General features: G+C 38.1%; 2 protein-coding genes across 2 annotated transcripts; both read left to right on the plus strand.

The window, feature by feature from the left end:
- Positions 1-27,810: 27,810 nt before the first annotated feature.
- On the plus strand, positions 27,811-33,722 carry LOC126829753 (uncharacterized). The gene is made up of 3 exons (XM_050559868.2): positions 27,811-28,159; positions 31,257-31,344; positions 32,803-33,722. Exons 1-3 carry the CDS (start codon positions 27,830-27,832, stop codon positions 33,405-33,407), a joined length of 1,023 nt encoding a protein of 340 aa, XP_050415825.1. The 5' UTR covers positions 27,811-27,829; the 3' UTR covers positions 33,408-33,722.
- Positions 33,723-42,445: 8,723 nt separating this feature from the next.
- On the plus strand, positions 42,446-54,823 carry LOC126829658 (uncharacterized). Its single transcript, XM_050559664.1, has 3 exons — positions 42,446-43,055; positions 51,407-51,494; positions 52,905-54,823. The coding sequence occupies exons 1-3, from the start codon at positions 42,726-42,728 to the stop codon at positions 53,294-53,296; spliced, it is 810 nt and encodes a 269-aa protein (XP_050415621.1). The 5' UTR covers positions 42,446-42,725; the 3' UTR covers positions 53,297-54,823.
- The last annotated feature ends 6,125 nt before the right edge of the window (positions 54,824-60,948 follow it).

Here is a 60,948-nt window from a genome sequence, read left to right on the forward strand (position 1 = left end):
ATTCTTATAAACATGCTACAGGTCTGAGGATTCTTTTAGATTTCTGTTCTTACAAACTTCCTATGTCATCTGGTAAAGGTTCCAGATGTTATAGCTTTAGGGATTTTTTATTTATAAGACTTACAATAAATTTAGGAATCCCCGCACAACAGCAACACAACAGACTTGGTGTAAAGTAGAGATTTTTTTTTTTAATGATATAACGCTTCGGGTTGTAAACCAAGTTTGTTATGCTGCTGTTGTGGGGCGATTCTTAAATTCATTTCATTGATCTCTTGTCCCGCTATGATCTTCCTGATCCAATACCCACGTAAATCTACCAGCCTGTCCAACTAAAGTTACTCTGTCAAGGAAGTGTTGCCATTCCTCTTCTCGTATCCAATTTATCAGACTTACCGGGAATGTTATGTTAGTCATAAAGAGAAACTTTGTCGAACTGTTTTCCAAACTTGCTCCAGTTTTGGGTTTAGCGAAGCGAAAGAACTCTATGAGTCAAGATCCGGGTGACTCTTTTAATTAATTCGGGGGGGGGGAGGGGCTAGCGCGTGCGCGTTATATCATAAGGTGTGTCATTGAGTCAACAGTCGTGGTTTCGATTCCCCGGTTGCACATCACAAGGAATGGGGTAGTCTATTCAAACTCGTGGGCTTTCTCCAGTCCTCCGGTTTCTTCCCGCTCCTAAAGACCCCTATGCGCAAGCGAATTATTGAAATAAAATTGAACCATGTGTTAGTCACGAAATGACCTAGTTTGTGTCGAGTGGACATTATATCCAGTCTCTCGATCTCTGTAACGTATTTGGTGCCTCTCTTGACACAGTTAAAGAGTCCTAACAATATTTAGTGTCTGATAACATGTTTGCCTATAACGTTTTTTAGGACTTCGAATTCTGTCTTATGGTTTGGATTGTTCGTACTTGGTTTTATTTTATTATTATGTTACATGTTACGGGATCCGCATTTCATTGGCCCTGTGTTAATATTTACACACTTCCACTTTCAAATGTTGCTCTATCACTAAAGTGATATACGGTATTTTGATATTTATGTGGAGTTTTATTTAAAGTTTAGGGCCCCCTTATAAACATACGCTACTGGCCTCATTATAATTTAATTCGGCCCCAGTCCATCAATGAAGTGCTGTCTAGTAGCGCTAAGAGATTTGAAGACTTAAAAACTAAAACTCTTAACCGAAAAATTATTTCGATATGGTTTATTTGTGGATTTACTTCAGAAAAATATCAAATTTTAATTGGTTCTTCCTTTTAGTCCAGACAAGGACAGCTGTCTAGCCTCGTGTACACATTGGTGTGCACGTAAAAGACCCATTGACAGTTTGAATTCGATATAAGAGTAGGCCGTAGTGCCGCTGTCCGAGCAAAATTTCCCTCATAGCACACTGTATGGCGTATGCACGTCACCATTATCCCAGTCGGAGCAGAACAGTAGGACGTTAAACCCCATTTCATTTCATTTCATTTCCTGTAATAGTCTCCTTTACGTGTAAATCTCCAACATCGTGTACAGAACACTGCCGTCAGACTTATCACTTACACAAATATCCGTGAACATATTATTACTTCCATTCTTAAGAGCTTACATTGTCTTCCAATTCGTGCTCGTATAAATTTCAAGTTATTAACTTTTGTTTTCAAAGCAATCCACAATCTCGTCCGAGTTTACTTTCAAGATCTGTTCCCCTTTTATGAACCATCGCGTACTTTAAGATCAGACGAGCAACAGTTGGCAGTGCCATCAAAATGTTTTATGGAACAGATTTCCATTAGACATCAAAAGATCCGAAACATTGAACACTTTTAAGTCATAGTTAAAGACATTAATTTTCAAACAAATATATGACTAGCGATCTTGAGCAGTTTACTGGAAAGAACTGCGCTCTGTAAATTCATAATTTATTTATATTATTAAATTGGGGTTTAACGTTCTATTTGTCGTCACCAACCGGGATGATAAAAGACGCTAAACGTAACACCATCTGTCCAGAGATCTTTTACGTGCACGAGTACAATGGTGGATCTCAGGCCGGGGTGGCGTCCTTACTGCGCTGCTATGGCGACGGAAAATGGTCTCAGAGCGGGACAAGATCGCGTGGTAAAAGCGTTGCGGAAACGCCAGATATCGTGCTGTGGTCTCCATGATCATCAATGATCGCCAGATTCACCGTGTGTTTTTTTGAGCCTGTTCAAAACAAACGCCAAGGTTCTGTGATCTGAACTGGAAAGCTGTGAGAGTTCGACATTTATTAAGTTTGCAATTTTTTGGAACATTTTCTCGCGTTGTGCAGCAGGACGTTAAACCCCATTTCATTTTTCGCGACCTTGCTGGCGACCTTGTTGGCGACTGGTGCATTCGTCAACGGACAACACTTTGTCCTGTATATATATGTCATCCGGACTTGAATCAATGCTGTCGGCGATATGACTTAGGTGGAAGCGGACGTTAAAGGAGCTAAATCGCTAATATTTGAGACCTAGAAATTGACACAAATGGGTCGCAATGCATATAATAATGTAATATGAATTGATATAAACTTATCTACATTCAATCGTTTCTGTTTAATTCCTAATCAGTTATGTCAGAAGTCTTAATCGAATGGCTTAATCTCTAGCGTCTGGTTATTCCAGTCTACACTGAAAGTATTTATTGCGCATGCTCTCCAGATAATAATATTATGGCTTCACCGTTTAACATGACTTGTGGAATATGTCCCCAGTTACAAATGGCGCTGAAACGTATTATGGTACACGATTCGTGTACCAATTGTAAAATGTTTATTTTGTCTTAAACTATTGGAAATCAGAAGCCCACCTTTTCTTTCTCGGTAAGATGACAACATCAATGTTGATTTAAATTGACAAATAATTCATGGAAGACTTTGGGTGATATTGAGTTAGAGACTTAGCCATTTTAAATAAAATGGATTGGGTGGCCGAAGGGGTAGCGCGTGCACATTGCATCATAAGGTCTGTCATTGAGTCAACTGGCGTGGTCTCGATTCCCCGGTTGTACGTGACAAGGAGTAGGGTCGCATGCCCATCCTCGTGAGTTTTCTCCGGGCCTCCGGTTTCCTCCCACTCCTAAAGACCCCTATTTATTGAAATAAGATTGAACCATATGTTAGTTTCGAAATAACCTAGTTTGTGTCGAATGGACGCTACCCCCCCCCCCTCTCTCTCTTAGATAAAGTTATTTCACACAAAAATCAAATCATCCGTTATGTTTACAAAAGACGACCTATTTTCTATTTAATTAGTAAAAGTTGTTATTGATGGAATGTATACATGGAAATCATAAATATTATTTGATGGTTTGATTGATGAGATCACAGACTATACCTCGTTAAGCAAAATTAATACATCAAAAAATATTCGTTACCATGGTAACATGTATAACAATAGAAATCATGTGTCTGCGGGACATATTAATTTAGTCATGGAACATGCAGGTAAACAAGGTAATTGTTTTACCTGGAACACGGGGCTGATTAATAATTAATTGGCGAGAGACGGTTTCGATTGGTGCCACTAACTATGACAATGACGTAGTCATTACACAGTTTTAAATAAAGTTCAATTTTTATTTATATCCTTCACTTTCCGACCACAAACGAAATGTATATTTTAGGTCTTTCTAAATAACAATATAAACAATAACTGTATATATTTGTATATATATTATTTATTTATTGTATTTTTATTTCATTGTATCTGATAAGTTGCATGACTTAAAGAATTGAATAAAGTAGAGTAAAGACGTAACAATCTGTTTAAACAAATTAAAAATGATATAAATCCAACCAATCTGGATCATTACTGACAGGACTAAAATGGTGGTAAGCACATCAAGACTCGACTACTGTAATTCACTTTTGTACAATCTACCAGAAAATGAAATCAAAAAGAATTCGGAAACTTCAAAATAATGCAGCCTGGTGTGACAGTGTGAGATGGTTCCTGGTGTGTGATTACCGTTTAGCGCATGCGCAGTTGTAGGAGTTAGCTCACACCGTTATCGACACGGTGTGCATTGACTCCCTGTGATAGGATTTCCCCTAAGATTTTCTTACGGTCAAATAGATTTCTACTCTATTATCTACCAATATTTACTACTATCAGGAGAAAGTGTCGAGTTTCTATTGTTTTGATTATTTCGATAAAAAGTAGAAATACAAATTGATTAAGGCGCGGATTTACCAATAAAGTGAGCCGTAGCAATTCGCGTTGATGGAAAGTCTCTGGTAGCGTGACGTCAGAGTGATAATTTCCCGCGAACGTCTCCCGTATATAAACGGTAAATTCGCTTACATTTAGATAATTTTTGAGTCTGAATCTGTGCAGATATTGAGATTGATATTAAACTATTACAACACAATTGCTACCAATACATTTAAATAACATTGTAATTCCGAATCGTAAACTGAAGCGGGCTATATTTCAGCCGCTGGCTGTCTGATTTCACGCTAAAGTCACGTGACCTGTAACCTCAAATACGAGTAATAAAACAGATAGGCTATATTGTGAAGTTGTAAAAATTTTAATAAGAAGTAGAAATTAAAATAACAATGATACAGAGAAATCCAAATCATATAAAGGCCAATATTCAATTTAAAAAATAGTTGATTATTAAAACATCAAAAAGTGTAACTACTAATCACTGAAACAAAAAAACAACGGCGACAAATCACGGACGATCGAACTATCAATTTCAAGCCAATCAACTTAGATCCGTTGATCGTGTAACTACTGATCACTAAAACAACAGCTAATCACGATAACATGTATATTTATTAATGACAAAACTCTAATCAAATAGGTAATACTTTTTCCTGAACTGATCAGTGATCAGGAACCATCTCACACCGGAAGTAGATATAGTTTCGTTGTTAACGTTAACAATACTTTCGGACATGCGCAAGTGCCCAGGAGCAAACACACACTGGGAGTCAATTCAAACTGTAACACCGGATCATAACCAAGACAACACCAAATGAACATATGACACCAATTTTGAAAGATCTCCATTGGCTTCCAGTCCGTCAACGAATCAATTTTAAAATACTGTCTATTACGTATTCTGCTCTAAATGATGATTCTTCACCTCCATACCTTAGAGACCTTTTCAACACCAATAAACCTTGCAGAACCCGTCGATCACAGTCATACCTCTTAATTAAGCCTTTTTCAAAAACCAACTCCGGTGATAGATCCTTCACAGTCGGTGCTCCGAAGTTATGGAATTCAATATCAAACCAAACCAAAAGCGCAAATTAAAGGTTTTAAAAAGTATCTCAAAACCGAACATTTTAATCAAATATACAACCGATTGAATGCGATCAGACTCGTGTACTAAATAATGTTCTCTGATTTTTGTTTATGTCTTTTTTTATGGATTAATGTGTTGTGATTGTTGTAATTTTATATTAGTTGTATTTATGGAAAGTGCCCGAGAGCAGCTCGCTGAGTTGAATTGTCGGCGCTATATAAATTCATTATTATTATTATTAATCCGTTTTCTATTGTAAACGTTTATATGCAACATTTTTTATTTCTTGTAATATAATTTATTTCCCTATAAAAACCAATCTCATAAAAACATAGATCCTATTTCGTTTCGTTTTTTATAGTTCAAAATTTCGTTTTACTTGTCTTTACTACACCAGGATCTGGAAGAGGTTTTATATAACCCACGTTCTAGATGATGTGACGGATTATCCAATCAAATGGTCTGTTACGGCGAGTTTTTGGCGTGCGGTGCACGGAAATGTGGGTATTCCGGTAGAAACATCAACGCTGATTAGTAAATCAAAAGTCTGACGTCATAGGGTCAAAAGCCGCTCTTATGGCCCCTGACCCAAACTGCCACTACAACCGGTCAGATCTTTACGTAGTGTAGGTCATCGAAAGTAAAAAACGAAACGAAAAATAGATCTGTGTTTTAATGAGATTGATTCCATATGCCAATAATAGCCAATTACACCTTTACCTTTACTGATCTACCTATGAATAGACGTTTTATTTTTGCGGGTGAAAAGAAGGTACGGTCTTCGGATTTATCTCCCTTTACTCGTCTATTTAAAGGGGATGCTATGCTCCATTGTCAGTGTGATTGTCTGCGTTATCGCCCTAAGCGGAAGCGGGCGTAAAACCCAAAAGAAGGAAAAGATTGTCCCGAATTTACAGAATTGCAATCGAGTGGCGTGGAATTCAGTCCAGTTACGGCCATGTTTAATTATTTATCTCCGCTTCTGAGTTTAAACCGTCAATCATCTGGTCTTGCACGGTTTCGATTCCCCGGCTGTACGTTACAAGGAGTAGGGTCGCCTGTCCAACCACGTGGGTTTTCTCCGTGATCTCCGGTTTCCCCTCACTGCTAAAATAAAATTGAATCATAAGTTAGTCCTGAAATCACCTAGTTTGTGTCGAGTGGACGTTAAACCCATTTCTCTCTCTCTCTCTCTCTCTCTCTCTTTAAACCGTCAATAACTGTATTAGTTACAAGTAAACTTACACCCCAAGAACGGGAAGATGATGAAGATTTAGATACAGGTATAAATACCTTTTTTAAGCCTGGTCAAGAAAATTACTGGTGACAGAAACGTTCCCGTCGCTCGTGTTACAATTTCCGATGATATTTTTCATTTTTCTTAATACATTTAGCGAAATGAATAAAACAAAGAGAGATTAATTCATTCTGAATATTATAGAAATATTAATTCGACTGTGAAATCTAATCTGGAAGCCATCAGTGGACATCAGGGTCGGATTAAGCTTTTTTTGGGACCTTGGTCATTGTCGGTCAGACACACAAATGCAATGTTGATATGATGGACAGATTTATTTGGCACAATATAATAAATCAAATCATAAATTATTTTTGTAGAACTAATTTTGGGGCCCCTTTATTATTTGGGATCCTGGCTGCAGCCCTGTTAGCACCCCGCTTAATCCGGGCCTCGTGGAAATGGATTGGATGTTGGATCCCGAAATGATTTTTACAAAAATCAGGGCCGGGGGAAGCAATTCTTGATTGAGGTGGGGGGGGGGCTACCATCCTAGTTCCTTAGGCGAGGGTCCTAGGGCCGCCTAGGCCCCGGAAGCTCTTGGGGATCTAGATCGTCGGAGACGCTTTCTAAGCGATTTCTGGCTAAAAGAATTACTCAGCAATGAAGTGAAATTTTATTTCATTTTTAACTCCCTTAAGGAGGCTTTTCGTCCTGGAATGCTCTAGTCATTTTTAGAGGCGAACCCGAACCCGAACAAATATTGGTTCTCGCGAACGACCGCCTTGATTGCCTCCCGAGCGAACTTTTTCCCAATGAACCAATCAGCCTAGTCTTATATCGAATTCCAACTGTCAAGTGATCTTTTACGTGCACGCCAATGTGTACACGGGACCTCGGTTTTTCGTCCCATCCAAACGACTAGACAGCTGTCCTTGTCAGGCCCTCCGTCCGGCATCACTGACAAGGGGGAACCACACCGGACGGAAAATCTGGACGAACTTTCTCGGCCAATGCAGGGATCGAACATCCGGCGTCCAGGCTAGCGAGCCAGCGTCTTACCCACTTAGCCACCGTGATCCCCATGTAACTTCGATATTTACTTTACCTTTTTTTTGAATTTCCTGCTTGGGAAAAACAATGCCAACTCTTTCCTCTAATCCAATTAACCCTTCTTTTTTTGGTTTAGAAAAGACACCGAGTAGGGTCGCCTGTCCAACCTCGTGGGTTTTCTCCGGGTCATCCGGTTTCCTCCCACTGCTAAAGACCCCTACGTGCAAGCGAAATATTGAAATAAAATTGAACCATGTTTTAGAAAATTCGGTAGTTATCCCCCTTTAATAATAAAATGATTTCTGCAAACTTATGGCATACGGCTACAGATCACTAATGATTTTCCCATTGACTTTAATGTTAATTCTTGTCTTTTAGACCGGCTCCAACTTTTTCCCAAATTTTTGTTGGGTAGAACGCTTTCTACCACAGATGAACCAAATGTGGCAACCTCTTGCTCAAAATCATGTATGAGGTTCACCATAGAAAACTTGAGATACACAAACTGGATGTAAAGACGAATAAACATGCAAAATCATGAATATTCCTCAAAAGCAAGGAGAGAATGAGAATGTATTTTCAAACTTTTTTTTTTCGATAATACACTAAAACAAAAAGTCAACAAAAATCGCAATGCAAAGAGGGAAAGGAAAGGGAGAGAAAGACTAAAAAAAAAAACTTTTGCAGTTCATTCGTGGTTGAAGGAGAAATATCTGGTGGGCTGTATCCCACCCTTCAAGAGACAAGGTTAGGAATTAGCCAGAAGGTAGCCTAATTCTTTTCAAGTGTCCCCAAGCTAAAAATGAGAGAAGGCCAAACTATACTAAATGAGTATTTATTTACAACAAATTACAAACCCTTATTGTACAGGCGTATTTAGTTACAGACTTTAGTAATGATGATCGAGGCTAGGCCTAAAATTCAAAAGCTAATATCTCGGTTCAGAGTGGAGCAATTTGACTGAAATTTTCAGAATATCCTCTTTACATTATCTACTCGTCTATTGCCAGCTCTTTATCTAATTTCCCATAATGTCCCTTTAATGTAACGATATGTTAGTCCCGAAATGACCTAGTGTGTGTCGAGTGGACGTTAAACCACTCTCTCTCTCTCTCTCTCTCTCTACGTTGTCAATAACACGTGGAATTGATTAATTATTTAATTACGTGCTTACAGAAAATATAACAAAGTGCTCTTTACCTTTCATCTTTTGATACTATAAGATATTGTTATTCATCTATAAGTTCGTAATTAAATAATGAATCAATTCGATGAAAGTTATAGAATACTTTATCACACAAGATAATTCCGTCAGCCTTATAGCGTGTAGGGGATACAGCCCGAAATTGGACTAAGCTCTGCCCTTGGGGTCGGGTATGCACCAAAAACAATATGGATCATCTTTAGGGTGTATGTAATAAGCTGATTCAAATTTGGCGTGGCTCTGTCCCCGGGCTCCGGCCATGCACCAAAAACAACCGGGATGATGGTTTGGGTGTCAGGAATGAGTTCCAAGATGATTAATTCAAAATTGTGGCTTGTAGACGATACACCGTAAACCTGGGCGGGGCTTGTGGCTTGTAGACGATACACCGTAAACCTGGGCGGGGCTTGTGGCTTGTAGACGATACACCGTAAACCTGGGCGGGGCTTGTGGCTTGTAGACGATACACCGTAAACCTGGGCGGGGCTTGTGGCTTGTAGACGATACAACGTAAACCTGGGCGCGGCTCTGTCACTGTAGATCTGACATGCACCAAAGCAATAGGGGTCATCCTTAAGGTGGAAGGAATACGCATGCAAAGTTTTAAGACGATTGGTTAAGATCGGTCGCAACCCTCTAAAGTTAACGACGGGATGGACAAAACCTTTTATTCGGCTAGTTTGAAAGAAAAACAGACCTATAAAAGAAATTTTCGAAATCTCTTGAAATTTTGAAATTATGTTGTTTTCACATATTTCGTGCTAAGTGTTTTAGCGAATAGTTATAGAAAGAGTCAATGGACATGCGCATAAATTGCACTTCTGAGGCGAGAAGACGAGAAGTGGAGATTGTGACGAAGCGAGGGCACGAGAACGCGAGAAATACTCTAGCCGACTTCTCGTCCTCGACTTAGTTGTGAAAGTTCATCCAGATTTTCCGACGTGGTTTCCCCTTGTCAGTGGTGCAGAACTGAGGGCCTGACAAGACATCTGTCTAGTCCTTCGGATGAGACGAAAAACCGAGGTCCCGTGTATACATTGGAATGCACGTAAAAGATCCCTTGGCGGTTGGAATTCGATAGAGTAGGCCGTAGCCCCGCTGCCCGGGCAAAATTTCCCTCATAGCACACTGTATGGCGTATGCCCGTCTTCATTAGCCCAGTTTAGGAGCAGAACATTAGGACGTTAAACCCCATTCCATTTCATTTTCATTTTCGACTTAGTTGTCATTATGAAATGGCAGCAATAGGCTTCCATATGTTTCATTTCCAACCCATGATCTGTTTCTGACCTATTCCTCTTGGTTTGGAATTCATTCACACCTCCTGCACCACTAGTAGACTGTTCCATTATGAATTTTATACCTGTTGAAACGTGAACGTATTTACCAGCTGTAATCTTGTTTTCGTTAGGTTAAGAACGAATAAGTCCCGTATGATTGGTGAAGCAATATGTTGAATATTCCATGCTTAAAGGGACCAGTCCGATTTTAACAGAAACTCAGACATAAAAGTCCGTGTACGTATGAAATTTAAGCGCCAAAATATAGAGGAATGGTGTATTTACCTTGACTCAAAATTTGGACGTGAACGTCAAAACCGTTGGGTGACCTGATAATCTTTTGTCATTCCATGCAATGCATGACCCACGTGCTGTACCTACACATTAATTTTATAAAATGAAAGTCTGGTTTTATCCAGACACCGTATAATACAGCTTGGCACATCGGTCTCGATTTCCAGATGAAGATTGACGGGTTTAAGTTGTTTGACAACGTATTGAGTTAGTTGCTCGACCCTAAGATAGAAGATTTTAATGGCTTTTAAAGTTACAATTTTATATTTTTAAGTTATATTTTTAAAATTTATTAAAATAAAGCCTTAAAATAGTCCATAAACACTCCTACCTTGTTAAAGAATAATCCTATTAATCCTATAATTCACTATAATTGCCAGCTGAGATATTGGCAAAAATATCATTTTCAGCTTCAAATTCAAACGTTTGAACATAGCTATTCCATGGATGTAATAGGAAAACAAGGGAGGTAATTGTGTTATTATTTCCTGTGTCATGATTTTTAAGGGTGGGAAATAATGCCCATGATCGTATAATAGTGAGTTGATAACCTATTGAGCAAATGACATAGAAATAATTATTTTTGACTTTCTTAGAAAATATGGAACTCTCGCTTTAACACAAAATTAAGCAGTTTTGTTCCACAAAATATAATGGAGAATGACACTTTAATGTATTGATTTATAGGACAATGAAGAAGAACATAACAGGTTGTCTGTTGGGACACTGAGTAACGGTTGTGATCTTTATCACTTATAGTTTTGTCTGGTGGGTTTTTGTTTTTTTTTTATTGGGTTTTTTTTTGCACTCTTATACACTCTTCCTGTTACACACGTTATAAATACTTCTTTTCAAATGTATACGGGGTGGGGGGGGGGACTGAATAGTTGGCGCGTGCGCGTTGTATCATAAGGTCTGTTATTGAGTCAACTGGCCTGGTTTCGATACCCCGGTTGTACGTGAAAAGGAATAGGGTCGCCTGTCCAACCTCGAGGGTTTTCTCCGGGTACTCCGGTTTCCTCCCACTGCTAAAGACCCCTACGCGCAAGCGAATTATTGAAATAAAATTGAACCATGTGTTAGTCCCAGAACCCCCCTCTCTCTCTCTCTCTCAAACGTATACGATAGCAACAATGGAAGATTACATTGAGTGTAATGAATGCACAAGGGCAGAACACGAAAAGCAGTCAAAGTTTTAGAGCAATATAGCCAACAAGAATTACCTATTCTAGTAACAGTAGGAAGATGTTTTCTGTTTAAAGTGAAGATCTTATGTACAATACTATGGGGGGGACACGGTGTATGTACAATACTATGGGGGGGGGGGGGAACACGGTGTATGTACAATACTATGGGGGGGGGGGAAACACGGTGTATGTACAATACTATGGGGGGGGGGGGGACACGGTGTATGTACAATACTATGGGGGGGACACGGTGTATGTACAATACTATGGGGGGGGGGGGGACACGGTGTACGTACACTATGGGGGGGGGGGGACACGGTGTACGTACAATACTATGGGGGGGGGGGAACACGGTGTACGTACAATACTATGGGGGGGGGAACACGGTATATGTACAATACTATGGGGGGGGGGGGGAACACGGTGTATGTACAATACTATGGGGGGGGGAACACGGTGTATGTACAATACTATGGGTAAAATGGGTAAAATTTTAAGGCAATAGTCAAATCAATCTGATTACAACACAGATCCTATTTCGTTTCGTTTTCTATAGTTCAAAATTTCGTTTTACTTGTCTTTACTACACTAGGATCTGGAAGAGGTGTAATATAACAGTTGGTCTGCTTGATGTGAGTAATTAGCCAATGAAACGGACTGTTACGGCGAGTTCTTGGTGTGCGATGCATGGAACTGTGTGTAAACCACTAGAAACATTAACGCTGGTTGATTAATCAATGTCTGACGTCTTTCGGTCAAAAGTCGCTCGTTTGATATTCACTACAACCGTTCAGACCTTCGTGTAGTAGAGGCCATCGAAAGTATAAAAAAACGAAACGAAATATAGATCTGTATTTTAATCAGATTGAAAAAAATAATGGCATGTATTATTTCTATAAATGTTTTAATTTGTTTTAATTGCTTTGTTCTGTGTTGCTGCTGGCTCTTCTTTTTCTTTTCAGGTAACTTTTATCTGGGGAGAGTCATACGCAAGAAAAACCCTATTGGAATGTCTATAACTTTTAAACCCTGAAGTTGTGAACCACTTTAAAGAACTTCTAACTATGTGAAAAATATTAGACGAACAGTTTGAAATTAATCCAAGGGTCCAGCTATGCGGTTTTTACCGCTAGCACTTCGCTTTTTCACATAAAGCATGCATATTCTTGTCCCCCACACTGATGACGCCAAGCATTCGTCAGCTGGACCACCTGTTTATAAGTGTGTTTTAAGGTGATTTTTGGATATATAAGGAATCTTTTTATTTTGTATGTTTTTACGAATCTAGGAAAAAAATTCACAGGTATAAAAGGCACAGTAAAAAAAACACAGTAAAAAAAACACAGGTAAAAAAGTCACAACTTATATATATTGTATTGTAGAGTGAGTATATCTTTGATGTTTTAAGTTATTTGTCTTCGAGTTAATTAGGTTTGGTTAATAGAGTGGTTACTCTACATTACCTTGCTACACGACGCAACCATGAACAGTGCACCCTGTACCAACAACATCTGCGAGGGATGGAACATCCCAGAATTCTTACATGGAGTTGGATGGAACATTAGAATTAACAAAGAGTATTGATGTGCTGGAATGTTGAATGAGCTAGAATGTGCTAAAATGTCGGATGTACTGATATGTCAAATGTGCTATAATGTATTAAAATGTCAGATGTGCTTATATGCCATATGTGCTAATACGTCAAATGTGCTATGATATCAAAATGTGCTGATTTCTAAAGACTAAAACAGTCTGGTTACATCTGTGTAATGAACATATGTGTAATGAAAGGTTAAATATTTATGTTATTGTTTATATTGTTATTGAATTTGAGCTGTAATAAAAAAAACTGTGACTTTTTTTCCTGTGTTTTTTTTACCTAGGCAAATTTGTGACTTTTTTACTGTGACTTTTTTTCCGCGCACCGTTTTTACCAGTTTTCAACCCATTAAGTGTAAATAATTAAATTAAATCAACCTGTCCATAATATCATATTTAATGTATTGGATGTTAAATCAACCTGTCTATAATATCATATTTAATGTATTGGATGTTAAATCAACCTGTCTATAATATCATATTTTATGTATTGGATGTTAAATCAACCTGTCTATAATATCATATTTAATGTATTGGACGTTAAATCTGTAGTAAACAACAACAACAACCAGTATCTCCACTGAATAAATTACTTAGAAACGACAATATTGGATATCTTTTATATTTCAAGATAATAAGCTAACAAGAGCAATTCTACAGAAGCACCATGTAGGTTTCTTTAACTGTTGTATTATTAAAATATTGCTTGAAACACTTAAATTGAAATCATAGCATTTTGTGTATAATATCTATCAAGTATCAAGATTTTAAAACTTTAACATTTAAAACTTAAAATTACACTTCAAAATGTATATATGTTTGTTACTCACTGTCTGTACATATGTCACCACTGTATTGTAAACATAAGATTTAACTATTTTATATGACTGGGGAGAACTTATATAGGCCTTGCCTGTTGTTCAATCCAATTCAGTTTATTGAATAAAATATTGTTTAAACTAAGTATCTAAATCGATTCTTTCAGAAAATTCTTTATGGCACACCTTTGGTATTTTGTCTCTTCATAAAAGATTTGTTTTATTGTAGTTTACGGGTTGTTTAGTTGACATTTCTAATACAAACAATCAGCAAAACGGTTGGGGGGGGGGGGATAATGTATTACTTCGCTAGTATTAAAGGGCCAAAATAACTGAAAAGGATATCACCAATAATTTAAACTTGCGATACCCTGCTATTGTGCAACATATATTTTAATCTATAAATATATATTTAATAAATGTGAATAAATCGTGTACGCCGGTTACCGTTGATTAATGACCAAGTAACCGACGTTAGTTATTGCTGAAATAGAAACAGCCTAAACTCAAAAATGTTAAATTCCACCTCAATAATTAATAATTACCTCATGTAGCATGTATATTTAACAAACACAGGTCAAGAGAAACAGACAATTAATTAACCGCGCCTGAGGTAAGATTACATAAAGAGCCGAGGGTTCTCGCTATAATAGTATAACATAGATAATGAAAACCGAATATGCTGAAAATTTCAGTCAAATTGCTTCACTCTGAACCGAGATATTAGCATTCAATTATAGGCTAGTCTCGTTCGTCATTACTACGATAATAAACAAAGTCTCGGTTATCCATTTTTACATTAAATTATCCATCAAAAAATTTATTAAAATCCAGTAAATATTACAGGCTAACGATGGCATCGAGAGTTGATTATGGTCTGGATAAGTTGATTAATGTCTAATTAATAATTTAGATAACACCTCAGGCCTAAAGAAAGACCTGCAATAGGCAGATTTAGCTCTTGCATGGTGCCTGTTTAATTAGAAGGCAACGTGTATATACGAATCGTGTACTGGCCATTAAATCAAAATACACCCCAAGCGATTTAAGCACGGTTAAAGATACATTATGGGAGATCTAGAGTTGATTATGGTCTGGATAAGTTAATTAATGTCTAATTAATAATTTAGATAACATTTCAGGCCTAAAGAAAGACCTGCAATAGGCAGATTTAGCTCTTGCATAATGTATGTTTAACCCACTCGCTATACATTGTGAGGAGATGTGCGGAATAAACCGAGATATTCTAATAAAGATTTCAGTTTAGCTAAAGGCCTTTTTTTTACTTCTATATTTTTTAAAGCTCAAAACATAAAGTGTTAATTTTTTTTGTTTGAATTTTCATAGTGCTGTCATTGAACCTATACAGGAATCCAAATGAATTTCATGTGAATAGTTTTATGATGTACGTCGTTTTATTATGTGTACCATTTTATGATGTACGTCGTTTTATTATGTGTACCATTTTATGATGTACGTCGTTTTATTATTCCGAATGTGCAAATAGAATTTCAGTTATGCCCGTTGTCGTTATCCGAAATGAGATATTACACCTTCAAAGAAACACTATTCCTTTAGGTCAAAGAGATGGTAATTAAAGGAGCTAAATCGCTAATACTTGAGACCCTGAATTGACACAAATGGTTAGCAGCGAAATACGAATGTATATAAACTGATTTACATTCAATCGATTCTGTTTTACTGTAATTTCTATTCAGTTATGTTCGGCGAAATACGCCACAAGTGTCAATCGAATGGCAATCTCAAGCTTATGGTTATTCCAGTCTACAACCAAAGTATTTATTACGCATGCTCTCCAGATAAGAATATGTCGTCACCGTTTGACATGACTTGTGGAATATGTCTAGCCTCGTTCTTCTAGTCCCTTGTTACAAGTGGCACCGAAACGGTACATGATTCGTGTATCAATGGTAAAATGTTTATTTTGTCTTAAATATTAGATACCAGAAGTCCATCTTTTCCCGGTAAGATCACAACATTAATGTTGATTTAAATTGACAAATAATTAGTGTTTTCAATGTCGAAGACTTTGGATGATACCGAGTTAGATACTTAGCTACTTTAAATGATGTAAGGCCATAATGTTACCAAATATGTTATTTTTTAAACACCAGTATCTTGGTGAAAAAACTATAACCATGGTAATAATTTGATTTAAAATGCTAAACTTGTTAACCAGGAAGATTCCGAACTTGTACAAACATCAAGAACATAAAGAAATGTACATCAGTTCATGGTTGGTTTTGTAAAACAAATACTATCCCTTTGTCTAGCTATATGGTATGTAGAATTAATTCATCGTTAGTTTTGTTAAAGATTGCCATTCCTTTGTGTAGATGTGGAACCTGTGGGGCATTTTCTGATAAAACTGTTTATTTAGGTAAGCAATGTATTCATTTTATAATGCCTTAATGAATAGTATGAGCTTTATTTCCTTGGCTAAAGAATATCAAAGTTTACCTGCATTATAACGTTTGTTATTATTAAAAATAAAGCATTCATAATTGAAATAATGGGAGCGACAAAATGAGGTGATCAATGTTGTTGTGTTTACTTTTGTTCACTACAAAAAATAAATAAAATATAGCCTTTTTTAGTAGAAAATAATTGGAATTCAATGAGATCGCGTGTGTTGACAGTCAGAGAGAGAGAGAGGGTTTAACGTCCACTCGACACAAACTAGGTCATTTCGGGACTAACATATGGTTCAATTTTATTTCCATAATTCGCTTGCGCGTAGGGGTCTTTAGCAGTGGGAGGAAACCGGAGGACCCGGAGAAAACCCACGAGGTTGGACAGGCGACCCTACTCCTTGTCACGTACAACTGTGGATTCGAAACCACGCCAGTTGACTCAATGACAGACTTAATGATACAGCGCGCACTAGCTAACCACTAAGCCATCCAACCCCCCGTTGACAGTCAAACTGATCTTTGCATTACCAGATCTGAACTTTCTCCACGAACTGAATCAAGTCTGCTTACATCAACGCCCTGAACACACTTGGTTAATCCATAATTCCATGTGTTCAAATAGTCTCGGTCACTTAGAAACTCCTAGTCTTCAACGTATTCGTAGAATATTTTTCTGGATGATAGAGACTAGTGTTCAAATAATCAGTAACAGTTCAGAGTTGATTTTATATAACAAAATTAAGTGTTGTTATAATATTTTTAAATCCTGGTCAAGGAACACAATAATTGTAGATGTCTACACAACCTAATCTGATGAATTAACTTTTTTCAACCAAGTCGCTGTGTTTGTTGGTTAGTGCTAAATGATAAGGCCAGCTCAATTTTTCGTTTTAGGACACGAGATGTAAACAGGGCTAGCGCTAATCCCAACCCAAACCCTGGACCTAGCCCCAATGCTTACCCTAACCCTAACTTACAATCTCGCCAGCAATCATGTGTCCTAATTCTTATATATTATACAGTAGAATCTGCATTAAGCAGCCACCCAAGGGAATTTTCACAACTGACCGCTTAACGGGAGTGGCCTCTTAATAAAATCTCGTTGCTTTTTGCGCCGACATAAATTAAATATTACGCTTGGATACATTGGAAGCGGTAAATTTGGCCGTCGCTGAATCTTGCGCCGAACGAAAATTCTTTACTCAAATCTCGGACATAACTTCTGTTATGTCATTTTGTACCAACCTTCGATACTACTGTCTACCATTGTGATGCATTCGATAATATTTATCCATTTTTGTGAAGAAAATCGATGAATTCATTTTATTTTATCAAAAAAGCACATGAACAAAAAACATCGCTAATTTTATCACCTATTTACAGGGGGTGTAACTCTGTATGTAATATTATAGAAGGCGCTAAGAGAGATACTAGATGATCGTGACAAAACTCGGTACTTTTATTTTATTCAATCAGTATCAAATAATGTGTCGTTACGCGTGAAAACAAAGATCAGGTTAGTCGTTTAATAAAACAAAAGATTAATTAACAGATAATCCCGGGTTGATTGTTATTTTTACATTTCGTTTTACCTGATCAGTGGGGGTCCAGTTAATTAACTCACGGGATTAGCGGGAGTGTTACAAAGAACGACAAGATGGTATCATTCAACAATGGCCGTTGAATGGGCGATGTTTTGTTGAATTTATTAGTAAAATAGTGACCGCTGGCCGCGTTAGAGGAGTGACCGTTGAATAAAGAGATGAAACAACAGAATTTCTACGGGGGGAATTTATCGTAACCGCTTACAAGGAGATGTCGCTGAATAGGAGTGGCTGCTCATACAGATTCTACATCTCAGTCACCTTGATTAGAGCTAGCCCTGTTTACATCTCGTTTAAGGTCGTCGTGCACGGAGTCCTACTTCTCTTAGACTACGTCTTATGGTGTTGGCACTTACTGGTCCTTGTCTTCCGACAACTGCTGCACCTGTTCGAGTCGCTGGGCGGAATCTGTCACGCAGATGAGTGACCCGGATGTAGCGGTCTTGAGCCTGGGTTGTAACGCGTTGTGGACCAGGACGTTGACGGTCACGTGTTGATCCAGTAATTCGAACACGTTCCACCAACCTTACAATAGTGGACTGATGACAATTGAAGTGTCTGGCAATAATAGCAGGTTAGGAATTAGCCAGAAGGTAGCCTAATAATTCTTTTCAAGTTTCCCCAAGCTAAAAGTGATGAAAAGGCCAAACTATACTAAATGAGTATTTATTTACAACAAATTACAAACCCTTATTGTACAGACGTATTTAGTTACAGACTTTAATAATGATGATCAACGCTAGGCCTAAAATTCAAAAGCTAATATCTCGTTTCAGAGTGGAGCAATTTGACTGAAATTTTCAACATATCCTCTTTACGTTATCTACTCGTCCATTGCCAGATCTTTATCTAATTTCCCATAATGTCCCTTTAATGTCACGATATATTACGCAATTATAGTTAACACTCGTTCTTGATATGCCCATAGGTTGTACAGCGCAGTGGACGCCTACGGCTAGTCCCCGGATCCATTCACTTAAAGATACATTATGGGAGATAAGATAAAGAGATGGCAGTTCTCGCTATAATAGTTAAAAACTAGATAGTGTAAAGGTAATTTGCTGAAAATTTTAGTCAAATTGATCCACTACGAGCCGAGAAAGAAGCGGGTGAAATTTTTGCATAGTCTCGGTCATCATTACTAAAATCATTAATATAGACAGCATAGTCTCGATTATCCACTTTTTTTGATTTAATTATCAATGGCCGTTAGAGGGCATATAGGAATCTAATCCAGCCAACATCGAAGGCTAGCCTTGACATCGGGAGTTTATTATGGTCTGGATAAGTTAATTAATGTCTAATTGATAATTTCATATTTTTAAGTTATATTTTTAAAATTTATTAAAATAAAGCCTTAAAATAGATTGTATCTATAAACAGTCCTACCTTGTTAAAGAATAATCCTATTAGTCCTATAATTCACTATTGCCAGTTGCCACAAGTCTCAATCGAATGGGAATCTCTAGCGTATGGTTATTCCAGTCTACACCCAAAGTATTTATTACGCATGCTCTCCAGATAAGAATATGCCGTCACCGTTTGACATGACTTGTGGAATATGTCTAGCCTCGTTCTTCTAGTCCCTTGTTACAAATGGCACCGAAACAGTACACCATTCGTGTATCAATGGTAAAATGTTTATTTTGTCTTAAACATTAGATACCAGAAGTCCATCTTTTCCCGGCAAGATCACAACATTAATGTTGATTTAAATTGAAAAATAATTAGTGTTTTCAATGTCAGTGACTTTGGATGATATTGAGTTAGAAACTTAGCTACTTTAAGCATGGTTTGAATCTTTGGATAATATTGAGTTACAGTCTTGGCCACTTTAATTAATGTAAGGTCATAATGTTACCAAATATGTTATTTTTTTAAATAACTGTGTCTTAATGAAAAAACTATAACAATGGTGATAATTTGATTTAAAATGCTAAACTTGTTAACTATAAAGATTCCCAACTTGTACAAACATCAGGAACATAAAGAAATTTGCATCAATTCATAGTAAAAGAATACTACCCCTTTATCTAGCTATATGGCATTTAGAATTAGTTCCAGCTTAGTCTTGTAAAAGATTGTCATTCCTTTGTCTAGCTGTGGAGCCTGTAGGACATTTTCTGATAAAACTGTCTATTTAGTTAAGCAATGTATTAATTTTATAATGCCTTAATGAATAGTATGAGCTTTATTTCCTAGGCTAAAGAATATCAAAGTTTACCTGCACTATAACGTTTGTTATTATTAAAAATAATCACAATTGAAATAATGTGAGCGACAAAAAGTTCTTGTGTTTGCTTTTGTTCACTACAAAAAATAAATAAAATATACCCTTTTTTAGTAGAAAATAATCGGAATTTAATGGAACGCGTGTGTTTGCATACTAGATCTGAATTTTCACCACGAATGAATCAAGTCTGCTTACATTAACGCCCTAAACACACTTGGTTAATTCATAATTCCATGTGTTCAAATAGTCTCGGTCACTTAGAAACTCCCAGTCTTCAACGTATTGTAGAATATTTTTTTTTATGATAGAGATTAGTGTTCAAATAATCAGTAACAGTTCAGAGTTGATTTTATCTAACAAAAGTAAGTGTCGTTATAATATTTTTAAATCCTGGTCAAGGAACACAATAATTATGGATGTCTACACAACCTAATCTGTAACACAGATCATCAGTTAGCTAAAAAAAAAAAATAATAAAAAAAAAAAAAAATAACAAACAAGTTTTTGATGAATTAACTTTTTTCAACCAAGTCGCTGTGTTTGTCGGTTAGTGCTAAATGATAAGGCCAGCTCAATTTTTCGTTTTAGGACACGAGATCAAACAACCAAACCCTGGACCTAGCATCAATGCTTACCCTAACCTACAATCTCGCCATCAATCACGTGTCCTAATTCTTATATACATCTCAGTCACCTTGATTAGCGCTAGCCAAGTTTACATCTCGTGACCTATGACGAAAAATTGAGTTGGCCTTATCATTTAGCACTAACCATATAACAACTGTTCCAGATCCTAGTGCAGGAAAGACAAGTAATACGAATGAATTGTTTAAGTGACATTTAGTAACTGGATGAAAATACCACATGACACAATTATGTGGCCACAGATCACTAATTATTCTGCCATTGACTTTAATGTTAATTCTCGTCTCTTAGACCGGCTCTAACTTTTTCCCAAATAGTCGTTGGGTAGAACGCTTTCTGTCACAGATGGAGCAACATTGTGGCAAACTCTTGCCAAAAGTACGTATGAGGTTCACCATGGAAAACTTGAGATACACAAGCTGGAAGTAGAGATAATAAAACACGCAATTTCGGACCCTACATTTCAACGTAACCAACCTCACAACTCTTGAATCCTTCCGCCTCAAAATCATGAATATTCACCAAAACCTGGCAGAAAATGTATTTTCAAACCTTTTCTTCGATTCTACACCAAAAAGTCAACAAAAATCGCCATGAAAAAGGGGGGAAAAGGGAAAGGGAGAGAGAGACTAAAAATAACTTTGGCCCTTGTTTCGTATTTGGTGATCTGTGTCCATATGGAATTCAAGTTACTTGAAGAGTTTATTTCGTCGAATTTGCTTGATAAAGACGGGAGAACCCTCGTCGAAACGTCGCTGAAAAAACTTGTATTCCATTAATTGTGTCATGTGTTAAGTTATACGAAATTTTGAACTATAAAAAACGAAACGAAATAGGATCTGTGTTTTAATCAAGAAGAGATAATAATTGTTATTATATATTATATATTTTAAAATAACTCCTGGCTCGCATAATTGTTAATAATCCTAATATCGACCTACTTTTGGTGAATGATTTTGATAGTAATTAATATAAAAATTTTGATTGCTGCTCAAGAAAATATCTAAATAGTTTGATGAAGTTTCATTCCTCAATATATCTTAGAAATATATTAGTTGTCATAAACCTGAAATATGCCTATACAGAGACAAGCCAACCGGAAATAACCACCCATCATTCATTCACACGTAAACAATTCACCTTTCAGACAAGGGAAGTGAATTGTACAGTCGTCTCCCTTGGGCATCCTATCCTGCCTGATAAAATTGTCAATAATTATTAATTGACAATTACGACATTCAATACTGCTTCAAATACAAAATAAATAACACCATTAAATACATGTCCTGAAATAGCTGATTATATGAAGCTGTTTTATTTGTTTTTAAAACTCAGAGCTATTTCCATTAGTACGATTTAAAGATACTTTCCCACAAAAGTATTTATCGGGTGGTTATTTCCAATAAAAGTATGACAATTTTGGTATATATGGAAGGTATAGAAATATCCAATCTTACTAGAAAAATACTGGATTCCCTGAAAAACACTCATGGAGCGCATACGGGACAAAAATGTAAGGGTTTCTCTAATCAACAGCCCGATGCTTAGGAGTGTTTGCACGCGTGACGTCAAAGGTTGCACGCGGAGATTGGGCGCGTGATGTACATGTTGATAAACTTTATGAAGAGTTAGACGTACAACACTTTCTGAGATAAAAATCACGGAAAAAGACGCGGGTAGTGGATAATCCGAGAATTTAATTAGGCTTCGATATTTGTAATAAACAGTCAGTGATTGAAGACAACATCGTCTTCTGTATGCAATGAATTCTCCCCCGACTTCGCACCCGTTGCTAGGTACCGAGAAAGGTAAGTCGCGTGACACAAACATGACCTCTTTTGATCGATTTGTTATAGCCAGGGTATTCCCTGACAATTGCAATGTTTTGAGAAGGATTTGAAGCAAAATTATGATAAATTAATTAGTTTGAATATGTTTTTAGTCCAAATCCATCATCAAATCACCCACTTTGTATACGGGAACGTATCTTTAACTCGTAGAGCTGATGAACATGAAACCAGGGCTGATTTCATAATGGAATTTCTAAAACCTGATATTTTTTGTTTGCTTAGAAAACTTGGATGGAGATTGGCAAACCCAAGTCTGTTCCATATCAACCAGAGCTATTTTTAGTTTTTCTCTCAGTTTCCCTGCACCCCCCCCCCCCGCCCTTTGCGTGGCGATCTTTGTTGACGTTTTGGTGTAGGCCTAGAATCGAAGAAAATGGTTTGCATATACATTTTGTACCAGGTTTTGGTAAATATTCATGAGTTAAGAGGTTGGTTAAGTTGAGGATAAACGAGTTAAGAAAGTTGAAATGTAGGCCGACAGTGACATGTTTTTTTGTATGCTACTTCCAGTTTGTGTATCTCAATTTTTCCTTGAAGAAAGAGACTGTCACTTGTTGCTCCATCTGTAGTAGAAAGCGTTCAACCCCACGGAAATTCGAGGAAAAGTCAGAGCTAGTCAAAAAGACAAGAATTAACATTGAGGAAATTAATGGTGATCCATGGCCAAATATTTGACTCGGTAATTATTGAAGAATCTGGTTTTCAGGTGCACACAACTCGCGTGCTAGAAGACAATACATATCGGTGTCTAGGAAATGAAATGGGGTTTAACATCCTATAGTTCTGCTCCGACTGGGCTAATGAAGACGGACATACGCCATACAGTGTGCTATGAACGAAATTTTGAACGGGCAGCGGCACTCTAATATCCATTTCCAACAGTGAAGGGATCTGTGACGTCCAAGCCAATGTGTACACGGGACCTCGGGTTTTCGTACCATCCGAACGACTAGACAGTTGCCTTGCCAGCCCCCCCCCCTCTTTGCACCACTGACAAGGGGACACCACGTCGTATCGGTGTCTAGGACAGAGAAGAACACAATAGCAAATACAATAATATTCGAGGACAATGACACTTTAATTGGGTAGAAGTTGTTTAGTATACCGTTGAGATCTGAGGACGTATATTGAGCATTGGGAAATTAAATATTGAAACGTTAAGATAAAATGATATGTAATGTTTGGATTATAAAAAAAACACAATGCGGCGAAAGGATACAATAGATTATTCAGTCAGTTAGGTTTTCCAGTTGAATGAAAATTGATGTAAACATTTGATCCCCGGGTGTAATAAATGGCGTCTTCATGGTGACTGTTGAAATATTAATATCAGTATTGTTAGGCAAGGACGTTAAAACAACCGTATACAAGGTAAACAAAATATTATCCGCTCAGAAACGGGATCATACTTCAATTTGTGTAAAACTGACTAAATGGCCTTTTCTAGAGAATAACTTCTACTCAATTTTAGCGTGCGGCAATCTTACCAATTCATCAAAAACGATGTAGATTCACAACTACAAAGGTTCCTAAAAATACCTGAAACATAGTGACCATCTTACCTCACCAGGCTCCACTATCATCGTCTATACCTGAAGCTTACCATACTCACAGGCGCCACTACATTTTTTATCATCGTCTGTATGATGAATGCTCACTAGTCCGCGGGGTTATTAGTCCACCGATATCTATTATTAGGGTTAGGTTTAAGAATTTGGGGGAGAGGATAAGACCCGACATAAGCACTGACCTAGGATGATATTGTTATCTTACCGTGAAAATAAGGGCTCTTCATATCTAACATATAAAATCAGTCGACGACGTCGTGTACTCTAAGCTCTCTAGCGCCATTTGTAATCAAGTCTTTTGATGAATGAGGCAATGTCAGTGAATAAGTGAAATGTCAAACCGAAGTCCCGATGTAGACTGGAATAATCAGGCGTGAGTGACTGTCATTTAATTCGTATTTCGACGAACATAACTGATGATAAACTCCATTAAAATTAAATGTCTGCTTTGTTGCCCATTTTTGTTCCAAAGAATAGACATTTAACTTCTTTAACTTAGCCTCATTCTGGCGATGCTATTCTTTGTGCGTGAACTGCTCATACGTAGGTCTCACTGGGAAAAATCATCAGCGATGTGGAAATAAACAAATTTAAAATTCCTCCCGATGTTTTTGCCCCCAAAACGGAGTATTCCCTTGATAAATGACAATCATTAAGCTATAGCTACGAGAACGTAACTAAAAACGCTGAGATACACTGATGTGCTTGTTTTTAGCTACGATTGGATGCCTTTAGTTCCAAGTGGCAAACTCAATTTCTTTATTAATGCATGTATCATCTTAAAAATAAGTTAATTTTATACACGTACGCAGTCCAATCTACTGAAACAACATTCATTTATCAGCAAATATTGACAATAAATTAAATCAAGCGTTGTTTTTACCTAAATTGATTCGGACGTTCATAATTACGGCGTATTACTACTGCGCAACTCTGATGAGATTAGTACTTTGATTGGCTATTACGTGTTAAAAACGTAAATTTAAAATGTCGGAAAAAGCAATCTACTATCGCTTCGATTTAAAAAGAGGGGATTTGTACCCGCGTCAGGTAGAATTTTCTGCTTAATTGTAGTTGGGTGTGGCAGAAATGTTATATTACAATTATCAGTCGTTGTTTTGATAAAAACTATTGTCAATTTTGCTTACTGATTCCCGATGTGATTCGCATTCGGCTTTGCTGTGTGGAACTATATAGATAGGACCATCTCTTTTCTCGAAACACGGAGGGTTGAGAGATGAGGTTTGTTATCTAATTAGGCTATGGTCACAAGGCTGATTGCATGAATCATTGGGGATGGTTCCCAATAATTGGGTACCTTCGCCGATAATCTACATGGTCGGGGGAATATTCTTGTTGGGAAATCTCAGCCTCAGTCTCGTGCGTGGTGGCATATCGGCAGCACTTATTCAAAGCTTCACAATAATTGGGTATTTCGTGAAAGAATTGTGATATCTTAAACATACATTATGCATCAGCAAAATCTGCTTATTACAAGTCTTTCTTTAGGCCTGAAATGTTATCTAAATTATCAATTAGACATTAATTAACTTATCCAGACCATAATAAACTCTCGATGTCAAGGCTAGCCTTCGATGTTGGCTGGATTAGATTCCTATATGCCGCTAACGGCTATTGATAATTAAATCATAAAAAGTGGATAATCGAGACTATGTTGTTTATATTAATGATTTTAGTAATGATGACCGAGACTATGCAAAAATTTCACCCGCATCTTTCTCGGCTCATAGTGGATCAATTTGACTGAAATTTCCAGCAAATTACCTTTACACTATCTAGTTTTTAACTATTATAACGAGAACTGCCATCTCTTTATCTTATCTCCCATAATGTATCTTTAAGTAATTACATTGATGATGCTTGATTAATTAAATTCTGTATTTATAATCTCCTAGTAACGGGAAATATTGTCCAAAACTAGCTTGATTGGTCACACGTTGTAAGCAGGATTAAGCTAAACCTGATCTGAAATAGACTGTATGTTTCATTAAAGAGTCCCCGGGGATTTGGTCAAGAGTTCTTTTATGTGCGCGCCAACGTGTTCCGGGAACCTCAGTTTTTCGTCCAATCAGAATAACTATGTGTGCATATAAAAATGTGTGCACCAGTTAGTAACCAAATGTATTGCATCAAGGCATTATAATCCAATTCACATACAAACTGTAGACATTCTAAACTTTTTAATCCCAGCTGAATTTCAGTGGAGAATTATCATGGCAGTTTTGTAGTCATTGACAACATCTTATGTTGCCAAGCCACGCATACTATTTTTTTTTTTTTTTTAATTTACAGTATAAATATATTGAAATTAAATTGAAATTAAATAGTCGCTCACTCGTTATTGATACAAGAAGCATCGTGTTTTTAAACCTGAAGATATCGAGAAAAAAACATTGTTCTCAAAAGCCTTTGTCCGTGCTCATTGTATAAAGACCGTACTGCGCTTCCTTTCGAACTCTTATATTAACCAAGAATAGCTCCATCCGTAACACCACATGTAAGTATACTGTTATAGTGTCTGTGCTCCATCCGTAACACCACATGTAAGTATACTGTTATAGTGTCTGTGCTCCATCTATAACACCACATGCAAGTATACTGTTATAGTGTTTGTACTCCATATGTAACACCACATGTAAGTATACTGTTATAGTGTTTGTACTCCATCTGTAACACCACATGTTAGTATACTGTTATAGCTCCATCTGTAAGGTAACGATACGTGTAGGGTGAGTATAGTGTTTATAGTGTTTGTGTGCCTTTTTTAATTAATGAGATAAATACGCGAGAATTAAAGATATGTTATGGGAGATTAGATATAGAGCTGGCAGTTCTCACTATAATAGTTACAAACTAGGTAATATCAAGGCAGTTTGCTGAAAATTTCAGTCTCATGTTCCACTCTGGACCAAGATAGCAGCGATTGAATATTATGCCAAGCCTCGATCATCATTACTAAAGTCGGTACGATAAAAAAATATAGTCTCGATTGTCCATTTTTAGACTGTCATCAATGAGCGTTGAGTAGCAGATCGGATTGAAATCCAGTGAAAATCCGACACACAAGATGTCATCGAGAGTTGATTAATACCCCCCCCCCCCCGTCAGACCTGGGTGGCGCCCTTACTGCGCTGCTACGGCGAAGGAAAATGGTCTCAGAGCGTGTCAAGATCGCCATAAGCGTGGCGGAAACGCCAAATATCGTGCTGTGGATCTAACGATCGCCGAGTCACGGCGTGTGTTTTAAGTATGTTCAAAACAAACGCCAAGGTTCTGCTATCTGACCTGGAAAGATTGAGAACGCGGCTTGTTTTCAAGTTTGCAATTTTTTGAGACATTTTCGTACGCTGTGTCCACGTTTACCGGCGACCTTGTGCATTTTCTGGTCGCCACCCCGGTCTGACAGTTTTCATGTTAATAAATATCTAATTAATAGTTTATGTAACATTTCAGACCTAAAGAAAGACCGGCAATAGGCAGATTTAGCTGTTGTATAATTTATATTTAAAGAGAAACATTATGAATAGTGAAGCTACAATTCTCTGGCTCCTCTTCCATATGCTACAATGGGACAATGTGGAACTTTTAAAAAATACCTGCTCCAAAATGGAAACTTACCCGCAAATCAACGAACAAAGTAAGCTAAATGTTGAAAGTTTTTTGGAGATAAGTCCATTACAAGTTTTACAATGTGCACGAGAATGTCAATTAAGGTCGGCTTGTGTTTCGTTTAACTATGATAAACAAACTCGTCAATGTTTTCTTAACACTCAAGGTAGTGCGGATGTACCATCGGGCCTTGAAGCTAAAAGAGGTTTTATTCACAGTGATATACAATCATGGCCAAAGGTAAAAATTATTTACGAATTTATTAAATATTTAAATATTTGCGTATACATTCAGCGGTGAAAAAAACACCCATCACTTTTATTTTTTTCAATACATACGATATTATAATTGTATAATATGGATGGGAGGTGTGCAGGGCGGATCCAGGAATATTTGCAGGAGGGGGTTTGCCAGGTTCCTTGAGACAATGTATCCCCCCCCCTGTCAGCTTGAATATTTTTTGAGAAATACATGGTCTCTATCGTCATTTTGGCGATGCACATTGAGCTTTTTAAACAGAGAAATCCAACATCCTGTTTGACATCAATTTTTATTATGAATTAACATGATCACATTGTGATTCAATTTCATTGATGTAAAGCATTAATTGTGACATCACACAATTGTCCCACCATCTGACGATAAAGGTTAAATTATGACACTTTTCTCATAAAAAGGGTGGCCTCCCCCCCCCCCTCTCTGGATCCGCCCCTGGTGTGCAAATCATTTTTTATATTTAAGATCGATAGGGTTGCGTAAGCTAAAGTGCAAAAAATAAACACACGTGGCTTAAGTTTGACATCGCGATTGGCAGAGGTGTTAGGGCTCTAAGGGGGAGTGGGGTTTTATTGTGGGGGGGGGGGGCATTGCCGGGAAATTTTAGGTTTTGTAGGGGATTATGAATTATGATTACGTCCTGAAGACCTGAACATAACATTGTTAGCGACAATCAAACGATCAAGAACTAAATGTGTAAAGAAAAACAAGCATCAAAAGGAACTGGTATTCCTTACAAAGATACCTACCAAGTTTTATATTGATTCTGTTAGCTAATGAACGAAACTACGTTCTAGAGACATCGGCCGTGGTATAAATATGTTTTTCTCAAAATAACCAAAATTCATCTCATCTTCGTTTTAATTGAAATTTATAATAACCGCCCGGGGAGACAAATGATCCGTGGGTGGGTGAGGTACAGAAATAATGAATCAAACTAGTTTCGTTTCTCGTCATGTCAGTTATTCACCCTAATAAGCCCCCCCCCCCAAAAAAAAAGTGAAAAACTCAGTTGGATCGAGGGCCTCAATGACATCAATATAAATCTTCGTTTTCACTGAAATGTAGCGGGGTTGGGCGATTGGTTAGCGCGTGCGCGCTGTATCATAAGGTCTGTCGTTGAGTCAGCTGGGGTGGTTTCGATTCCCCGGTTGTACATGACAAAGAGTAGGATAGCCTGTTTAACATCGTGGGTTTTCTCCGGGTCCTCCATTTTCGTCCCACTGCTAAAGACACCTACGCGCAAGCGTATTATTGAAATAATATTGAAGCATATATAAGTCTGGGGCCCAGAGCTACCCAGTCCGGGGCCCAGAGCTACCCAGTCCGTCCGGGGCCCAGGGCTACCCAGTCCGGGGCCCAGAGCTACCCAGTCCTGGGCCCAGAGCTACCCAGTCCGTCCGGGGCCCAGAGCTACCCAGTCCTGGGCCCAGAGCTACCCAGTCCTGGGCCCAGAGCTACCCAGTCCGTCCGGGGCCCAGAGCTACCCAGTCCGTCCGGGGCCCAGAGCTACCCAGTCCGGGGCCCAGAGCTACCCAGTCCGTCCGGGGCCCAGAGCTACCCAGTCCGGGGCCCAGAGCTACCCAGTCCGGGGCCCAGAGCTACCCAGTCCGTCCGGGGCCCAGAGCTACCCAGTCCGTCCGGGGCCCAGAGCTACCCAGTCCGGGGCCCAGAGCTACCCAGTCCTGGGCCCAGAGCTACCCAGTCCGTCCGGGGCTCAGAGCTACCCAGTCCGTCCCTGACAAGTTAAATACGGGACTAAAAGCGGGATGGTTTCAAGCTGCAAAGTATTGAATATTTGAGGTAACTCTGTCGAAATTCTAGGGAACGCTTTTAGAAGAGAGGGAGTTAGAGAACATAGCCCCCCCCTCCCCCCCTCCCCCCCCCCATCCCCCTCCCCCCATTCCCCACCCCCCATACCTTGATAGGAAATCTCATGGGATTCAAGCGTTATAAAACATTTCCAGTTTTCTATGTTTTGTTTTTATTTATGAGGGTATGAAACTGTGATATTCTTCAAAACTAGAAGATTTCCTTGTACGACTCACAGTATCTGTTATAATATGTAGAATACTGGATTATTTTTAAACATAAGTATGATGTATTGATTAGTGAATTGCGCCATAATGTCGGTTATTCGCTGTCGTTGAATGTCGAATTAATGGCTAGTAGCAAACTGATAAACAGGACAGCCTCCTCGGTATTTTTAAAGAAAAGTTACAGTTAATGTTTTTCAAGAGATTTAAAGATGCGCTATGTAAGAGCTAAATTTGCCTATTATAGTTTGTTGGGGTTTTTTGGGGGGAGGGGGGTGGGGGGGGCTTCAAAATAATGTTTTATAAATTATTATTTAGATATTTATTCAGATGTCAAGTCTATAATCAACTCTCTCGACCATTGAATGGCGCAGATGTAAACGGATTAAAATACAATCGCCATTTAATGATTTAATTTAAAAATGGAGAATCGATGCTGAGTCTCGATTAACAAGTAACGATAATGTCAAAACAGCGATAACATCGTTCAGAATAAAGTACTTTGAATGAAATTTTCAATACATCAATTTTGAGTTTTTGTAAAGTTTAATGTTATTTTACCACAATTTTTAGGAAAAAGTACAAATTTTACAGAATTATACTCTATACTATCATATTCTACATAATTAAACTCTATACTATCTGAAAGGTATTTAGTTCAAAGGCCTAAAGAATAACTAAAACTAAAAATGATATCCGGATGTGACGTCATAGACAAACTTTGACCAATAATTGTGAATGTTTTATGTAAACAAAGATTATGTGCAACTTTAAGAAATGAATAATGTGAGCGAGTATGGTACAGTACCTTTAATATGGGTGACAGTTTAAATATTAACCAAAGTGTGTGATTGGGTTGTATACAAACTATCCAACTTGTTTCTATGACAACTCTAGGTTGGGACTATAAATCTTACATACTGTATCTGTATTCAGCTTATACTTGAAATCATTTTTAATCCGCTGCCGCCGATACCAAAGTTGACCATAATGTTTATGTATATGTTTATTTTTCATTCACCAAGAATCTAGCTGAAGGTTGCATGAACCATGATTGTCCCGTTAACACATTTTGTGAAAGTGATTTAAATATTGGTGTTACCTGTGTCGATGGTAAGTAATCATATATCAATACAATTAATCATCAACAGAGAGAGAGAGAGAGAGAGAGAGAGAGGAGGGGGATGGGGTTTAACATCTTCTCGACACAAACTAGGGCATTTCGGGACTAACATATGGTTTAATTTTATTTCAATAATTCGCTTGTGCGTAGGGGTCTTTAGCAGTGGGTGGAAACCGGAGGATCCGGAGAAAACCCACGAGGTTGGACAGACGACCCTACTCCTCGTCACGTTCAACCGGGGAATCGAAACCACGGCAGTTGATTGAATGACAGACCTTTGGATGCAACACTCACACGCTAACCATTCGGCCATTCAACCATCCTATTTCGACGAATACCGCGCAAAACAATAATAAACTTTAAAGAAAATTAATGGCGGCCACAACCCTTTCAATTATTCTAGGAATTATTATTACTAATTATTTAATTAACTGAAATTTCTAATACAATACAGATTAAACCAATTATAAAATTTGACAATATTTGTTTTTCAAATTATACAAATACAGATATTATGGTTTGGATTGTTCGTACTTGGTTTTATTTTATAAAACAGAAATATAAACCAATAGCAATCTGTTTACAATATTTACAATGCAGGGGTTTGGGTTTCACCATAGACCTTATGATGTTTTATAAGGTCCATTTTTACACTGACTCAACAAAAATTTCCACTTTTCAACAGAGAACAATCTGATTAAAATACAGATTTATATTTCGTTTCGTTTTTTTTTATACTTTCGATGACTATTTCTGTATCTGTTGAAATATAAACACGGAAGATGTTGACAGTGTTTAGTGTTTCACTAATTGATTTACGAACAGCAGGTTCCCTAGAATTTATATCAAATCCTGTCATATTGAAATTCATTCATTACTTATTTAATAAAAACCTGAAAGGTAATGTTCTGGCACGAACCACTTAGCTATTGATGGGTTTATTTTATATAGTGTCAATTATTTAGGTGTGCGAATTCCTTGAATAAATCATCGACGAATCATTGCATCCATGGTAATGGCACCAACAACTTCAATTCTTGTAATAGCCTATTAACCAGAAATAAACCAGGAAGGTAATTCTTCAGAATCTGTCACAAAATGTTTCTAGTTGCAATTCTAACTCGAACCTCATTTATTGATAGACAAATTCTGACGTGTTACTTATAATGAGTAGAGAAGTAGACCCGGGGAAAACCCACGAGGTTGGACAGGCGACCCTACTCCTTGTCACGTACAACCGGGGAATCGAAACCATGCCAGTTGACTCAATGACAGATCTTATGATATAGCGCGCACGTGCTAACCATTCGGCCATCCAACCTCCGAAATGATAAAGGATTTAGGGCAAACTGCATTTGGGCCCTTAACAGGCCTTGCATTCGTTCTGTCTTAACTGCAGTTGTACCATAATTCTTGGCTTATTTCTTCTAAAATCTCATCTTTTACAGAAAGCTGGATCATGACCAGAGATAAAGCTAATGACACAACAACGAATCAAAGAGACACAACAACGAGTCAAAGAGACACAACAACGAGTCAAGCAGATACAACAACGAGTCAAGCAGATACAACAACGAGCCAAGCGGATACAACGAGTCAAGCAGATACAACAACGAGCCAAGCAGATACAACAACGAGTCAAGCAGATACAACAACGAGCCAAGCAGATACAACAACGAGTCAAAGAGACACAACGGCGAGCCAAGCAGATACAACAACGAGTCAATCAGATACAACAACGAGTCAAGCAGATACAACAACAGAAGGGGGATTCAAACTAGTAACTATGGATGTGAATGGTGTTAGTGTGACAAAACTGGAAGTGACGTCGACTTTAACGTCAGCAGAGATTGAAAATTTAATAGTTACACACGGCGCATGTCTACAGAGCTGTACCGGTATACCTGGAGGTAACTACCAGTACTGTGGAGGATGTACGAAATACATAAACTGTTCAAATGGAGGTTTATCTGAGCTACCTTGTGCTGCTTCTTTATTTTGGGATCAGAAGATACGGGGATGTGTCTTCGTTTCTTCTACATGTTCATATTAATGAACTAAGTTGCTTATGGTTTGAATACATTATTCCACGTGTTAACATTTATCTTTGAAGTAAGGGAGCTTATGTTTGGGGTAGATCTCTTTTTCAAATATACAGGTTCACCCCCTAAAAAAACAGAACCCATAAAAGTTTTATTAAATCCCACAAAGCAGGAAACGTGCTGGATTAAAACTTCAGTCTTTGTACGATCATTTTCCAAAGTTTCAGTTTTTTCGGTCACTATATATTAAAGTCATGTTCTTTATAAAATATACTCCAAATTTCAGGCGGGACTGATCATCAGGGGGCACCGCATTAATCGGACTCCCCCCCCCCAGGGGATTTATATCTGTGAGGTATCTCATGGATAATATGTACCAGAACAACACTCAAACGATTGGTGGACTGAAGGCAGCAATCACAGTAAAGATCAGGGAAATCCCCAAAGAGGAATGTGTTCGAGTAATTGACAGTTTTTGCGTGACGTATGCAAGTTTGCTTCCAACACCGTGGGAGCCATTTTGGGGCATATTTTGGAAAGAACATCATTTATATGCAAAGCGACCGAAATAACTGAAACTTTGGAAAATGATCGTACACAGACTGAAATTTTATGGGTTCTGTTTTTTGGATTTTTTTTATCAATAGGCCTATGCCTGTACCTGTTTACACGCCCACAATTAAAATCCCAGCATGCAAGGTTATATATAGAGTGTAGAGCCATAGGCATCCAAACGATACTTTTATTAAACCTATTGAATGAATGAAATGAAATGGGGTTTAATGTCTCGCTTTTCTACTCCAACCAGGGATAATGAAAACATGCATATGTCATACAGAGAAAGTTTGGCCAGATAGGCAAACGTGATGGCATGATGTTACAGTTACCTCTTGACAAGGAGTAGGGTCGCCTGTCCAACCTCGTGGGTTTTCGCCTGACCATCCGGTTTCCTCCCACTGCTAAAGACCCCTACGCGCAAGCAAATTATTGAAATAATATTGGACCATATGTTAGTGCATAAATGACCTGGTTTGTGTCGATTGGACGCTAAACCCCCTCTCTCTCTCTCTCTCTCTCTCTCTCTCTCAATCGAAGTCAGTTTTAGATAATAATATAATAATGTAGTATGTGGTTTGGTTAGAATCGGGTGATATCTGGTCATATTTGGCTAGATTTACCCGGTACTGATACTATAAATAGACCTCTCCAGTTTATCGTAAAATATTTGCAAATTCTGCGAATTAATTCAAATTATTTTTTTAACATAATTGAAGTATTATGTTATTTTTCTTCACAATAAATGTATTGCATCCTGTGGTATTCTTGTTTCCATTGACTTCGTTGTATTCAAACAGTAAGAATGTTACAGAAACTAGGTGTGCAGCCCCCCCCCCCCCCGGTCAGCCCCCATCACCTCCTATGTCATCAATACACCGTTTGTCCAACTTTTTTAACGCACCAGAAAGCCGCTACTTGTCACATGACCCTAAGAACTCCTCCTCGGGGCAGTGATGACCTCATCATCCGTTCCAAATCAGCTGTGGCCCCTGAGGAAGAAGTCATCCAACAGGTATAGACACCTTATTCACTGTTTTCCATTACCTGGGCTTTTAAATAATACAAATAATCCATTACCGGTCTAAGAGCTTTAGACTCACCGCCTTCTTTAATTAGAGACATTATAAGGAAATAATAAGCTGATAGCAATATTACATTAAAGATAATTATACTTTATATTCCAGAATAAAGGGCCATTAAATGTTTTGAGCCCGTGCATAATAGGTATTGGTTCTATTGTTAAGATTACTCTCTGTTGATGCCACGCCCCCATCCTTTATATCTTAATGATAACCAATCCATTAATTTAAATAATTCTCGTAGCAAAATAGTATATTGTCAATAGCAGTTCCCACAACTGACGAAGCTGGAGTCGTGTATTCGGGTCCAAAGTGTTGCGGGTGTGAATTATTATTGGTGGGAACCCACTAATGATTGTATCAGAGCAAATACGGATGTATAGTCCGGGCGAAAAAGGCTGAAGTCACTGATAATATTATAAAATGGGTTCCTGAACCGGGTTTTTCATACAGGAAAGAAGGAAGCTTCAATAGCTCAATCTGAATAATGCTAGATTTCCACTGTCGTACGATACGTTACTATATGATTATTGAGTCTTTCGAATCCCCGGTTGTACGTGACAAAAAGTAGGGTTGCCTGTCCAACCTCGTGGCTTTTCTCCATGTCCTCCGGTTGCATCCAAAGGTCTGTCATTGAATCAACTGCCGTGGTTTCGATTCCCCGGTTGAACGTGACGAGGAGTAGGGTCGTCTGTCCAACCTCGTGGGTTTTCTCCAGGTCCTCCGGTTTCCTCCCACTGCGCGCAAGCGAATTATTGAAATAAAATTAAACCATATGTTAGTTCCGAAATGACCTAGTTAGTGTCGAGTGGACGTTAAACTCCATTTCTCTCTCTCTCTCCCTATTGAGTCCACGATCTGGTACGTACAGATACGTTCGGATACGTTTCGATACGATCAACAGGATTTCTACGACTGACCCCAATATATTATATGACCTGATAGGATCACCACGATTACTTCACGATTAAAACCACGATTTCAATATAGATTGGGGCAGGATGTCAACACACTCGGCAAATCTCGACAGATTCCGTTAACCTACATCTAATCTCGGCTGTATGACAGTAAGTGATATGTACCTACGCCCATACATTTGCGATGCGGCTGCCGGTTTACTTTACAAAAAAAGTCCCAAATTGCGTCTTTTGTAGAGTGTATATACCTAAATGAGCAGAGATATTGTCTCAAGGCTGCTGGTTTGATAAAATTCCCTGGTATTTCCCCAAACCCAATGCCAAACGTGACGTTTGTTGATATAATACACTCTCCACAGAAATCTCCATGGGGGCAGCCATTTTTCATTCGGAACCTTTAAAATAGTTCAAATATGGCGGAAATTGTCAAACAGCCGAGATTAGATGCGTAGAATCTGTCGAGGTTTGCCGAATGGATGTCAACAGTCGACGTCACGGAAGTATCGATGTCAACCGAATGACTCAGATTTGGTTTGACTCTTCCGTTATTGAAGACTTTGGTTTGAATCCCAATTTAACTTTGGAATAAAATCAAACCGAACTATATTTTGAGTCCTTTGTCATCAAGGTTATCTGATCTATAAGTCGGTTTAGCAAACTTCTTACCTCACCATTCCTTCAAAAGCCAACTGAAATTTTCAAAACGAATATATGTCTTAACATATCCATAAAGGTTCCAGCATGTCATAATTGAACGCGGTGCACCATTACCGTCATTATACTTGCCAGGTCTATTTCGCGGGTATGAGACAATTCGTTCAAAGGACAATTTTTTCCCCTGACAACTCGTTAACGGACTATGGGGTGGGGGAGGGGGGGGGTAACTTGAGCATGGTTTTAGCTTGGGTTCCCTCTTCAGTGTAATAATTCAAAATCGGCCTATCAGTATCCGGAGGCGGTTTAAGATAAAATTTCAATAGAATTAGAAATAAAGATAAGATTGTTGGGCCCTTTAATATCCCCCAATAGCTGATCTTCGTATTTCTCCGATTGGCGTTGATCCAAAATCATCAGGCGGGTTTCGTCTTATAAATTAATTTATCTCACCCAGTTTCAAGAAGTGTTCAACTTTATTGACAGCAATCGATGTCCAGTGAATGACCTCCCTTTGACACAGTGTTAAACTTTATTGTTAATTTAGGGAAGGGTGCTAAGTTAGCTAAGGTTTACATCTTAAAAGAATGCTTTTAGGTTACTGGCATAAATCCACAAGACTTCAAACCTACTGGGTATCCTTTTTTTGGAAACAAATAGTATGTAGACAAATGTTTATCCATTGACGTCATATATAGATATGACGTCAACGTGTTTATCGATGGAGTGTTTTAAAGTTGCAATTTCATATTTTAAGTTATATTTTTAAAATGTATTAAAATAAAGCCCTAAAATAGATGGTATCTATAAACAGTCCTACCTTGTTATTAATCCTATAATTCACTATTGCCAGTTGAGAAATTGGCAAAAATATCATTTTAACTTCAAATTCAAACGTTTGGAGATAGCTATTCCATAGTCGGGAATAGGAAAACAAGGGAGGTAATTGTGAGGTAATTGTGTTATTATTTCCGTTGTGAAGATTTTTAAGTGTGAGCAAGACAGAGCAAGATAACCTATGATCGTATAATAGTGAGTTGACAACCTATGGAGCAAAAGACATAGAAATAATTATGTTTTGACTTTCTTAGAAAATATGAAATTGTAACTTTAAAACAATTCTCAACCTTCTTCGAGTGGGTAGTGGTTTACAAATGCGACATCAGAGGAGTCAATCATTATTTGGATGATTTTGTTTTTGCTGGTTGTGTGTCTAATCAAGACTGTCTAATTGTTAAGATCTGTTTTGAGGAGCTGTGTAGGGAGGTGGGCATTAGTCTAGCAGAAGAAAAGACTGGAGATCCAACGATTATTATAACATAAACACTGGTACCAGAGGCGGGTCGTTTGCCACAGTTTATTCCGGACGATTTTCTCCAAATGATATGCAAGCTGCAGTTGACAAACTAATGGATTCTGCATTGGCTAAAAATACCTCTAGCTTATAGAACGGAGCTGAATGTATTTAATAAGTTTAGGTTGGAATACATATACATGTACACATAATCTAAAGTTTGTAATACTTACTATAATTTGTGAAAAAAAAAGATAATTATAATTAAAGATACATTATGGGAGATAAGATAAAGAGATGGCAGTTCTCGCTATAATAGTAAAAAACTAGATAGTGTAAAGGTAATTTGCTGAAAATTTCAGTCAAATTGATCCACTATGAGCCGAGAACGAAGCGGGTGAAATTTTCGCATAGTCTCGGTCATCATTACTAAAATCATTAATATAAACAACATAGTCTCGATTATCCACTGTTTTGATTTAATTATCAATGGCCGTTAAGCGGCATATAGGAATCTAATCCAGCCAACATCGAAGGCTAGCCTTGACATCGAGAGTTTATTATGGTCTGGATAAGTTAATTAATGTCTAATTGATAATTTAGATAACATTTCAGGCCTAAAGAAGGACTTGTAATAAGCAGATTTTGCTCTTGCATAATGCATGTTTAAGGTGTATCTCTGGTTGATCAGCATTAAGTGTTTTAATTTGTTTTAAGTACCTTGTTCTATGTTGCTGCTGGGTTTTTTTTTCTTTCCAAGTAACTTTTATCTGGGGAGTCATACGCCGTAACAACAATAATGGGATGTCTTTAATTTTTAATCGCTGACGCTAACCATATGAAACTTATTGGACGAACAGTTTTTAATATGTCGATAATCCACGGGTTCAGATATGCGGTTTCTACTGCGAGCACTCAACTTTTCCACATAACGCAAGCGGATACCTTTTCCCCACGGCTTTTTTTCTATCCGCACTTTTGACGCCAAACATCAATCAGCTGGGCCTCCTGTTTTAACTTGTTTTTATTATGACAAATGGAGAAAATGACCCGCTCTCTCTTCTCATGACAGCGATTTTATAAGTGTGTTTTAAAGTGAATTTTTTAATATGCAATAACTGTATTTTGTGTGTTAACCAATTTTAAGGAGACGTTTTATATAAACGGACGTTTGTATTGTATGTTTTTACCAATTTTCAACCAATTAAGTGTAAATAATTTAATTAAATCAAGCTGTCCATAATATCATACCTCATGTATTGGACGTTAAATCTGTAATGAACAACAACATTTCATATTTTATCATTTCTTGAGAAGCCTAGTTGAAACGTCGCTCAGTAATAAGCAGTAATTGTATTCCATAGTATTGTGACCTGTATATTCCAGTTCAATTACTAAATTAATGCCGTTGAAACAATTTAGTGTAAAATGTAGTCTCGGTCAGCCAGAACCTCCTAGTCTTCAACGTACGGGGGTGTCTGGGACCGTTGTCAATATTTGACGAAAAGTTCCATTGCCCATGCGTAACCTGGAGTTTTTTTTTTATGTGGTTGATTATCCAGTATTTTTCGCCAAGTCAAGTAAGAGTTGCGACCTATTATTCTCAAATGTTGACAACGCATCCAGACTAATATTCGTAGAGACTATATAAAATGTTGATTGTAGAAAAAACCCTCAAATAATTTTACAGTCTGATTAAAACAACGATCCTATTTCATTTCGTTTTTTATATTTCAAAGTTTCGTTTTCCTTGTCTTTACTACGCTAGGATCTGAAAGAGTTGTTATATAACACGCGTTCTAGTTGATGTGAGGGATTAGCCAATGAAACAGTCTTTTGCAGCGAGTTCTTGGCGTACGATGTACGACACTGTGGAAATCCTACAAAAACACCAACGCTGATTGGTTAATCAGATGTCTGACGTCATAGGAACAAAAGCCGCTCGTATGGCCCCTGACGCGACGTCCCACTAAAACTGGTAAGATCTTCATGTAGTAGAGGCCATCGAAAGTATAAAAAAAAGACACGAAACGAAGCGAAATATAGAACTGTATTTGAATCAGATTGAAATATTCATTAAAATAAAAAACCCTTCCTTTGACTTTACACCTAAAATAAAACTAAAACCCCATGTAAAAGAAACAGAAGATTGATTCCTCTGCAATCAAAGCGTTTATTTTTTCTCACAAGATATTCCCATTACAATCAACACGTGATTTTGTACTTAAACTGCATTCATGCAATGATTATTTATCTTCTTGCATTCTGTCTGTTTCAAACTCAATTAATTGCTTGGATAGACAATTCATAATTTGGAAATAAATATCAGAGTTCCTTGGAGAAGTTCAGGAAGTGCTGATAAGAGTAATCGATTCCTCCATAGCATAAAGTGACGTAGATTGAAATAAACGTTTAAAGTAGCTACATTAAAGTAGCTAAGTCTCTAACTCAATATCATCCAAATTCCTCCACATTAATAACACGAATTATTTATCAATTTAGATCGACATTGATGTTGTAATCTTACCAGGAAAAGGTGGGCTTCTGATATCTAATATTTAAGACAAAATAAACATTTTACCATTGGTACACGAATCGTGTACCATAATGCGTTTCAGCGTCATTTTTAACTAATTTACAAGGGACTCGAAGAACGAGGCCAGGGATATTCCACGAGTCATGTCAAACGGTGACGCCATATTCTTATCTGAAGAGCGTGTGCAATAAATACTATCGGCGTAGACTGCAATAACCAGACGCTATTTCGCCGAACCTACCGAACCTAACTGATTTGAAATTAGAGTAAAAACAGAAACGACTGAATATAAATCAGTTTATATACATTTATATTACGTTGTGTCAGTTTCTAGGAGCCAAATATTAGCGATTTACCTCCTTTAAATAGTGTTAAATCTTCTTACATACAACACATTGATATCATAGTCTTCGCACCAAAACAAAATAAATCGAGGCTTGTGTGATCCCCCTGCCCCCACCCCCTTCAATTAGACTTGTTGATTAGCAGTACAGCATACATCCTTCTAGGGGACAAATTACATTTCATAGCAGATGTCAAGACATTCATTATAAATCTGTCAACCTACCAATAGTAAAGCACGTTCATAAGTATATTGTACTCTGTATACAGCGTGTTTCATAGACTGAATATACCGTGCCACTATTAACCGTTAGCTGTAGGTATATCGTCCTGCTAGCAATAGGGGGCGGGGGTGGATGGCCGAATGGTTAGCATGTGTGCGCTGTATAATAAGGTTTGTCATTGAGTCAGCTAACGTGGTTTCCATTCCGCGCTTGTACGAGACAAGGAGTTGAGTCGTCTGTCCAACCTCGTGGGTTTTCTCTGGGTCCTCCGGTTTCCTCCCACTGCTAAAGACCCCTACGCGCAAGCGAATTATTGAAATAAAAATGAACCATGTGTTAGTCCCGAAGTTACCGTGTTTGTGTCGAGTGGACGTTACCCCCCCCCCCCCCTCTCTCTCTCTTTCTCTCTCTCTCTCTTTCATGTGAGCAATAAATACGTGTTGTGTTTAACAGCTAGACAGTGACTGTCTTGGTTATTGCCACAGAGTCTAAGGAAGACGCATTATGCTATGGAACTTTTAAATGATTTTTGATTGCTAAGTATCTGAAAAGAAGCTTTATGGGAATGGTGATTCACATTTCGGGGAACTAAATTATTTTAATACAGCCCCAGATGTCGGTGCCTTGGCATACGGGTAATAATTGGGTTTTGACTCCGTTAATTTCTCAAGCTTCGTAAGCACTTTTCACCTATTCGATCAAACTTTTCCTGCAGAAACGTTCTCATTGGCATACTGTTTGACGATCACCACGGCGCTTGAAAACATCGTTCATTCAGAAACTTGATCACGACATTTGCCCTTTATTTCTTAGATACCCTTCAAACAGGGCACATGAGGGCGGGGCGGGGGGGGGGCAGCTATGACACATGTCCAGGGGCCCTGACCCTAGAGGGTCCCAGAGGTATGCTGCGTAAAGTTTTTCTTTTTAAATTTGTTGGTATAAATTAATAAAAATAAAAATGCTGTTATGTGGTCGTAAAGTAGAATAGAATCGGTGACTTTTCTGAATGCAGGTACCTAGTGGTGTGAGTAGGATAAAAATCGGATTTTGGTTAATTAAAAACTGTTTGATGAAGCTCTCGTCACCATCAAGGTACAAGGTACGCTACAATGATGGTGAGCGCGCCAATGATCATGTACTTGGTCTCGGTTATCGATCGCTCTATATAGACTGATTGGTATCCAATCATTTAAAAACAAAACTTAATTTTGATGAGGCTATTGATTCGTTCGCTTTCAAGTATGCACGAAGAGTTACGTTTGAATCCCTTTCTACATAATTTTTGGTTTTGACAAAAATTAACATCAACATTAAAAAGTTGAGCGAATCTTTTGAAGGATAAAATACATAAATATTTTATGAAATGGGGCCGCATTAATGTTGTTAATCCATCGATTTTTGTGTTAAAATGGCCTTCGATTGTTTTGCCGTCGAATCGACCAGTATATAGAAGAGATTAGTGATATGGGCGTGTATATATTTGCTGTATCAGTACTGATCGGGTATATTCGTCAAGATAGATACATAGAAACATCGGTCCATATATAGCTGTTTCCATTGTATATAAACCTCGAACGGAACCAATGATTGATAATGCTGTAGTTGACTGGTTCTCTAGAAAAAGAAAGTATGATTTCCAGAACATGAAAGGGTATATGAATATAAGGAATATTTAAAGGGTGTGTTATTATCGAGAACGTGGATTAATAATTCAGCAGCATAATGAACAGTGAGGCAGTAATTACAGGTATACTGGTGTATGTAATACAATGGGAAATCGTGTATCTGTTATCTAATACATGCGCCAGGATGGACACGTACCCGCAAATCAAGGAACAAAGTAGGCTAAATGTTGAAAGCTTCTTGGAGATAAGTCCATTACAAGTTTTACAATGTGCACGAGAATGTCAATTAAGGTCGGCTTGTGTTTCGTTCAATTATAATACACAAACTCGGCAATGTTTTCTTAATACTAAAGATAGTGCGGATGTACCATCGGGCCTTGAAGCTAACGGAGAATTTATTCATAGTGATATACAATCATGGCCAAAGGTAAGTACATATATAATACTTTCTTCATCTTATATTGTGAGTTCCACACACAACTCTTCTTGGATTTAAATACCTGATCGAAACTTACACAATCTGATCTACATGTATATTTCGTTTCGTTTTTTTTAAATACTTTCGATGGCCTATACTACATGAAGATTTGACCAATTGTAGCGGAAGGTCGCGTCAGAGGTAATACGAGCGGCTTTTGACCCTATAAACGTTAGACTTTGATTAACCAATCACCGTTGATGTTTCTAGTGGGTTACCCACAGTTACATGCAACTCACGCCAAAAACTCGCCGTAACAGACCGTTTCATTGGCTAATTCGTCGCATCAACTAGAACGCCTGTTATATAACAACTCTTCCAGACTCTAGTGTTGTGAAGACAAGTAAAAAGAAATTTTGAACTTTAAAAAACGAAACGGAATAGGATCTGTGTTATAATCAGATTGTATTAAATCGTAATAATAATTCTCTATCACCCAGAAAAATATTTTACGAATATTATTTTGTATGCGTTGTTAACATTTGAGAATAATAGGTCATTGCCTAGATTATCCTGTCGTTTACATTATCATAAACAAAGTCTAGGTGAGGTAACTAGTCCTAAAACTCAGGGGCGGATCCAGGAATTTTTGCAGGAGGGGGTTTGCCAGGTTTCTGAGACAATGTATCCCCCCCCCTCCTCCCGCATGGTCTCTATGGTCATTTTGGCGTATATACATACACATTGAGCTTTTTAAACAGAGAAATTCAACACCTCGTTTGATGTCAATTTTTTATTATGAATTAATACAATGACACTGTGATTCAATTTCATGGATACAAAGCATTAATTGTGATATCACATGATGTCTATATCATTATCTCGTGCTTTGAGTGCCCATGCTGTCGCACATCTGACGATAAAGGATAAAGCACACGGACGAGAAACTCTTCTCATAAAAAGTACGGATTTACAAAACAATTTATGTAGCTGAGCAGGGGGGGTGTCGAGTGTCGACCCCCCAATCACCCCCCCCCCCCTGGATCCGCCCCTGAATAGGGTGACCACCCGTCCCGCATTTCGCCAAATGTTTCCAAGTCCCGCGTCCCGAAAACCAACCAAACTGTCCCGCAATTGCTCACATGGAAGATTTCTATACAGTAATATGCGTGAATCTAGTCTCGCTATAGTCTATTTGAGTATTAGCCTAGTCAAAATACTGAAAGACGAAAGACCCACCACAAATTCCTTTAGAAGGTCTTTTGTACCAACATGTAGATCACCTTTCCCTGTACATCATTCTGAAAATCCACCGAAATCCACCGGCGTGCCCCCCCCCCCTCACTGGTGCAGGACAGAGAGCCTTGGTCAACGCATATTCATTCGGATGAGACGCAAAAGAATCCTTGGCAGTTGGAATTCGATATAAGACTATAGGCCGTGGCACCGGTCCCGGGCACAATTTCAATCATAGGACACAACATGTAGATCACCTTTCCCTGTACATCATTCTGAAAATCTACCGAAATCCACCGGTGTGCCCCCCCCCCGTCACTGGTGCAGGACAGAGGGCCTTGGTCAACGTATATTCATTCGGATGAGACGCAAAAGCATCCTTGGCAGTTGGAATTCGATATAAGAGTATAGGCCGTAGCACCGGTCCCGGGCACAATTTCGATCATAGGACACAATATGGCGTATGTCCGTCTTCATTAGCTCAGTCGGGCGTTAAATCCCATTTCAATTACGATATTTTAATGTAATAAACATAAGAAATGGCAAATATTGACAAAAATCAACGAATATAATTTATATAACATTGACACCTCACACTAAAACTACAACCACTATCAGCAGCGCAAACGACAACACCACGACCGTCACCATACTCAAAGAAAATTAAATTAAATTAAATTAAATGAATATAATTAATTCACATATTATATTTTAAAAAATATTGTATAGACTTGCACTACCAGTAGAAATCTCAGTTCTCAGACAGTACATCTTCAAAGATCTCCAAATATTAATTTACAACTCGGAAAACGTGCTTTGTCCTATGCTAGACCTTTTCTATGCAATAAACTACCAAAGTCAATTATTGTCAAAACAGTCCAGGGAGAGAGAGAAGAGAGAGAAAAAGACAAATGGAATTTTACGCCCACTCGAAACAAACTATAATTCGCTTGCACATAAGGTCTTTAGCTTTGGGAGGAAACCAGTGGACGAGGTTAGATGGCGACCCCATTCCTTGTAACGTACAAGCAGGGAATCGAAGCTACGCCATTTGACTCAATGACAGAACTTATGATCTAAAATGCATGCGTTAACCAATGGGCCACCCCCCCCCCCTCTTACCCAAAGAATAATAAAATTAAATAAATACTAGTATTTCTTACATGGTGAATCACAAACAAAAAAACATTAGCTGACTGGGGCATTTGCCGTGACCGAAGGCTATGTAGTTGTATATATATATATATATATAAAACTACTGGAAGACAACGGGTGTGTCGAATTGCTTGTTCTTTTATTTTGATTGTGTAAAGGTATCTTGTACGTGGTGATCAACCAGGGACAGTAAAAGATGAATTACGTAAGATTTAGATAAAGAGCTGACAGTTCTTGCAGTAATATATAGTTTAAACATACATTATACAAGAGCTAAATCTGCCTTTTGCAGGCCTTTCTTTAGGCTTGAAATGTTATATAAACCATTAGAAATTTATTAACAAAACAAGACCATAATCATTAACTCTCGGTGGTATTGGATACTCGAGATTTAACTAGATTAGAACGGTTCGCCATTTAAAAATTTAATTTAAAAATGGGAAAGCAAGGCTTAGTCTCGAATATACCAGAGAGAAGGAGGGATGGGTTTTAAGTCCACTCGACACAAACTAGGTCATTTTGGGACTAACACATGATTTAATTTTATTTCAATCATTCGCATGCGCGTACGGGTCTTTAGCAGTGGGAGGAAACCAGAAGACCCAGAGAAAACCCACGAGGTTGGACAGGCGACCGCGACACTCCTTGTCACGTACAACCGGGGAATCGAAACCACGCCAGTTGACTCAATGACAGACCTTATGATACAGCTCGCACGTGCTAACCATTCGGCCATCCAGCCCCCAGATCTTAAATAATGCATCTTTAACCAGCATAACACCCTTTATACTAAGTTATTATAAAATCTAAATCAGTTTCACAACATTAAGCATGATTGAACTTTACCGATAAAATCATTTGATTGTAACTTAAAAATTCAATTCAACGACAACGCACCCTTTCAAACGGTTGTGTCGCACAAATTAATAATTTATATATTTTGTTTGAAATGAAAGATATGAATATTATATGACTTGAATTTATATTGTTGCTATCTATTATTATCCTACAAGATTCGTGGTAAATATCATATGACACACGAATACAAAACAGGCTTGTGTGAATATTTCATAGTTTGATTTTCTATTGTTGCTATGACGAAACGTGAAGTGACTATATCAACATTGTTATGCATACTGCCTCGGTTTTTTTTTTTAAAAAAAAAGATGATGTCCGGCAATATGATCAAGCAAAGGTGGTCACCCTACCCTGAAAACAAGATGTCGATGCCCATGAAATTAATTTAAGAATGCCATTTCAGAAATTCCATCTGGTTGCATTGCCAGTTCAATATCCTCAACTCTTAATTTTTTTTATTGTAAAATTTCTCTCTTCATGGGCCATATCACGATTCATGTTTGTTTATATTAATGCAATAATTATGGGATTTATTGCGGGAAGGAGCGCAACTCTTACTTGACTTGGCAAAGATACTGGATAATCAACCACATAAAAAAACTCGTGGTTACGCATGGGCAATGGAACTTTTCGTCAAATATTGATGACGTTCCCAGACCCTCCGTACACATTAGCACTTGTCAGGTACATATTCTATTAATGTTTTGATAATCTCCAAGTAACAAACAAATACAAACCGATAATGTCACGTGACAAACATGGCTACTAATAAAATTAGATCCTCACGGCAGGGGTAGTTTTCAACCGATTAAAATATTTTGAGAGGGGATTATTTGAAGAAAACTTTCCACAGATAAATTAATTTGAAAATGTTTTCAGTATAAATATATCATCAAGCTACAAGGTCTCTACGCGAGTAGAAACGTTTAAACCGATGTTTATATGTCCACATATCAGTATAGGCGTATCATTTCGTCAACATGTCCGTCAGTCTGTCCGTTAACAATTAGCATGTGAACACGATAGAAATGAAATGAAATGAAATGGAGTTTAACGTCCTACTGTTCTGCTCCAATGCTTGGCTAATGAAGACGGGCATACGCCATACAGTGTGTAATGAGGGAAATTTTGCCCGGGCAGCGGCGCTACGGCCTACTATTATATCGAATTCCAACTGCCAAGGGATCTTTTACTTGCATTCTAATGTATACACGGGACCTCGATTTTTCGTCTCATCCGAAGGACTAGACAGCTGTCCTTGTCGGGCCCTCCGTCCTGCATCACTGACAAGGGGGAACCACGCCGGAAAATCTCGATGACCAGGCTAGAGAGCCAGCGTCTTACCCACTTAGCCACGTGATCCCCGAACGCGATAGAGGCTGTAGTCTTTGGCAGCTGTTTTCAAACTTGGTGGGATGGAATGAAATGGGGGTTTAACGCCCTACTGTTCTGTCCCGACTGGGCTATTAGACGGGCATACGCCATACAGTGTGCAACGAGGGGAATTTTGCCCGGGCAGTGGCACTATGACCTACTCTTATATCGAAATCCAACTGCCAAGGGGTCTTTTACGTGCATGCCAATGTTTCAGACAGGTCCTTGATTTTTTGTCCAATCCGAACGACTAGACAGCTGTCCTTGTCAGGCCCTCCGTAATGCGCCACTGACAAGTGGAAACCACGTCGGAAAATCCCAATGAACTTTCTCGGCCAATGCAGGGATCGAACACGTGACTTCCAGGCTAGCGAGCCAGCGTCTTACCCGACCTCCAGGCTAGCGAACCAGCGTCTTACCCACTTAGCTACCGTGACTGCAACTTGGTGGGAAGCATTTCAGTTCAGGAATAATGTTCTGATGGAGGTATTGTTGATTCTAATCGTTAAAAAAGTAATTTGCTTCAAATCCTTCTCAAAACAGTGTAATTGTCACGGAATACCCTTGCTATAAAAAATCGATCAAAAGAGGTCATGTTTGTGTCACGTGACTTACGGGTACGAAATCGGAGGAGAATTCATTGCATACACAAGACGAAGTTGTCTTTAATCGCAAACTATTTATTATAAATATCGAAGCCTAATTATAAATTATCCACTGCCCGTGTCATTTTCCGTAATTTTTATCTCAGAAAGTGTTGTACGTCTAACTCTTCATAAAGTTTATCAACATGAACATCAAACGCTCAATTTCCGCGTACAACCTTTGACGTGACGCGTGCAGATATTCCGAATCGTCGGGCTGTCAATTAGGGGAAGCCTGACATTTTTGTCCTGTATACGCTCCATGGGTGTTTTTCAGGGAATCGAGTATTTTTCTAGTAAGATTGGATATCTCTACTTTCCATATATACATGTACAAAAATTGCCATACTTTTATTGGAAATAACCACCTGATAAATACTTTTCTGGGAACGTATCTTTAAAGCTTCTTGGTAACTACAATGAACTACAGACACGTCTTAAATGTAACGTTTGCTTCTATGTAAATTGAACTTGGGGCTTAATATAAGCCTAATGCCTCTGTGCGTTATTAGCGTTGTCCACGGCTTAATTCACTACTTATTCATTAGTTAAAGTAGCTAAGTCTCTAACTCAATATCATCCAAAATCTTCAACATTTAAACACGAATTATTTGTCAATTTAAAACAACATTGATGCTGTGATCTTACCGGAAAAGGGTGGGCTTCTGATATCCAATATTTAAGACAAAATAAATATTTTACCATTGGTACACGAATCGTGTACCATAATGCGTTTCAGCCCCAGTTCTAGCAAGAGACTAGAGGAACGAGGCTAGACATTGCACCAAACCAAACGGCTTATGTAGACTGGAATAACCAGACGCTAGGAATTTGCACTCGATTGAGACTGCTGGCTTATTTCACGGAACATAACTGATTTGAAATTAGAGTAAAAACGGAAACGATTGAATGTAAATCAGTTTATATACATTCATAATACGGTATTATATGAGTTGCGACCCACTTGTGTCAATTTCTAGGTCCCAAATATTAGCGATTTAGCTCCTTTAAAGAAAATATATCAACTTCGCAAAGGAAGCCATGATCCAGGACCCCATGGGCACAATGGAACTTTTTATTGATGCGTATTTCTAAGTAGATTTTTTTCTGGTCAATTATTTAATTATTTATAAACAATTTGCGGTTGGCTTTTAATTTCACTGACGCGATGATTTCACGGCAATTAAACATCCCTCGTCACGGTAACCAAAAACCAGATGAGACACTGGGGACATCTCACTGTGCCCCCTGCTATTGTTCTCTTGGGGGAATTAATCAAGCAAGGGGATTATCGAATACAATGGTGTTAAAAGTATAGTCTGTTTTTTTAAACTACTAGGTTTAAACTAATTAACAACTTTATTCACAATAAATTTCATAAAAGTAACAACAAATACATGTATCAAACTTAAATCATAACCCTACTAAATGTGATATGGCGTCAGTATATTCCATTTAACAGTTTGATTTTTAGATCATTAATAGATTCTTCTACTCTTTTATATTTTCGTCTTTTAGGGGGCAATCGTCCCCCGTTATCCAATTGAACTATTGTATTTTCAGTAAAAGTCTGCTGGTGCTATTGGGTTTCGTATATTTTACTCTGTACTTATACCCCAAATTAACTAAATTTTGACCTCCTTGAGAATTTGGAATAAACCCTGTGCGAACTTGAGCCATTTTAAAAGATATAATGTAATTGGGGGTGACAACTATCCTTATATAATGATAGTGAGTTTCTAATCATATATTTGATTGATTTATGAGTACTGTCTGAATGAAAGGTAGGTCAATAATATTTAAGACACTCGTTAACCGATGACACGTGAACTTAACTTATATATTTTAATCATTAAAATAATTAAATTTTAACTAGGTGAACAGTACTAATAAGGATACAGTCTATAATCCTTTGTTTACTTAAATTTTCAAACCACTACCCTATAACACCAGTTGATTGGGGGGCACAGTGAGATTAAACCGAGACACTACTCCAGGTAGCAGCCATCTTTAAATAGATTAGTACAAGACTATCTTACGATCTTGGGACCTGTTTCACGAAATTTTAACTAAGATAAAATCCAAGGTTTAGTAATTTGATTGGATAATATTAGATTGATTTTAGTCCTTAGCCAATCAAAATTGAAGTATCTACTAAAATTTGGATTTTATCTTTAGTTAAGATTTCGAGAAACAGGGCCCAGGTTAATTATGTTATGGAATTCGGTATGGGCTTCCCTGGACTCCACCTTGTGTACTTTAATATAATGAAACTCTTGAAACCCGCAGTGTGTTCTAAATGCTTGTATATTACCGTAATACTACAATATTCTATCTAATTGTCGACCATGTTATAGGTTATAACTCCCGTACACTAAGCAGGGGCTAAGAGAGGGACGCCCCCTTCAGTTTTTGCGCCCTCTCGCAAAGGACAAAAATCACAGGGTTTCAGTGCGTTTTTTAACATTACAATCATAAGCATAATGCTTGTCGTGGGTCAGATAATGCTACAAATCGACTCTATATTCCACACAGTCCAATATTACCCAGTTCCACTGGCTGGGAGGGACTGCCCCCCCCCCCCGCACACACACCCACACACACACCCACACACACACACACACACATATATATATATATATATATATATATATTGCTTTTGGGGGAGCCCGGGCGGGATCTTGTTCCTAACACTACGCAGAACAGTATAGTTTCAGCATCGTATCCAAGACCAAGATAAATGATCCTATTATATACAGCGCACTACTCAGCGTCGTGTTTATTCTTTCTTTAGAAATGGGGGGTTGGATGGCTGAATGGTTAGCGTGTGCGCGCTGTATCATAAAGTCTGTCATTGAGTCAATTGGCGTGGTTTCGATTCCCCAGTTGTACGTGACAAGGAGTAGGGCCGTTTGTCCAACCTCCGGTTTCCTCCTACTGCTAAAGACCCCTACGCGCAGGCGAATTTTTGAAATAAAATTGAACCATGTGTTAGTCCCGAAATGACCTAGTTTGTGTAGAGTGGACGTTAAACCCCATTTCTCTCTCTCTTTCTTTAGACATTATCAATATTTTATTTGGTATTTTTTGTAGAATCTGGCTGAAGGCTGTATTAACCATGGATGTCCTATGAATACGTTTTGTGAAAGTGATTTACATATTGGTATTACCTGTATTCAAGGTATGTATTTATTTAAATAATACCTGATAAATATCTTAATAACACTGTAAACGTTGTTGACGAGAATAAAGTTAAAGTACCTGTAGTTCAAAATCTCAATCCATCTAAATCGTCGTATGGCAAAAATTTCAAGCTCCGATTCACGCTATTAAATATCTAGTGTTAAATTAGATAAACTACCATAAATATTCTACCCAAAAAATCCCAAGCTTTATAGATATAAACAATCGGATTAAAATAAACATCTATATTTCGTTTCGTTTTTGTTTTTTTATACTTTCCATGGTCTACACTACACGAAGATCTCGCCAGTTGTTTTGGGAGGTCGCGTCAGAAGTCCTACGAGCGGCTGTTGACCCTATGACGTCAGATATTTGATTAATGTTTGATGTTTCTGGTGGATTACCCACAGTTCCGTACGTGCGCCCCACGCCAAAAGCTCGCCGTAACCAACCGTTTGATTGGCTAATCCCTCACATCATCAAGAACACGCCAATGATAACTCCCCCAGGTCCTAGTGTAGTAAAGACAAGTAAAACCAAATTTTGAAGTATAAAAAAAGAAACGAAATAGGAAATTTTGAACTATATAAAACAAAACGAAATAGGATCTGTGTTTTGATCAGATTGAGATATGAATAGATATTTTAAAATTCTTCAGTATACTGATATTGGAATTAATGAGGGAATTCCAATCCAAAGGACTAAGCGACACCCACCAGTAATTCAGTGAAATACAATGTCGGCACGGGGGTTTTTGCTATAGAAGTGGTTGTAATTACTTCAGAGGCAATGGGTATGTGGTGGGAAGCGACGGGGACTAATAGTCTACCTGTGTCCAACGTCCATTTTCTTTTTCCATGGTCAAAAATTAAACATACATTATGCAAGAGCTAAATCTGCCTATTGCAAGTCTTTATTTAGGCTTCAGATGTTATACAAAATATTAATTAGATCTTTATTTACACGACAAGCTCAAAATCAACTCTATAGACCCTCGGATGGCTTGAATACAGCTTGGATTTAAACAGTCGTCCATTTAAAATTAAATCAAGAAATGGCCGACCAAGCTAACGTTTACTGTTAGTCCCTGACGTCACCACTGGAAACTGGTTTTGAAAGGTCTACCAAGCGAGGGTACCATAGCCATTGAGAATGTTACTTGATAATCGAGAATATATAGGTGGAGTTATCGTCTGTCAATCAAACGATCGATAATTCTCGTAGACGGTGCGGACACAGTTGATGCCTGTTTCTAGTCCTAACTTACAACAGTGACAACTCCATTCAGAATAAAGTAATTGGACTGAAATATTAAATATTTTCTTTTTTTATCATCCATTTTTGAATTATTATAGCAAGAATAACCAACTCTTTATTAAACTCTTAACTAATCTTTAACCCTTTGTAGAAGTATGGAATATGACCACGGATCAAATAGTGACAACAAAAGGTCAAGCAGATACAACGAGTCAAACAGACACAACGACGAGTCAAGCAGACACAACAACAGAAGGGGGGTTCAAGCTTGTACCTGTAACCGTGAACGGTGTTAGTGTTAAAAAACTGGAAGTGACGTCAACTTTAACGTCAGCAGAGATTGAAAATTTAATAATAACACACGGCGCATGTCTAGAGAGCTGTATCGGTATAGCTAATGGCGACTACCAATTCTGTGGTGGGTGTACAAAATATGCAACTTGTTCAAATCATATATTGACTGAACGACCTTGTCCTAGTACTGTCAGGTGGGATCAGAATATACGAGAATGTGTCGCCTCTTCTTCTACATGTTTATATTAGCAATACCTGTGATATTATAAAGACATTGTAACGAACAATATCAGCATGATATAATCTTTAAGTGGTATATAGCGATCGGTAAACACATTAACAGAACAGAGTATTTATGGGATACAATCACTAGTTTTATTCTAAAAGCACAACGTTTTTATAAGTATCCTCTTATCGTTATCAGCATGATATTTATTGATACCAATTATGACTGATTATTTTGAATGATCTGAATAATCGACCATGGCTACTCAAGCCTTGTTGGGTAGAGTTAACCAGATGCTCATGGAAATTTTACGCAGTATATTGACGCTTTTCACCGTTACAAACACTCCCAACTTCAGAGGCAAGTTTGCTGGGATTACAGATATAAGTGCGTACTTTATGAAATATTATTTTATTTACCACGTAAATGCGCCCATCAATGCGGACAGATGTTCATGAGCGTTAATGTTCGTGGTACATTTTCAGTTTACTCATCAGCAACAACGTGGCTGGTCGGTCAGTTGAACACTGTGTGTGTAAATATTGGTGTATCGGTCGGGCCGAGTGGTGTGGTGGTGGTGATGATGTACAAGTGATATACTATACTAGTGTCTGTATAAATATACATGTATCTGGAAGGGGAAAATCGTCTGTAACGGTGACACCGCTATTATAATTACTACCCGTGTGTGTGTTTTTAGATGTGATAGATGTTTATGCATTGTTTTAAATATTGTCGATATTAAACGGGTTTCGTGGTCTCTGAGGATGACGAGGGTTCCATTATGTCTAGGAAAAGTTCAATATTGAAATCTATTTACATGTACATATATTATGTATGAATGTGTTATTCAAGTGCTTATTTAGTCTTGTACTGTTTTGTAATTTGTCGATAAATAATATTTTTTCACCGTCGTTCGAGTGGGGCCATTGACTGTTAATAATGAGAGTGGGTGTATTACTATTGACAACGAGAAATTTTTTATTAATATTAAACAGTATAATAAAGAAAAATTGGAAGGCAAAGATATCGACCTTCTGGTGTATGCTATACTTTGGGTATACTCGATTGAACTTTCCGGAATTAAAGTCTCTCAATTCGTGTCAATCGAGTGAAAAAGAGAATTTCGAGGTCAAACGCATGTGCCGACTGCATAAGAAATATCTCAACCAATCAAGACAGCTGAAACATATTTGTTACTTAAAATACGTCACGTTTCTACTCACACCACCTCAGCTGTCGGGACTGGCAGAACTGTGACAGGGTTGCATTCCGTATCACTTGATTGCGATTTTGTCAATTCGGGACGTTCTGGACTGACAATAGAGCACTCACAGTGTCTCTAGTATCTATGTCTAATACAGTATTGTGCAGGGCCCGTGAGTGGGGGAGTTGGGCAGCCTGGGCCTTGAGGAGCCCGGAGGTATGCCAAGTAATGTTTTAAAATAGAACACCGTTGCTTGATCGTAAAGTAGAAACATTCCTGAATATGGAAAGACCCCGATCCCGCTCGCCGAGTTGCTTGTCATAGGGTCCGGGGGTCCTGTCGTTGGCCCTGGTATTGTGTGATTATTTTTATATATATGTCCATATTAATAATTTAAATAATACTATTACAATATGTTCGTTACGTATATAAACTGATTTACATTCAATTGTTTCCGTTTTGACTCTAATTTAAAATCAGTTACCTCCAGCGGAATACGGCATGAGTCTCAACCGAATAGCAATTTATAGCGTCTAGTTGTTCTAGTCTATTGTGCATGTTCTCTAGATAAGATATGGCGTGACCGTTTGACATGAGTTGTGGAATATCACACTGATCAGCAGTGAATATTCGCTAGGCCGCGACAATAACTGATAAGCATGAAATCGATGCGACTTAATGAGCAAGAAATATTAACTTTTTTCCTGCGACAAATTAAATTCTAAAACATTTTTTTATGTATTGGAAAAATAAATAAAGCCATTTGACGTATTTGTAGGTAAAAAGTATTTCCTATTTAGTGTAAATGGGTATTAAAATGACTAAAAGGCAGCATTCCGCCCGAAGCAGTAACGTCTTATGTAAACAATGCACGCGCCATTCAGCCTAATGGCATTAACCCTAACCCTAACCCAACCCCTAACCGTAGTCATCTTTGACAGAGATATTACTAGACTCGTAATTCTCTGTGAAACAGATTGGTGGAATATGTCTAGCCTCGTTCTTTCTGGTCACTTGTTACAAATAACGCTGAAACGCATTATGGTATACGATTCGTGTACCAATGGTAAAATGTTTATTTTGTCTTAAATATTGGATATCAGAAGCCTACCTTCTTCCCGGTAAGATCACAACATCAATGTTGATTTGAATTGACAAATAAGTCGCATATTGATTTAGAGATTTAGTTACTTTAAGCAAGTACACAAAGCGAATTAAATCATGATATAGTTTCTAGAATGGAAACCAACGTTACCGTCCGTCAAAGAGATTTCATCTTTAAAAGAAATTGATTATATATTTGAACCTCAAATAAACTTAAGACATATTCGTATATTTTAAATACACTGATCTTGTATAGATATGTTTGTTTTGTTAATCTAATATTTCTTAATATATGAGATGTTTGTATATTTATTGTTTTACTGATCACCTACAACAATTATATTGTATTGGAGAGGACTCCTTTGTAAGTTTGTGCAACTCTTGTCCGATCGGTTTATTTTAAAGTAATAAAATATGTTTAAATCAAAGGAATTAGCGGCGTCATGGTAACACGGACGAAGCGGCGCCATGGTAACACGGACGAAGCGGCGTCATGGTAACACGGACGAAGCAAACGCAATCTGATTAAAACACAGATCATATTTCGTTTCGTTTTTTATAGTTAAAAATTTCGTTTTACTTGTCGTTACTGCACTAGGTACAGTAGCGGATTATCAGTGAGGCTGATGAGGCTGCAGCCTCAGGCCTAAAGATTTTTTAAAAAAATTTTTTTTAGACTTGTCTAATACGATTAAAAACGTATAGAAAATGAATGTTAGGGGGGGGGTGGGTTTAGGCCCAACGGGAATCAACATAGGCCCTGACCCGAAATTAATTAGGCCCACGCCATTTTAAATAGGCCCTCCAGCAACTGCCGCCTCAGGCCTTGGTGGAGCTTAATCCGCCACTGACTAGGTAGAGGCCATCGAAGGGTAGATTTAACTCTTAACTACTGTATTTTAATCAGCCGGTGAACGGTCGGTAGACTGGTCGGTAGACTGGTTTCAGCAAGACTAATTTCAAACCAAGGGTGTGTAACCTATTTTGCACTCATAAGCAGGCAGACCACCATTAGTTTCCCCTTTGACTTCAAGGTTAATTCTGGCCTCTTTGCCAACCTCCAACTTTTTTCCAGAATTTTCACTACAGTCAGAGGAACAAATGGTCATGTCTTTGCACTAAAATTTGTATGAGGTTGAGCACCAAAATTTTGAGATACACAAACTTGAAGAAGCATACTAAAAACATGTAACTAGTTGCCGTACATATCGCCGTGGCCAACCTGATAACCCCGTTATCCTTCCGCCTCCAAATCATGAATATTTACCAAAACCTGGCAGAAAATGTTAATTCAAACCCTCCTCGTCCATTCTAGATCAAAACATCAACAAAAATGGGCATGCAAAGGGGGGGGGGGGGGGAAAGACAGAGAGAGAATTGCTATAAATAGACGACCTACAATGGTTAAATTTAATGGTGGTCTGCCTCTATAAATGGCCGGATGTAATGCCTACTTGTCGTTTACCTTTAATCAGCCGATTTTTTTTATTGATCTTTAAATGGATATAACTTGTTACAAACAACATTTAGTGACTATAAATGGGAGAAACTAGGTCAAGGATTTTTATTTAAATAAATAATGTGGTATAATTGTCGAAATATTTTGATATATTTACTATATATGTCGGGACACCCTGCTAATATACTATTCAAAAAAAGTAGGGGATATTTGATTTTTAAGTGTTATTAAAGTCACCTAATGAAACTGACGAAGAAATAAATGACAAAATGAAATGAAGTTCACATTCATCGATTTATTCCAAATGATCGTTAGACTAAGTAAGGCACAGACTGACCATTATAAGAGTAAAATGATACCCGGGGTCAAATAGCAAAGTTACCACAGCATCACAACCAAGTCAGTAACGGGTAAATCCTCCTCTATTTGCCAAACAAGCATTGATCCGACGTGGCATACTCCTAATGAGACGTCTAAGGTCATTTTGGTCCAGATTGTCCCATTCCTGTTGCAACGCAGCAGCAAGTTCTTGGACATTGGCAGGACGTTGTTGACGTTGACGTAACCTCTGTCCAAGCATGTCCCAGACATGCTCGATGGGGGAGAGGTCGGGACTCAGTGCTGGCCAAGGTAATGTGGTGATGTTCTGTTGTTGGAGGTAACCTGTAACGATCCTGGCCCTGTGACATCTTGCGTTGTCATCCTGGAAGATGAAACGGCGGCCATGACGTCGTGCGAACGGCACAACATGGACTGCCAAGATGTTGTCCCGGTAGTACTGGCCTGTAACACGCCCTGCAACAACATGTAAAGCCGTTCTTCCAGCAACAGTGATGCCTCCCCACACCATAACAGAACCACCCCCAAATCGATCATGTCTGATGACGTTAACGTCTTGGAAGCGCTCGTTTCGACGACGCCACACCCTCTTACGTCTGTCCAAAAAATCAACAGTGAACCTTGACTCATCTGAAAACATCACATTGCTCCAGCGTCGATTATCCCAGTGTTGACGATCCCTACACCAACGACGTCTTGCCTGAATGTGATGATCTCTCAAACAAGGGATCACGCGAGGACGTCGGGCGCGAAGGTGACCCCTATGCAGTCGATTCCGAATCGTCTGGCCACTCACTCTCACACCAGTGTCTGTTTGAAGACGAGCGCTGATCTGATTTGCTGTGATGTCACGATTTCTCAAGGCCATGGTACGGATAAATCGATCCTGTGCTTGAGTTGTCGCCCTTGGTCGACCTGAGCGTGGTCTGTCCTGTACAGATTGTGTATCACGGTATCTGGACCATAGCCTGCTTATGACAGACTGAGAAACATTCATCGTCCGCGCCACAACCGCCTGTGTTGTGCCGATCTGTAGCATGCCAAGGGCACGTAACCTTTCATTTTGGGTAAGCCGACGCATATCAAAATTTGTTTTCTGGTCACTAAAACAATTAAACTGATGTTTCCACCCTGGAATTCAATGCCACAATGACTGTAACATTCAAAGTCAGAGTCGTGCAAATCTTGGGTTGGACCCCCATGATGATCCCAAGCATCACCTGCATTCCATGCGGTAGCTATTGGTGAGTTTGGGCGTTACATGTAACTGGAAATGTTTCTTCTGTTAGGTTCTATAGTGACTTTTTTCGTAGTCATTTGCATATTTTAGTATTATGCCCCCAAAATCAAATATCCCCTACTTTTTTTGAATAGTATAGTATTGTACATATCTGTATAAATTATATAGAATTTTGACGGGAGAGAGAGAGAGAAATGGGGTTTAACGTCCACTCGACACAAACTGGGTCATTTCGGGACTACCATATGGTTTAATTTTATTTACATAATTCGCTTGCGCTTAGGGGTCTTTAGCAGTGGGAGGAAACCGGAGGACCCGGAGAAAACCCACGAGGTTGGACAGGCGACCCTACTCCTTGCCACGTACAACCGGGAATTTTGACGGTTTTCTTAGATTATAAAATTTAGTAAAGAAGATTAAATATGGATTAATAACACTGGTTTTATAATCTGTTATACTGTATTTACAATCTGATTAAAATACACCCAGATCCTAGTGTAGTACAGATAAGTAAAACGAAATTTTGGACTATAAAAAACGAAACGAAATAGGATCCGTGCATTTAGTTAAAGATACATTATGGGAGATTCGATAACGAGTTGGCAGTTCTGACTATAATAGTTAAAAACTAGATATAACTTAAAGGCAATTTGCTGAAAATTTCATTCAAATTGATCCACTATGAACCGAAAACTAAGCGAATGAAATTTCTGCCTAGCCTCGGTCATCATTACTAAAGTCAGTACGATAAACAGCATAGTCTCGATTATTTATTTAATCGTTTAATCGAGAAGGAAAGTTGTGCAGTAAATCGGCTCACAATTCACTTAAGATCGCAGGCTAGCGATGCCATCTAGAGTTGATTATGGTCTGGATAAGTTAATTAATGTCTAATTAATAATTTAGATAACATTTCAGGCCTAAAGAAAGACCTGCAATAGACAGATTTAGCTCTTGCACAAAGTATGTTTAATTGAACAAGAAATATGGAATATATAATCTATAAACCCTGTAGTAGAATATATCAAGGACGAAAACACATGAACAAATGGTTAAATCTTCAATAAGCCAGAACGCTAATGGACAATAATGACTGAAGTACGTTCTTTAGAAAGTAAATTATAGTAATGCTGTTCAGTTGTTTTAATAACGTAGCTTCCGACACTGAATTGACAAGCTAACAACTATGACTAGATAGATATAATGAAATACAGGATGGTATTTTTAAAGAAATTATTGAAACCAGGATATAAGGGCCTATTGAACATTATTATTCTCTTATTCAATAATCGATCAATTTATTTCTCTAAAAAAAACAAACATCACATAATGAAGATTACAAAATCTATAGAAAATGTATCGGTTGTTTTTGCGTTATTTCCGGTCTATTCCCACAAGTTGTATAAACTGTGTATACATAGTAGAGATTGACGTACATCTTATAAGATACTAGAGAGTCGGGGGTGGGGGTCCACAATTTTAAGATTCGCCGTGTGCAAGTTTTTTAAAATTGTTTATGGCAGGCTATGCATGAAAATCGGTAAACCTTAAAGTTTAGCATAATAATATGATATTAAAAGTTATTCTTGAACGGAGACATCACAAACAATTATCAAGGGTAATGTTTGCTTAATACGTAAATCGTCCCCTCCCCACCCCCACCCACACGGACTAGGCTGATGAAGTCGGCCACGCCCTTAACACTGAACTATACGAGAGAGAGAGAGGGGGGGGGGGGGTTAACGTCCACTCGACACAAACCAGGTCAACATATGGTTCAATTTTATTTCAATAATTCGCTTGCGCGTAGGGATCTTTAGCAGTGAAAGGAAACCAGAGAAAACCCACGAGGTTGGACGTACAACCGGGGAATCGAAACCACGCCTGTTGGCTCAATGACAGACCCCCTCACCCTGCACTATACATCTACCGATATAAGCAATCCACTTATCGGTCATTATAGACGAAACCAGCGACAATATGAACTAAATAACATCAAACCAGCATTAGCTACCAATTAGCCATTTTCAGGTGAAATGGTAGATAATTTCCAGACTCGGATTCAATCGATTCTAAAGATACCTTAAGAGTAATTAGTAAATGTTTCGGCTATGTGGCACGGAAAGAACTGAGCGACTAATACGATCAGCAAATTGGAACAAGGATTTAGTAACAATGGCAATTAACTGTGCGATGTCACAAAACAACTAAATTCGTTAAGCCCAATCCTTATACCAAGCGGTCCAAGCATCCTCAAAAAATGAAAGAGAGAGAAAATTAGGTTTTACGTCCACTCGACACAAACTAGGTCATATCGGAACTAACA

The sequence above is a fragment of the Patella vulgata genome, chromosome 8 (genome assembly GCF_932274485.2).
Source record: "Patella vulgata chromosome 8, xgPatVulg1.2, whole genome shotgun sequence".
Taxonomy (NCBI): Eukaryota; Metazoa; Mollusca; class Gastropoda; family Patellidae; genus Patella; species Patella vulgata.

Coding starts and splice junctions, on each gene's coding strand:
- LOC126829753 (XM_050559868.2), top strand. CDS start 27,830: ATGAATAGTGAAGCTACAATTCTCTGGCTCCTCTTCCATATGCTACAA. Junction 28,160..31,256: donor ATATACAATCATGGCCAAAG/GTAAAAATTATT, acceptor TCATTCACCAAG/AATCTAGCTGAAGGTTGCAT. Junction 31,345..32,802: donor TGGTGTTACCTGTGTCGATG/GTAAGTAATCAT, acceptor CATCTTTTACAG/AAAGCTGGATCATGACCAGA.
- LOC126829658 (XM_050559664.1), top strand. CDS start 42,726: ATGAACAGTGAGGCAGTAATTACAGGTATACTGGTGTATGTAATACAA. Junction 43,056..51,406: donor ATATACAATCATGGCCAAAG/GTAAGTACATAT, acceptor TATTTTTTGTAG/AATCTGGCTGAAGGCTGTAT. Junction 51,495..52,904: donor TGGTATTACCTGTATTCAAG/GTATGTATTTAT, acceptor AACCCTTTGTAG/AAGTATGGAATATGACCACG.